The 52,715-nt window shown below is 43.0% G+C and overlaps 3 protein-coding genes across 7 annotated transcripts in view; all 3 read left to right on the forward strand.

Annotated features, from left to right (window-relative positions):
* Positions 1-3,344, forward strand: part of LOC143112602 (sodium-dependent serotonin transporter-like) — a 7,320-nt gene extending 3,976 nt beyond the window's left edge. Inside the window, exons 9-13 of the mRNA XM_076274887.1 lie at positions 1,222-1,353; positions 2,101-2,200; positions 2,374-2,474; positions 2,838-3,005; positions 3,273-3,344. Of these exons, the coding sequence (XP_076131002.1) occupies positions 1,222-1,353; positions 2,101-2,200; positions 2,374-2,474; positions 2,838-3,005; positions 3,273-3,344 (573 nt within the window). The remainder of the gene's footprint in view (positions 1-1,221; positions 1,354-2,100; positions 2,201-2,373; positions 2,475-2,837; positions 3,006-3,272) is intronic.
* Positions 3,345-5,071: 1,727 nt separating this feature from the next.
* Positions 5,072-36,383, forward strand: ssh2b (slingshot protein phosphatase 2b). 3 transcript variants are annotated; one of them, XM_076273489.1, is made up of 15 exons: positions 5,072-5,248; positions 10,518-10,561; positions 22,338-22,444; positions 22,862-22,926; positions 23,295-23,416; positions 23,578-23,643; positions 23,857-23,922; positions 24,105-24,299; positions 26,366-26,459; positions 26,610-26,738; positions 29,383-29,429; positions 29,924-30,070; positions 30,705-30,905; positions 32,882-33,767; positions 34,242-36,383. In XM_076273489.1, the coding sequence occupies exons 1-15, from the start codon at positions 5,186-5,188 to the stop codon at positions 35,631-35,633; spliced, it is 3,624 nt and encodes a 1,207-aa protein (XP_076129604.1). In that variant the 5' UTR covers positions 5,072-5,185; the 3' UTR covers positions 35,634-36,383. The 3 variants fall into 3 exon arrangements, with proteins under 3 accessions (XP_076129604.1, XP_076129605.1, XP_076129603.1); XM_076273490.1 differs by lacking the exons at positions 5,072-5,248; positions 10,518-10,561 and adding exons at positions 18,250-18,655; positions 18,840-18,889; XM_076273488.1 differs by lacking the exons at positions 5,072-5,248; positions 10,518-10,561 and adding an exon at positions 18,250-18,655.
* A 558-nt stretch (positions 36,384-36,941) lies between these two features.
* On the forward strand, positions 36,942-50,914 carry coro6 (coronin 6). 3 transcript variants are annotated; one of them, XM_076274499.1, is made up of 12 exons: positions 36,942-37,059; positions 37,914-37,975; positions 39,917-40,116; positions 44,302-44,424; positions 46,143-46,272; positions 46,405-46,583; positions 46,812-46,931; positions 47,140-47,244; positions 47,418-47,563; positions 48,019-48,076; positions 48,442-48,669; positions 48,938-50,913. In XM_076274499.1, the coding sequence occupies exons 2-12, from the start codon at positions 37,969-37,971 to the stop codon at positions 49,058-49,060; spliced, it is 1,419 nt and encodes a 472-aa protein (XP_076130614.1). In that variant the 5' UTR covers positions 36,942-37,059; positions 37,914-37,968; the 3' UTR covers positions 49,061-50,913. The 3 variants fall into 3 exon arrangements, with proteins under 3 accessions (XP_076130614.1, XP_076130613.1, XP_076130615.1); XM_076274498.1 differs by having other exon boundaries at positions 36,970-37,059; positions 37,753-37,975; XM_076274500.1 differs by lacking the exon at positions 37,914-37,975 and having other exon boundaries at positions 37,015-37,059; positions 48,938-50,914.
* The last annotated feature ends 1,801 nt before the right edge of the window (positions 50,915-52,715 follow it).

Here is a 52,715-nt window from a genome sequence, read left to right on the forward strand (position 1 = left end):
GATGATGGTGGAGGTTATTGTCCAATGTTTATAATAATACCAGTGGTATTAAATCTAAATGGATAACGTCAATTTATATTCATGCTCAAGCCAACTAAGCTGTATATAACCTACGATAGGTTACTGAAAGACATTAAAGGGAATTAGTTCTTGAAGCTGTATTGTTCTAAAATGTACCAGCATAGTAGGTAGGTAGTATAGCCTACATGAATACAATATTTCCACCAACAGGCAACAAAATTGCCCTGTTTATTTTCTGTTGTTTCAGTTGTCATATAATAACTAGTATAAATTACAAAAATGTCTACCACAATCCAGGTAATTTAGTTCTTTACACATAGGCTTCAGTAATGTTTTAGTAATGCTATCAATTGAGCATTGTATAGTTTAAATGTAGCCTACTGAATAATTTGAAATGACTGAATTCAAGCAGAAATTATTCTTTCATAATTGTATAGCCTACTTGAATATGGAGATCATGTGCTCCACCTCTGATCAGTCAGAGTGATAGTGTAGGCTACACAGAGGACAAAAGGTCAAGATTGTACTCTTTGTAGAGAAGGGCCATCTGAACAAAGCAAGTGTTTGCGGTCAGAGAAACGTTAGCCTGTCCATCAGCTATTTATTCTTCAGAACTCAGGTTTTCACTAACCTCAGTCTGTCAGTCAGCTCTTTATTTTGCTGATTGTCTGCCAGCTGAAGAATATGGCAGTTATTGGGGTGTGACCATAGTTTCATGTGTATATTTGGTTAACAAGAAAATTAAGCAAAGTAAGAGGGCAAAAGGCTATCTGAGGATAGATAAGTTTCCATGACCACACCCAAAAACGCTTTGTAAGGTGGATTGATGTCATATCCCTTATTGGTTTGCCAAGACGTCAGTCATCTACTGAGAAGGTGAACACCAAATTCTGATTGGATTGTTGTAAGAAAAAGGAGGCACTTTTGACCCCTTTGTGAGGATAAAGGATGGATGGATGAACTGCTCTTATCCATTTTCAGTGCTCCACAACACTTAGTTGTAAATTTATGCATATTTAAGGGTAATGCAAGGATTTTGTATTTAATTAGGTGTGCCCGACCGATTTGAGGGCCGCTTGGGCCAAATATGGCAGGGCTGTTTTTTTGTCCCAGTCCATCTCTGCCTCCACTACAACCCTGCATGTGTGTGCATAAGCAAGTGTGCTCTGTTCTGTTCTTACCTATAGCTGTGTGTGTTAGTTTGCAGGTCTGGAGGGGGTGGTCACAGCGGTGGTAGATGAGTTCCCTGGTGTCCTGCTGAGAAGGAGAGAATGGTTCGTTCTGGGCTTAGTGTGCTTCTGCTACTTCGGTGCACTCACCACTGTGGCATATGTGAGTTACACACACACACATACATACATACACACACAAACACACACACACACACACACACACACACACACACACATGCACACACCTGCACACACACACACACACACACACATGCACACACACACATGCACACACACACACACACGCACACACGCACACACACATTTTACTGTATTTGTGTCCACATATACATAAGAACACAAATGTGACAGGTGCAATAATTGCTCAGACATAATTCCGTCATATGACTGTTGACAATAATAAAACAGCAGCACAACAGATATTATTGTTACAAATACTTGGCTCGAAGCATTAGAACATAGGGAAGTCCACACATTAATTGTAATTATTCAAGAATATTTATTAAAGCAATGAATAAATGTCAGTATAATGAATAGAAAAGCAAAATGTTGTGCAAATGTATGTCGAGGGGTATGAATCAAAGAAACAAAACACCGACGGAGGAGCGGACAGAGAGCCTGCCTGCCCCATGGAGACAAGCTTTCTTATCTCCCGGGCAATCAGGTTAACTCCGCACACCTGCGTATCTCCAGCCACCCAGCTGCAACACAGACAGACAGCAGTAGAAAGGGGCGGGGCTGGTGCAGAGTGCAGACCCAACAGGGTCCTGACATTATGGATACACATACACAGACAAGCACACACACACACACACACACAACATGTTCACAGACGCAAACACACACACGCATCTTTCATCACCCTGCCTTTATTCTTTCTCCACAGGGAGGAGCGTATGTGGTGAAGCTGTTTGAAGAGTTTGCCACTGGCCCTGCTATCATTACGGTTGTCTTTCTGGAGGTGGTGGCTGTTTCCTGGTTCTATGGTAAACATAATCCTTTGAGGAATAATTTCCCCCTATGAAGATTGTGTTTATCATAGCAAATGTTTCTGGGATGCCTTTACATGTAAAAGATTAAAATTATGTCTCAGTGTTTTTCTAAGGTTTTTAAACGTGACTGCATCATGTACTGTATGGTTCATACTGTTTTGCTACAGGTGTCTCTCGGTTCTGTGGAAACGTGCAAATGATGTTGGGCTTCAGCCCTGGCTTGTTTTGGAGGACCTGTTGGAAGGTGTTCAGTCCCTGTTTCCTACTGGTGTGTGTGAGTGTGTGTGTGTGTGTGTGTGTTGGGGGGGGGGGGGGGGGGGCATGTTTCCAGAAAAATAAATATAAAATATGTGCCAGAGAAAGAAAAATGCATCTTATATTTACCATTTTATGGTGACTTCACATAGGCCACCCATATGTGTATAGATACTGTGTGTAAACCATGCACATATATTTTTAAGCATGGTTACCTACCGACAGTTTATTAAATGTTACATTTGTTAATTCAGGTGGACGAACTGAAAGTTGCCCAATACTGGCAAGACCCTATTCTAAGTTTAAGTCTAAGTGGCTCTGTGTGTGTGCAGCTCTAGGCGTGTGACCCATAACTCTCTTTGACATCCTCATTTAGTTCATCATCATCAGTTTCCTGGCGGTCGCTCCAGAGCTCAAGCTCTTTGACTATCTCTATCCTTCATGGACTACAGGCCTTGGGTACGCCATTGCACTCTCCTCTTTTGTCTGTGTTCCAGCATACATGATCTTCTACATACTCTCCACCTCTGGAACCTTCAAACAGGTAGGATATAAGACCGTAGGAGTGTGTGTGTGTTTTGGTTACAATTTATTTAAGGTTGATGCTTTAGTCAAAGATGACAGTACAGGAAAGGCATTCATTTGATCAGCATGTGTGCAATCTGTCTTTCCAGCTGCACCACTGAGTAACTCTCTAACTTTAGGTTACCTTGCCTTGGCCTTGATACCTACTGTAGATCAACACACAGACTTTGGCAGCCTGCTGACCTGTGGAGTGTTTTGATTCTGATGTGTTATTCTTCATCCACAGCGCTTGTTGCAAAGCATCACCCCGCCGCAAGATGCAGTACATGCAGAAGACACTATGATGACACAGCTGTGACCCCCCCCCCCCCCACACACACACACACACACAGAGAGAGAGAGAGAGAGAGAGAGAGAGAGAGATTCGCTCAACAACTTCAACAGGAAATTAAAAGGAAAAGAGCCACTGATCCTTGGGGCATGTGTGGAACAATGCTCATGAACTGCAGCTCACAGTCAGGACCTTTCCTCTGGGGAGATCGGAATAAACTGTTCGGTGACAAAATGCTTCTTTATGATCCTGGCCATTATGAAAGCATCTTTAAAATCTTCAAAAACAGAAGAAACATAATTCACTAACATGGTATCACAGTATTACCATAGTGGATACAGTGCATCATCGGTGTATTATCACGTAATCTCTTTCTGTTTGAACTACTGTTTCTGTCTAACACTAGAGGGCACTAGATTTTTAGGAAATTATAGCAGGGTGAGGGGTTCAAATGTAGCAGTGGATGCAAACGCAGAGCAGCACATTGAAATTGATACTCATGCTAGGCTAGGGTAAGAATATAATGACCTTCTTGTATGTCAAATAAGAAGTGAATTCATGCATTACATTGTAGATAGCAATTTAAATGTTTTTTCCACATTGAGGCATTGCAGTAGGTTAAATAAACACCCATGTCAACCATTCTGTCAGTTTCCCAATACAAGCAATAATTTATGGCTAACTAAAGCGCAGAATCGCTTTCTTCTTGTTGTCTCTGTACTTTAAACCTCAACGCTATTATCCCCCTGGTAATCCTAATCTCATCTCTTCTACTCTCGCCCCTAATCCCACTGCAGAAAATGATGGCATTGCACACAATTTTTGAGTGATTAGTGGGCACACTCTCAAGGACTACGTGTTTCGCTCTTAGCGTGTTTCGTTTGATTACATTTCATTGAGTTTTTCACTTAATATTTCATACCAAATGTGTATGTGTGTGTTTGTGTGTGTGTGTGTGTGTGTGTGTGAGACAGTGAGTGAGTGAGTGAGTGAGAGAGAGACGACGACATTCTGTGGTACGCACAGGATGAGACATGAGGGGCGAGGTTACAGCTCGTCTGCGACCAATTTCCTGTCAACATAACAGCTGTGCATGGGTGCACTGTATCTAGGAGACATTCATATAATTGGGTCAGTGTCTAAATCGTTCCCTATGAAAACCCCTCTTTCGATAACACACATTTAATTTAACTTTGGTGGATGGCTGTACCAAATGTATCGAAAATAACACATGTGTACACACTGGACGAATGTCAGCCCATAAAATACCAACAATAATGCCTAAAATATATTAGGCTACTGTGGCTCATGATATTTTCCTGTTCAAATGAATATTGTAATATTTAGCCTACCGACATCAATCGGCTCCCAAGCATTTTCTCCCGCAGTGGGTTGGCAAACATTCGAAAAGGACACAATACGGAACAGCAGCTGGATTTGCAGCTCGCATTTTCACATTATGGCCAGTTGTTTCAAGCCCTCATCACGTAAATTGGGGTCTATCTAACCAATTGAATCTAGGCAATTTTTTTCTAAAATGATGCCGGTGAATTCTGTTATCAAAAATCACATCATAGACCTGTTTAGCAGTTGAATCGTTAAGGTATCTATATGATACATTTCATCATTTATAGATACAATGTAATTTTGGGTAGGCAGCCATATAGACTCCAGCACACACAAGGTTAATGATAGTGTGGGGCTTGACAGCTGGTGGATCGTGCGCATGCGCATTACGCATCAACAAGGGAAACGAACGATAGAGGAGCACAGGCGAACTAACCCAGTTGATTTCACTTTGCACTATTAGCGATATGTACGTCTCGCTGCTGCCGCTATCTCGCAGGTGTCCCTTTCCCGGAGCCTGAATGGCGTTGGTTACTGTCCAACGTTCCCCCACTCCGAGCGCAACATCCAGTCCCTGCGTGTCGGTGAGTTATGCCCGTTTCAACCGGGAGCCTTTCTTCCGCAGATGGTAGTTTTTTGGGTTGATTTCCGCTGTTTTCCGACTGTCCATTTGTCCTCAGCCATTGCACTTGCGCATGCGTTAGATATAGAATTGTAATTACAATGTATCCGATGTAGTCGTCTCCCAAACAATGCCAAGAGAAACGCGCTGCTTTCGTGCTTGGTACATTTTACAGCGTTTAGCACAACTCGCCTGAGTAGGTCAGACGGATGTCCAGAGCCTACTGATTATAATGGTTTCACGTAGCCTACATAACTGTATTTATTTGAAAAGAAGACAGCGCATTTAGCCGTCTGTCTCCTTCATGGAGATGTAAATTATGTTGCTGCTTGTTTTACTACCGGAAAAGGACCCTTGTGTAGCCTTTGTGGAACTAATTAGTCATCCATGTAGGCATTTTTTGTTCGAAAACGTACCGTTCCTAGTTCAAAATGGCTATGTAGCCCATATTTGATTTTAGGTCCCCAATTACCCCCCATTACATTCATCCTTGCCAATCATAATGAGGTGTCTGTCTACAACATGACTCATATTAAGGGCTTCATGCAAACGCTGCACCCGTCAGCAAACCAGGAAGCGGCACTTTGTTATACGCGTTGCCTGCCAACGACAAGGCGATTCTGTACCTTACGGAACTTGCATGTTGAGTTGGATAGCAGAAAGTGAAAACACGACTTCATCAAAATATATAATAAGGCGAAAATATGCTCTTATGTTCATGTTCTTGACGGAAGAAGTGTCTGTGCATGTGTTTGGGGCAGAGGCTATGTGAGCGTGACCATTCACAGCTTGTTCTTTACTGTGATCAGGCATTATGGATGTGACCAAATCCCTTCACACACTGAGCAGTTGATCATGTCTCGTTGCAAACGCGTCAAGCAGCAAGCTCACAGTGGACTTGCCTGTTTACTGTTTCATGTGGGCGCATTTATGTAGGGTACATTTGTTTGTTAGGCTACCTGTTTCCTTATTAAGCGAGTAGACATTTATAACCTTGAAACAGTGTGCTCTGGAGCTAGCGCTCAGACTCAGAGCAAGGTGCTAAGTTTAACTAGAGCAGGTAGACCCACATTCCCAAGAGTAGCCTGCCACTGGCTGCTGGCTAAATCAACTAAACCACTTCTGAATATTAAGAAGTTCTGAGGTGTAATACTCAACATGGTTGTAGTGTTCCGTATGAGTCTAACTGCACCCTTATGTATCAAAAACGACTCAAAAACACCACACCTTAGATGCCTCCTTAAGTAGGCTACTGTGTCTGTCAACATTATGCAGAAACAGTGTTGTTGGAGCCAGATGTCAAACTAAGGCTGTTTAAGTAGTCTTGCTTAGTATAACCTCTCACTGAGATGCAACCCTTTGCGTGTAGCCTATCAGGTTATGTAAACACAAACACACACATACACTCAATCGCATCATCGGTGACCTTTGACCTGTGATTAAAGCCAGGCTATCATGAAGTGGTTGTCCCTCTCCCTGGACCCAGTTGTCATGTGATGGCCGTAACTTGCCCCATGTGAGCTTTCTCGAGAACGGTCTGTAGTGTCTCTGCAGACCGTTCTCTGCATTTCTTTCCTTTGGCCATACAGCTTTGGAATCGCACTATGGTGGAGCAGCATATGACACATGGCCATCATATGGCAGTGGAGTCTCCTGTTTGCAGATAAGCTTTATAAGCGTGTAATACATCACTCCTAGAAACCTGACACTGAGCAAACATAGACTGCTGAAGTTGACACAATGACAACGTTAAGAACTCTATGAGTAGGTCAGAGGAATACTTAATGACATCAAACACGTCTGCGGAAGTGCACACTTAGCTTACACAGCTATGGTCCTCTCAGAAAGCAATATACCCAGTTTAAAATATTGAGTATTTAGCCTCTGTGAGTGTATTTCTGTTGTATTCACTTGTGTAAGTGGTGCTTTATTCCTTAGCAAAGCTTCGGATACAAACCAACATTTAGAATGTTCCATTAAGTGTTGGTGCGTGATTTGCAGTGTCACTGTGCTGACAGGAAACCGTGTGTCAGAAAAGCCAGCACACTGAAATCACAGAAATGTACTGTACAGATTTATTGTCCTCTTGGAGCCAAACACTGGGAACTCCCAAGAGCAAATGTCTGTTGTGAATCCTCCCACAGAAACCTAACTCTGGGGATGAGTTTGCATGCGGACCCAAACAATTCCTGTGTGTTTGCATTATGGAAATCTCCTGCTGGAGGCAATCCGTGTCACACTCTCGGTGTTGATCTCTCGTCTGTGTCCACTTCCTGCCCATGATGAGCTGGGACGATGGTAAACAATGCGGTTTTCGTCATCGCCATTCTCACTTCCTTTTTGATCGGATTACAGAGTGTACATGTGTCACTCAGTGTTATTGTTGATGTTTTTTTCATAGTCACCTGAACTCCGAGAGAATAATAAGCCCCATCGTCCTTCCGTGTGTGTGAGCCAAATTTGCTTCAGCATATGATAGAGCGACATACCCGCCAGGAGTTCTCGATCCGTCCAGGATATATTGCTAGATGTAGATGTGTGATTACATTGCCATTTTGTGTGGAAACCCACCTTTCTGACCCATGTATGCTCTCAGGTTTAGCACCTGCTGCTATGCTTGTAGACCTGAGTGAACATATCCAAAAGTGCCTCTTAAGAATTTACAGATTGTAAATGTACAGATACTGGCAGCTATCCCAAATGTTTGGATATAAATGACTTAAGCTGTAATGAGGGAGGACAATACGTATCTGTTGGCGTCAATAAATTGACTTTTTGAAGGGGAGTCCAATGCACACTTCTCTCAGATATTGTGAATGGGTTTTAACTAATATATTATTTAGACAAATCTATAGTTGAATGAGTAATCGCTGCCCAGGATTAAGGCCTGTTTGCACATGTATATCTTTTCCATGGAAGGGTGGGGAAAGATATGACAGGTTATTGAACCTGTATGGAGAAATACTCCTGAATGGGGCATGATGACGTCAGAGATGAAGACGTGCAGCCAAAGTAGCACTGCCAGATCAACTGATTTCTGAGCGTAATTTGAGACCTGGGCTTTTTTGGATGTCAAACAGTATGGTCCAGTACTGGGCAGAGTGTAGGCCTAGGCCCACACATTCAACCTTTGGACAAAGACCAGCTCCCTTTATGGTCACGGTGAGCAAGTCATAAACTCTCAGAGGATTTGGTAATTGTTTAACACAGCTGTAATGGTTGTAGCCATAGTTAGCATCTTGAGCCTAGTGTTACTTTTGAATTTTACTCACTCTGTCAGTTTACCTATCCAGTTTATCATGTGATGTTTTATTCACAGGCAGAGCAATAGGCAGTATAGTTTTATTCCTCACACAACAGTCTCCTCACACGAAAATGTTTAATCTGTATTTCCATGCTTCCTTGTGTGATGTGAGAAGACTGTAACACTGCAGTGCCTTGTGTTTGCAATGTCGCAGAAATCAAGGTAGCAGAACAAAAATCACTGTCCTCTGTTACCATTCTTCCAACAAGACCCTGAAGCAGAAATGCCTGCAGAAAGCCCCTACTGTGAAAGCAGCGGCTCCTCTTGGACTCAGTCAAAATCAATCGTGGAGTATACCAAGAGATGCCATATTGATTCTTTCATTACTGTAAGAGCATGCCTGTCCTGGCAGCTAGTGGTTCAGTTAGCGTGCCTATTCTCCAGAGGTCCCTAATAGCCCTTTGTAGCCATCACCACCCCTTGCTGTGCGTGTAGTCAGCGCCTACGACAACCAGGGATCAGTCTTGGTTGGGTGGACCAAATCCATGATTATATCATACTGGGCAGGTTTTGTGAACTGAAGTGTAACCAATTTCCTGACCAAACCTAAGCTGAACAAAACAACACTGATTGCAATAAATTGTCGCGTACGCACACGCAGACAGAACATTTCATTGTAAAAAGCGTGCTCTTCACAAACCGAGGTCTGACATTCATATCCATGCGCGCAGCCCTTGTTGTGTTTACTGTGGGAAGATTTCGTCTCTTGACCGCACCTAGAAAATGGACTGAGGTCATTTTCCCAGAGTGTGTGTAAATTGAATCCAGGCAACAACAGCAAATCCCTGTGGTCCCTCACCCATGCTCTCTATCCTCACCCCGCGGTATCATTTTCTGTTTAACTCTATTTCTCTAAAGAGATTAGGCTGGTCCCACAGCTGAAGATGCCTATTCAGCTGACTAAATGCCACCCTGTGTTGCTTGTTCGCTTGTTTTTGTTTCTGAATGCGTGCACGCACATAGCTTGGGTTACTCTCGCATGAACTGTTTTTGAATTTTTGGAGAGTGGTGTGGATTTTTTTAATATCAATTCAAGCTTGTATGTGTGAGCATTAGGTGTTGTATAAAGTGCATGTGTGTATATGCATGTATATGTGTCAGTGTGTGTAAATGATGTATTATATAAAAGTGTGTTTGTGTGTGTTATGGTATGCAGAAGAGTGGGCGAAGAGGTGCTGTGTGCCTGTAATTTCCTAGCACACACACACACACACACACACACACACACACACACGCACACAAAAATGGGTCAGGGGTCAACAACCGGAGCGGCAGAGAGAAACACTGTCCTTTCATAAAGCATTTCCTATCTCTGATTGTTTAGCCTGTCGCCGTTAGCGACTTATGAATCTCTGTCTGAAATGTTACCATGCGGCGCCTGTTAGCATGGCTGCAGTTGACATGCGTAAGGACTAATTTTGTGCTCTCTAATTATTTCTCAGCAAGCGCTGAAGTGCGTCAGCTGTGGTGCTGGCCTGTCAGAATGGTGACAGTCTGTCACCATGTTGGAGTTTTGTCATTAGTTGGTCACTTTTTTTCCTGTCGTGTGTGTGTGTCTGTAGGTGTGTGTGTGTTAGTTGCTAGGACGGCTCATTTTGAGCAAAACAAATGTGCATGCGTGCACGCTTTGCCATTGTGTAAAGTCACCCACACGTACCGTCATGGTTTTATGTAAATTAATCTGTATGCAAACCTTGCGGCTCAGACCCACGGACGCTCTGTCAGTCATGTCTGCTGCTGATTAACGCATGGAGTTTGTGATGGATGGTCACCGTTCACCCCAGTTTCTAACTAGCTGTTAAGCTCCTCTCTCTGTGTGTGTTTTCTTTAGAGCATCTGTGCCTAGATACAAGCACTCATGCGTTTCACAGATCTGATAACATCTTCATGTGTTTTTATTTTGTTATTTGTTTCTTTGTCTCCCTAGGAGTCAGGTAGTGGGGAGGAGGACCGCCGTTCTCAGCCCAGAAGGTAAGAGCACCTCCCAGGCACGCACGCACGCACACAAGCACGCACACACACAAAATTCAATCCTGTGAAAAATGTTACCAAACTTTACTTTCTTGGTGGCCGTTTTAAAGGTCATGGCTTATCGGTGGAGCTGCTACTGTATGCGCCTTGCCGTGTGATATCACAGGCAAACCCCCCCCCCCCCCCCCTCGTGCATTGTGGTGGAATCATAGCGCACAGCTGCACTCTCCTGCAAGCTTGTGGTCACAGTTAAAAGCAGGTTAAACCTGTCTTGGCCTCTCACATGTTCCTATAAACAGCAATTTTAGTACTTCCTGCTGTTGTGTTGTGAGTGTGTGTGTGTATGTGTGTGTGTATGTGTGTGTGTATGTGTGTGTGTATGTGTGTGAGTGTGTGTGTGTGTATGTGTGTGTGTGCATGTGTGTGTGCATGTGTGTGTGTATGTGTGTGTGTATGTGTGTGTGTATGTGTGTGTGTGTATGTGTGTGTATGTGTGTGTGTGTATGTGTGTGTGTGCATGTGTGTGTGTGTATGTGTGTGTGTATGTGTGTGTGCATGTGTGTGTGTATGTGTGTGTGTGTATGTGTGTGTGTGTGTGTGTATGTGTGTGTGTGTGTATGTGTGTATATTTTCTTGGCCTGTGTTGATGTTTCATTGTGGGTTTCATTGTCTTTTGGCTCAACATTTGGTTTCTCAACCTTCTCTGCCATATTTATATGTGAATGCAGTAACACCAGATTTTATGCATGTACTTCCATATTACGAATTCTAAACATTCTTATTTTGACCACTTACATTAGTGTTAGTTGCTAAATCATTATTTATAGAGGTAGCTAAACAGCTTTCCTCCATGGTGGATTGTATGGGACGATTCCACTAGAGGGCAGCTGATGCTTGTTGGTCTTTTCTCACAGAACACTAAGAGCTGAGTTGGTCATGGTGCTCAGATACACAGCACAGTCATCTGCAGATGTTCATTCTTTGGTGAATGCATTTATTGACTTAGGGGAAGTAAATATCCCAGTCATGTTTGTTGTTATTAACATTAAGACTAAGATTGAGTCAAGGGGATTGGTAGACCCATTAACCCTACAACCAGACTTCTCTCACTCATGACTTTATTCCTGATGCCTGCATCTGCTTTGATGTTAAGTTAAGGGTGACTTCATTTAAACGTCACAAATAATGTGACATTTACGATCAGAGATTCTATCAGACACTTTTCAATTCTGTATAGGGGTTGATGTTGTCAGGCTGATTTCAGACTTTCTTTACAGAATCAGATTCTTCCAAATAGTGTAATTTCTTTAACTTGTTGTCAGCTTTATGCAAGCCCACACTTGCTGTGCTTTCATTTATTTTTGTCTGACGTCAACACATGATTTCCTGTGGTTCATAACAGTGAACCTTCTGTTTCAGTTTCTCATTTATGTCCTCAGTCAGTGTCGTGACTGACTACCAACATGCAGAGTGAGTAGGGCTGTAACGATACACCAACCTCACGATTCGGTTTGTATCACGATTTTTGACCCACGGTTCGATACGAATCTCGATTTTTCTTTTTTTTCCCTTTTTTTTTTGGGGGGGGGGGGGCTAGACATTTTATTAAATAACATTTTAATAGCCTCCCTTAGAACACCAGAGGATTACAATATAATATATCTATTATTTTATATCCTGATATAAAAATATTTTTCTGAATGACTGATATTTATGACAGCACACTTTATGCAGATTAGCCTATAGCCTAGGCCTACTATTTTTTATTACAACTCTACCTCTTTAATTCAGCTGTCTGGTTGAAGCCTGGAAATATTGTAAACAAAGTAGCATATAGCTTAGCCTATCATAGTGTACTGATTGGACTGTTCAGTTTCCCCATGTGTGTTTAAGTTTCAAGGTAATACTAGTTCTCCTTGGGACAGGCCCTTTTGGGAAACGTTGGTATTGAGATGATCGATCAGTCAACTTCAATGCAAGAGTTTTAAACAAATATGTGCAGCATGCTAATGATGCTAAGCGGATTTAATAGTAATTTAGCTAGTCGTCTTCTATGCGTCCTTGCTTTCACGATTGTGAATGTTTTATTTAAGTCGCGCGTGTTCATTGAGCAGGAGAGGGAGGGAGAGTGAGAGGGAGGGAGCGCGAGAGAGAGCGGGGCAAGGAGAGGGGGTTTACTTCTATACTGTTTGGTAAAGTTGCACACATAGTCTACAATGAAAGCAAGGAGAGGTATGAAATGATTATTTATTTGTTTTTGGACAACGTAGGCTACCGATAAGTAAAGCGGGAGTTGTAGGTTGCTTTTGCGGCCGCCTAAGCTGCAATGCACTGGGTGAAATAGAAAGGGTGTATTGCGATTCTGCCTTTTCACACCGCGACACAGTATCGTGGATATGAATGTCGCGATTTCGGTTTCGAATCGTAAATCGTTACAGCCTTAAGAGTGAGTGTTAAAGATGTGTCAAGTGATACAAGTTTTCTGTCCTCCTTCATATCTGTTTACTTCTCTGTCTTTATATCGATAGCAACGTACCTTAAAATACCATTGCTGCAGTGGCGTAACGAGCCAACACCGCGCCCATATGCAGGATTATCAAGGCGGGCCCCCCTTCTACAGCACGTGATAACGCAATGTCCACGAGTAGGCTACCAGACACATAAGAGATGAGATGACTGACAAAATCATGAGTACGTGCACTACAAAAACAAAAATACTGGTGAAGGCGCACAACACATGAAAAAACACTGCTGGTGACGGCGCAATAGCTAACACATGAAAAAGTAGCTGGTTAGGCTACTATATGAAATGTTATGCTAAATCGTTAATTTAGCCACAAACATAGCACTAGTGCATAATAGAACTGCCCGTATAACGAGTCTATTTGATGGAGAATAGGCCTACGTGAACTTTAAACCATTAAGATGGGCAAGGTGAATAGGCAGACATCATTAGTCTATATTAACCTAAAGGCTAATGAATAACTTTAGACAAGGTGCATTGCTCCTAAACTCAAACAAGTTTATTTATTACCTGGTTTGGTCCAACAAAGATAATCTTAACATGGACTATGCTGGGCTGTGTTAAGCTCTGAACAATATCCGTTTTACAGTGAAAGGCCCGGGGCCTGTACTACGAAGCGGGGTTTCTGGCTTATCTGGGTAACTTCGAGAGTAACTTGATCACGTGTGGCGTAACTTCCCGATTAACCCGTACTACGAAAGGTGGATAGGTTTTAACCGAGGTATGCTGCCATGGCAATTTACGCTGCATCTCAAACCTGCTCCGACCAGGTTATGTTCTTGGTTAACCCGAAGTTTCCGTTAACCACACCCTTTATAAGTACCACCCCTCCACTAACAATTTCTCCCGAGACATGTCGGCGTACCTGGATGATCCATAGACATTGGAGCGCAAATCGTGAGGGACTCTCTTCGCAGGGCGAGGGGTTTTAGAGACCGCCAGAAAATATATAAAGCCTACCCGGACGATATTCTCTGTGAAGATATAGATTGTCAGCCGAGGGAATTCGTTATCTTTGTCAGATGATCTAGGAAGACGTCTCGTAGCAATGCCCGTACGTGGACATTCATGTATTCCATCGGTGATGCTGAACATCTGAGCAAGAATAGCCTATGTCCGAAAATGAATCGGACATAGGCCTACAGTATGCTGAACATCTGAGCAAGAATAAATCGGACATATAGTAGGCCTAATAAATTAAAATCACAATTTTAACAAAAGTATTGAATTGAATGTCATATTACTGTAGGCTACCCTGCACATAAAGGCTACACATTTCCACAGCACCAGAATCCGACCGAATGCCTCCCTCAACCCCCTCCATAATCGGCCTTCCACTATTATTTGCGATGGCCAACTCCTCTGCTACTGTAAAACACTCTGGTGCCTTACAGTGTTCAAAGACACCTTTTTCTTGTTAGCTGTAAAACAGAGGCCAAGTGAAGGCTATAAGCATAGGCCTACATGTTTTCATAATTAAGAAATATTAATGCAAGCTATGACTATATAAACCACTATTCTGAATAATGTGTTTGTGTTTCATTTTCACCTGCTGCCATGTGCGTTTGGCAATGGTGTTGCATCTGAAATGTTCACAGGATTAGGCATACACTAAATCAGTCAATGGGGCTACTTAAACATTCAATTATCCTTATTACTGTAATCTATATGCCCACTTCTAAATTGTGTTGCATCTGTAGGCATTTCTATGAACTCAAAATAAATAAGCAATTTAATTATTTAAACTCATTAAATACATTCCGCAAGCTATTAATCCTCCGTATTTGAAGAACATGTGGACATAAAACTTTACTTTTAGGCATTTAGGCTACCCGATCTGCAATACGTTGCCAACAGCCTTGCCTTGCTTTGTTCACTGCCGACGTATTTGATTTTTGTCGTAGGCTAGAGTGGGTTTTAATTCCTCATAACTTGTCATAATAATTGTGCATTCCTCATCTGTAAAATAAGGTGAACGCGTCATCACTGAAAGTGGTGATTTGCGCTGCAACCCGCCCCTTTTATGTGAACGCGCACAAACTCCAATGAGGTTAACCCCGGCTCAACAAATCAACTTCATAATCAGCGTCGTAGTACCGATTAACACCACTAAAGATAACCAGGTTTTGTCAACCCCGGTTTAACAAAGTAACCCTGGGTTACATCTGGGTAGGTTAAGCTCCCTTCGTAGTACAGGCCCCCGGTCGCGAGTGACGATTATTGCGATAGGGGGCCCTGCCGTCAATCATGTATTTCCAGTGTGATGCGGGCCCCTGATTGGTCCGGGCCCGTAAGCAACCGCGTACCGTGCTTACAGATAGTTACGCCCCTGCATTGCTGGTAATCTAGCCAGCTATCTTCCGTTGACACATGAAATAAGTGAAATTGTCATTTTAGGTCCAATAGTTTTATTCCTAGGCGGCTAATTAAATGAAATTAAATAATGTAAACGTTCATTAGGGCTGCAACACTTAATTGAATTATAGATTAGTTGTTAAATTAATCGCCAACTACTTTTGTAATTGCTAATCGTTTTGTAAAATTTCTTAAGGAAACTATACCTCAAAATCTTCTGGTTCAACCTGGTAACAAAATCTGCATCTGATGTGTCTCATGTGCACATCCAAACATAACCTACTTGAGTACAATTCAGCCTTAACATCGCTCACAGCAGCAACCTGTGATATTAGTCATGTGTCTATGGGTGCAAATAACACTCGCTCAGAACCAGTCGGCGTGTTGAGAGATTGAGAGAGCTTGCATGCTTCTGTGGGTGTGTTCTCTCTCACTGCACAGCTCCGAACAGCTTTTACTCATCATCACACTTTTATCTGGGGTATTACACAGACCTACAGTCTGATACAGTAACATGTGCATACGAGCTCAGTCAAGTGCCTATGCGTGTTCACTACCTCAATACAGATGACAAGATTTAACGTGCCTTCAACACATCCACTTAAAGGACAAATAATAGCTGAATGGCTTGAAAGCTGTCCCCCCCCCCTGCATACATGGGAAAAGGCACATGAGGAGTGCAGTGGGGGGGCAAATCTAATCTTTTAGACATGCAGAACAGACAGGTGTGGGGATCAGTTTCAGGGTAATGGGCGGTGGTATTTTGGGGTTCCTGGAAGTTCTGGGAAGTGTGTTATTGATTTTCCTGAAAACTGACCTTAATGTGTTGCCAGTTTTCGCAGTCCTCTGGTTCCCATGGTTGCACTCTCCTGTCACCACAGTGCATGTCTTCACTGAAGGTTCTATAACCATCTGCTGGCTGAGCTTGTGTAGACCTGTGTGCTGCCAAAATGAAAATTCAAACAGGCCTAAAGTTAATTGATAATGACTGCTCGTGAGCGAGAGAAATAATTGCATATCTGTGTGCGTATCAAAATTATGCTCCACGAAAAACTGCTGTCTTCAGTCATACCATAATACATTTCTAACAGCCTAGATATTGAGATACCTTGAAATATGTATGTGAGGGATGATATTGAGTGACAAGGCATTCTGGTAAAAGAAATCTTACAGGATGATCAGGACCATAACATTCATTGGAGCAGCCTGGGTTGTTTATGGAGGGGAAGGATTAGGAAAGTACTGTACATCAAGTCATAATGCTCAATGATACCGTCACAGCTTAGGTAGCTTACCATGTCTGTGCCATTGCCATGTTTATTAATACTTGGCTATCACAGAATCTCAATTATGTTAATAACATTATGCCTTATCCATTTAACCCAGAAAATAGAGGCATCATTGATTACTGACTGTTAAAACTATGTAATATAACATCTGGAAAATAACCCCCCCCCAACTCTAGTGGTAAACAAAATAATGTATTTATTGACCCCCACTGCATACTGTTGTTTATCCATTTACACTATGACCGTTATTGATCACCCTCTAGTATGTTCAAAGGTCACTTCCCTGACCCTCAGTAAGTGTGTGTCTCTGTTTACATGTCTGTAGAAAGTGCAAATAAATAAAGCAAAGTGTGTGGGTAATGTCACAATGACCCCCAGCAAATCACTCAAAGGGGCAAGTGTCGCACTGCAGCAGAGCTTGCCACATGGAGGCGAGGAGACCTCTCTGCTCAGTGGTGCTTCTTTGCAGTCCCTTCACTGTGACCTCGGCTAACACAGAGCGAGCGACATTGTCATTCCTCTTTGTTTTTGAGGGGAGGACTCGTTAGCTGTTTACAAAGGCCTAGTGTTTCAGGCCCGGGGTTTGAATTTCAGCGTGTCCAATGCGTCCAGAGGAAGGTGAGCCCGGGGCAGGGGAAAAGGGGGTCCGCTGGGAGAAGGCCCGGTGTTGTCCACATGACGTCGGTTCCCCCCTCCCGAGCCAGGGATTTTGCAAGCAAAGTGAAATTCCAGACCCCTGGCTCTCCCTGTGCTGTCCTGGAGGAGACAATGGCGGGCAGGAAGGTTGGGATTGAGACGCTGGGTGTCCTCTGCTTCTTCCATTGTCCAGATCCCAGATAAAACTATTTTTGTATCCGGGCCAGAGAACATGTGTATGGAACCAGTCAGAACACAATATCAGAACAACACGCACACACACACATACACACACACACACACACACACACACACACACACTATCCTCTTTATAACTTTAAAGAATGGCTGTACTCCATGAATAGAATTCTCAAGGGCATGGTCGTGAATGGCAAAAATCTGACTAATGATTCAGTTTTCAGTTTACTTATTTAGACCTCTGTGAAATGGCAGAAGACTTCTCTGTGTGTTCACATGTGTTTTATGGTTTCCTGATGTCTTCTGCAGTTTTGTGTAATGAGGAATAGCCTACACAAGCATTAATTCGTATTGATAAACCCTTTCACTATTTTGGAGACAAGCCTATTTAGTTTTGCTTGAGCCAGGAGTGCACCTGCTCATGTAGAGCTGGGTCTTAGACTGAGCTGTGTAATCATATTATGAGTGATGATCAGCTTTCATCAAATAGGCTACACACCTAGCTCTTTATGAAAAATATATTCTGTAATACCCATTTTGTCTTTAATCTGTAAACAATGCTGATTTTCTCCGTACATCCTGCTTGTGCTGAGCCATATGCTTCCACTGGTCCAACCTGTTTTGTCGTGAGCACAGGCGGACCCCGACCAGAACACATGGGTTTAGACTCCTCCTATAGGAGGACAGCGACGACCCACCAACAGTAGCCTACCGCATGTTCCTCAAACTGAGAGCAAGCGTGACCAAACGTTACAGAACCCGTAAACCAGAAGTATGTGGTGTGTCACTGAACAGTGTAGTTCATTAGATGGAATTAGTATTAACACGATGACTGGCAAATATGCAGGATATGAGTACGTGTGTGGACCTGTTTTAGGTCATGTTTATCTCAGGGAGTTGTGGCGGCGCTACTTAAAATGAACTCATAGACCCAGCGATTTCTTGGCTTTCATCCGATGCATCAATGACTCAAGGCGGTGTAGCCGCAGAAGCATGCTCCTCTGTTGGATGCTTGTGTGTCTGCTACGGAGGCAAACACATGCCGTACTTTAAGAAGAACGCTGTTGTTTCTCAGACCCAGCTTTATCAATTGTAAGTTTTTCTATTTTGTAAACAAGGTAACACGTTCTTTCTTTGCCTCGCTACATGTCGCTACATTTGTTAACTTAACATATTTCCTTCATTCGCTACATTTCTTAACTTGTCGTTTTCCTTTTGCGCTCAAGAAGAAATTAACCGTCCTGTCGTCCTCTTCATTTCCTCTTTTTCATTGTAGCGGCTGTAGCTTGTAATCATAATGCAAATTGTCCTCGCAGAAATGCTCAGGTGAGATGTCTATTCACTTGAGGTTCTTTGGGTTGAGACATTAAGGGATGATGGGACTATTCTCATGGTTAGGCCCAACTCCTAAATCGATCAGATTATGCAAAACTGATTTGAATCAACTGATGGTCATTTTTAGACATGCATTTTGGACTCTCACTGCTCAAATTATTGTGTGCTTTATGTTATTATCTACAAGCCAGTATTGACTCATAATTTCTTACAGTGAGCCTTGGCTGAATAGCCTTGCAAACTGTTTCATCTTCAAACCACAGTGGTTCTTTCCTGTTTGTGTTTCAGAATAGTCTAGACATAAGTCTGGCTCTATTCTTCACTTCCCCATGTGTCTGTCACTTAGCCATCATTATGCAATAGACAGTGTACTTAATGTACTTTTTACCCGGTTGTCTTTTTGACAGGTTATAACATGCATGAATGGAACTGAAATGTTTGTAGTTTTCCAGCAATTTGCATTTCAGTCAAATATTGATTGGAATTTTGGTTATTTGGCTGGAGCTGCCGTCAGCCGCATTCAGGTGCAACACTAATTAATTAAGCAAAGGATTGGACAAAGTTCTGCTGCACAGGCAGATCGTGAACTTACAAATCCTGATCTGCACAGTATAGTGTGTGACTGGTCTGTGGCTGCTGTATCCAGAGTCCAGAGTCTAATTCCTGAGCATTCTGGGGTTTACTCCCAATCGCTATGGTGACACACACACACACACACACACACACACACAGGCAAATACAAACACGGGTATCCCAGACTGTTTGCATAGTTCCTTTGATCAAGGAAGTAATAGGCAAGTGTAAATGAGCTGGGGTAGTTTACTCACATGGTGCAAATAGAACCCATGTGAAGAGGGCAAAAGGGAGTGTGTGTGTGTGTGTGTGTGTGTGTGTGTGCGTGTGCTTGTGCGCTTTCGGAAAGTGGAGTTTTATCTATAGGAAATGAGAGCATGACAGTGGGGGTTGCACTGGGCGGAGGGATGCAGGGCTGTGGTGTTTCTGTAACATATGGTGTCAGCCAGCAGTGGTACAGATTAATCCCAAAATAATCCCAAGCGCAGGGACATCTTTTGTGTGACAGATGAGGCCTTTCCCATTGCATAGTAGGTCAGTTTTGGTGTTCATGGCGACTGTGGCAGGAATTTAGAGCAGGCTTTGTTTCGTTGTGATCATACATCTACTTTTTACCTCCAAGGTGGCTGATTCTGACACACTCCACCTCCCAGGTTGCATTTCCATGTCAGTCAGAGCTGGGATAGCCAGGCCCCACTACAGCCTGGACCTATATTTATCCCATTCCTCACTTAAGAGTGACAAATATGGACTGAGGCAAACAGGGGGTCATGTGTCTGTGGTGGATGGTCAGTAGCCAAACGGGGAAAGGTGCACCAACAGTAATTATTCACCTCATGTGATCTGTATGTTATGCAACTACATTAATTGTCATCCTGTTATAGAAACAATGATTTAAAAACCAAGTGCCTATAGTTGTGTAACAATAACTTGTGTTCAGTTTTGATCTCGTTTTATTGTGGTGTGTCTAATGTCTCTGGGTGTGTTTGTGTGTACACCAGCTGGTGGCATCTGTTGGCATTATGTGTGGTAAAAATGCTGTTTCTGTGGGGGCTATGCACATGCCCTGTAGTGCCTCCTTTGTTGTGAGATTCTTCTATTGGGTACAGAGTTGATTTTGAGCTTTTTACTTGATCTAACAATCAAGTTCTGGTTATTTAGGACTTTACGTCTGTTACCTACTGTATATAAGACTTACCACCGTTTCCACTATCGTTCATTCATGGATAAGATAGTATGGATGTTTGTGTGGTTGAGCCTACAGTGACTTGCTGTAATAAGACCACTGCTTGATTATCAGCTGTTGAAATGGCACATGATTTTTTTTTGTACATTCAGGTGGAGTGCATATGGAACAAACTAAAGATAACAGTCAAAGACAAAGTCCATGTGTGACAATCTCTTACAGAGGACTTGAGCTAAACTCTTTGGAAATTTGTCGCCAGGGTTTGCATGGGGGCATGTGGCTCTTTTGGGAATTGGCAGTGACTCGTGCCAAGTAGGTCACTTTCAGGATGCAGGCCGAAGGATACATGGAGATAAGTCTGTAGAAGAAGAAGAAAGAATGTCCCGGAATGGACATGGAATGCACCATAGAGATTCTGAGGGGAAATAAAGAGACTGAGGTTGTGGGAATCTGACACACAGGCATTAATAATATTTATGGTTTGGATTTCCCCATCATTCATTGGCAGTTATACAACACATGTCATGACCATCATCACCTTAATATATAGCAGTGGATCTGCAAACGATCACCCTCTGAAGCAAAAAACCGAGTTTACTGTCATTTAAAGTTTACAATCATTGATACTTTACAAATGGATTGCTAGTTTAGTTTTTGGATGTGACATGATATCCCCCTATAAAGCTACATATCTGACATCAATAGCGTAGTGAATTATAGAGTTAGTTTAAAGCTGATAATGGCTTCCAGGTGCCAGCTGAGTGTGGTATGCTGGAAAGGCTGCCATTCCATAGCTTTTTCATATGATTGGATGTATAAAGGGTGTATGAATGTGTTGGAAGACCTGCTTAGTCCAAGTATTGGGCATAGACTGATATACACTATAGATATACAGTGGCTCATCTAAAAGTGAACTTGTAAGACTGGGCTATTTGATGGATGTACTAAGTTGAAGAAACCCCAATATTATACAAACATGGCTCTGTCAAGTTTGGACTTTCACACAAATGTACACACACTCTCTCACACACACGCTCAAATTCCCACATTTACAGACTTAGACACGCTTGATCAGTCACTTGTGAACTTATACACACAGACATACACACATAGCCAGCTGTTAAGAGTGAGTGGGAAACAAGGAGAGACCGAAGAACAGCACGTTCTGTTTTTGTCCTGCCCAGAGTGCTCTACCTCTGAGGCAATGCTATCGAGAGAGAGAGAGAGAGTGAAAGTAAGAGAGAGAGAGAAACTCCCCCCTTTCTTCCTCCCAGATTTTATAGGCCCTCATGCTCCATTTATTGCACTTCTTCATCCATAAGCCATATTGACTTGATTTGTCACAACTTGCAGCCCTGTTCTTGGCTCACACAGGGACTCTTGCTGTCAGTGCTGCGTGCATGCACTCTGCTTGTGGGCCAGAATAGAGAACACAGTGTGATTTGTCATCAGAGTTCAAGCCCCAAGTTCTTTGGCTCGTTCACCATGTCAAGCATGCAGGCCGTCTCACTTCTGATGAAGTTCTCTGTGATTTAATAAAACACCTTATCTATCTTTTGTGAAAAATCCTCTCCATTATACTAATATGGCAATCCAATAGTTGTCAGCCACACATCACTCAGTTCTGGAGTGTGCATGTAATGTGTCCTGTCTGCTCTGTGTGCTTCTCCTTTTCCCCAGTATCAGCGAGAGCTTTCTGACAGTGAAAGGTGCTGCCCTCTTTCTCCCGAGAGGCAATGGCTCCCCTTCATCCTCCCGTGTGCCTCATCAACGGAGCAAACATGCAGGTAAGGACCCCCCCCCCCCAAAAAAAAAAAGTTGCTTCGTTTCAGTACATTTGCAGCCCAGGTACATATGGTGCTTGATATTTAAAAATGCCTCTGGGAGTGAGCTGCTAATTATGAGGCCGTTTGTTGCCCAGGTGACACCTAATTGACATTTACCTTTCTTCTTGTCCCTGTTCAGTTAGTGTGTGTGTCTGTGTCTGTGTCTGTGTGTTTCTGTGTCTGTGTCTGTGTCTGTGTGTGTGTCTGTGTCTGTGTGTGTGTCTGTGTCTGTGTGTTTCTGTGTCTGTGTGTGTCTGTGTGTGTCTGTGTGTGTGTATGCGTGTGTGTGTGGCTTTTGCCTCGTATCACAGTGAAGTCCTGGGAGTCAGTTGGGGTGTTGTGAAAACATGTTGTTTGACCTTTGCCCGCTCATTACAGGTGACCTCCAGCAACACCTGCAGAATATGTTCACGCTGCTGCGTCCAGAGGACAACATTAAACTGGTACGCTGTTCCTCTTTTCACATCCACATGACCGATAAGAGCAGTCATGAGTGTTTCATCACATCAGGAGTAGACGGTAGTTATGAAAGTCAAAGCATGTCTCGCAAAGTTCACTTACTAGTCACATACAGTACTGTACTGTAAGTACTCACATAATTACTGTTTCAAATACTTAAATCACAAAGTGTACTACAAGATGTATAGGTAGTTCTGTATTTTAAATAATGAAATGCCATCAGTGACAGGTCAGTGTAATGTGTTGCATTGCTGTCCAAATGTTACTGTCCACACACACACACAGACAGAGACACACACACACACACACATCTCACATCTCACCTCTGTCTCTGTCCCTTCCCTCCTATTAGGCGGTGCGGCTGGAGAGTTTCCACGCCCAGTGCACACGTTACATGGTAGTGGTCTCTACCAATGGCCGGCAGGACACTGAGGAGAGTGTTGTGCTGGGCATGGACTTCAGCCCCTCCGATGGGTGTGTGTTTGATCCTGTGTCTGGTTACATCTTACATCGTGGTTATGGACAATTATGGTCACTATGGTCATTATGTCCCTAACTAAAATTACTTGTCTTGGGAGGTAGTCAGTTGGAGTCAGAAAGACTGTATTTGATTTGGTGTGTGCGTGTGTTTCCAGCTCCTGTTCCATTGGCATGGTACTCCCACTTTGGAGTGACACACTGATCCATTTGGACGGGGATGGGTGAGCTAGTCATCTCATTTTGTGGTTGTTTGTCAGCTTTCATAAGTACACTTTAAAACAATCTGCACAGTTATATGTAGTGTTTATGAGGGGCGTCTGGGACACTGTATTTTGTAACTGTGTATATTCTTAATGGACTGGAAGAGACACAACCGTCGCTCTGTTTATCTAGCGGCATAACTAATCATGGCTGTGGGCTGTTTGTCTTCACAGAGGCTTCAGCGTGTCCACAGACAACAAAATCCACGTGTTCAAGCCTGTCTCAGTCCAGGCCATGTGGTGAGCATCCTCAACTTCCCTCTGCTCGTTCTTCACTTGACTTCTATCCCCGTCTGCTCATCTTGTTTTGCACTCCACCCCCCCCCCCCCCCAGCCTTTCTCTTCATATCACTTCTTGATTCATTTGTATGAAGCTCTCTAGATCTCATCGCTCTGGTTTCTTCCCATCTCTCTTCTCCCAGGTCGGCTCTGCAGTCCCTCCATAAGGCCTGTGAGGTGGCCCGAGGCCACAACTACTTCCCTGGCAGCCTCTTCCTGACATGGGTCAGCTACTACCAGAGCCGCGTTGCGTCGGACCAGGCTCGCATCAACGAGTGGAACGCCATGCAGGACGTGCAGTCCACTCGACCCGACTCTCCTTTGCTCTTCTCTGACGTGTGAGTGCTCAGTGTGTACCCAACCCCACCCCATGCCAACTGTCGTGTATGTGTGGACTCTTTCTGTGGCTCTCATTAATAGATAGGCCGTAAAATTGATTTTTTTCTAAATATTTACACATTGAGGTGGTTTTCATGTAATGACTAGAGTCAGAAAGACTGTATTTGATTTGGTGTGTGTGTGTGTCTAGTCATGTAATGACTAGAACATATATCATGTACATTCTTTACTTTTGGTTTGTGTGGTTGAATTGGTGTCAATTGAATTGTCAACATGAATCCGTGTGAGTCAACATGTTGAGTCGGTGTCGGAGCCGTTGGGGAAATAAGTTCTTTGATTGGCTGTTTAGCTTGCCTACCTGTTACCAAGAAGCAGTATATAGATATTCCCCTATGAAGATCCAATTCCGGTAGTTTGTGTCTTACCTCTGGATGACGGGATGTAGGCTAATAACAGCCTATGGATTCTTTTTTTCTTCTCCTCTTGTCTTTCTTTCTTCCACAAACAGAAGATCTAGGACTGACAACGTCAGTGCCCTTTGCATCTTCCGACACATTATTGATTAGAAGTAAATCAATTGTGAAATGGTTCTGTTATGAGCTAGAGTAGTGTGAAAATGGTGACAAATGCTGCTTTGTTTGCATTTTTACATATCACGCAGGCGTGGAATGTACAAGGTAGTTGACTGTGGATAGTAGTCTTTGCGGTGTGTTCTAGTACAACAACGTTTTTCACCACACACAGGCAACACGAGACAACTCACAAGTCAGTTGGCACCACAGCGAGTGCTTTTGCGGTTGGCTTGGTTTCTACACTTAGCATAAGACTCTGGCATCCATACATCTCCATCTAGAGGACCTTGTATGGCCTAAACTTATCAAGAAATCAAGACGCCCTTGGTATTTGAGTGAATGTTGTGAGACTTGCAGTACAAGTCAAGACTTGTGACCTGACTTCCCTTTCTGATACAAGTTTATTCTATAACTGCTGACATGATAGCACAGCTAGTAACAATGTCATAGGTCCCTGATCTGGCACACACTGTTGCATGAGAAATCTCTGTGGTATGTGTGTGTCAGTCTCTCAGACAATGCAGTGTGCATTTACATGCTGGTACATGTTAAATGATGAAATATCCATATGTGATGTAAGAAAAGTGTAATGACTCAATATGAATAGATTCAGTTCAGCTTTAGATTTGAATTGTGAGGTAAATATTTTTCCTGAGTTTAAGGCACAGTGTACAGCCGCAGCAGCAGTTGGGGCAGCCGTGGCCTACTGGTTAGCACTTCGGACCTGTAACCGGAGGGTTGCCGGTTCGAACCCCGACCAGTAGGCACGGCTGAAGTGCCCTTGAGCAAGCCCTCACTGCTCCCCGAGTGCCGCTGTTGATGCAGGCGGCTCACTGCGCCGGGATTAGTGTGTGCTTCACCTCACTGTGCTTCACCCCACTGTGTGTACACTGTGTGCTGTGTGTGTTTCACTAATTCACGGATTGGGATAAATGCAGAGACCAAATTTCCCTCACAGGATCAAAAGAGTATATATACTATACTAAGGCACAGTGTACAGCACTAATAATGAATGGCAATGCACTTTACTTTACTTGCCTTTGTTGAAATGTTACTTTGCACCAAAGAGTTTATTGACATCCACTGTCATAATGGGTTTAGTTTGTGATGGTGGTGGCTATAGACATATTTTGTGATTTTGAATTTCACTAGATTTATGTTTGCATATTTAAAATGCATGCAAATGTGGCATTGCACATAGAAAGCGATTAGGCTCATTTCAGCATGTGCAAGTAACCAGACGAATGCAGATCTGGATCTCACATACAGCCTACTGAGAAACCAAGTTTCAACATGGTTTCACCATGAGTAAATCAGATCACCTCTGTCCTCTCCCCTTTGTGCCAAAATGACAAACAATATGTGAATGTCAGTTTGGTAGTTAGTTAGCTGCAAGTGGCACAATGTTGCCCTGTATACTTAGTGGTTTATTTGAGTGTGTGGAAAGCTTTACTTCTGTACTGATGTTATGTTCCACAATTCTGTACATGTAGGCCAACGGAACGGGAGCGAACAGAACGACTTATCAAGACCCGCTTACGGGAGATCATGATGCAGAAAGACCTGGAGAACGTCACATCTAAAGAGGTGTGTGTGCTCGCTCTGTTCATGACACCACTAACTTGATTCACTGATTCCTCTACCTAACACAGGTGGAATCACCCCCCCCCCCCCCCCCCCCCACACACACACACACTTGTTCTTACCTCTGTCTACTCCTTCCTGCCCCTTGCACAGATCCGTACAGAGCTGGAGATGCAGATGACGTGTAACCTGCGGGAGTTTAAGGAATACATCGACAATGAGATGATCGTCATCCTGGGCCAGATGGACAGCCCCACCGCGATCTTTGACCACGTCTTCCTGGTCAGTACCTTGGGCCTCTCCTCACTGGCCTCTACATCTCACAGATCCATTCACCTACGGCACACACCTTTTTCATCCTCATGTTACATTGTTCTCTGCATTAAATATGTTATGTCCTCTTTCTTGCATCTGTCAGCACTGTTTCCCTTTCCTACTCATGGATAGTCATGGATTAGATTAGATTAGATTAGATTAGATTAAACTTTTTTGGCATTGTGCAGAGTTCGAGTACAAAAACAACGAAATGCAGTTTGCGTCTAACCAGAAGTGTAAAAAAGCAAAAAAGTGCAATGTGATATACAAAGTATATCACATTGTACAGGTGGTGCATAGACAGGACAAGAAATATAGTGCAGTGTAGACAGTAGTATACAGTTGGTTTACAGAAGGTGGTTTAGAGTATATTAAATATAAATATGTGCAGTGTATTAGCAGTTACCTTATAAGAGCAGAATAAATGACTGTAATATGAACAATGTATGAACAACATGTACAGATATGTGCAATGTAGTAGCAGTAACATTATAACAGTAGTAAGAATAATATAGATATATGCTGTGTATTAACAGAATATATTATGAGAAAAACAGAATAAATAAGGATATTCAGTATGAACCATATGTACAGTATGTACAGCTATGTGCAGTGTAGTAACAGTACCATTGTAGTGCAAAAACAGTAACATTATAAGAGTAGTAAGAACTAGATGTACCGCAGAGCGGTACAAAATATGACCGCCGCCCAGTCCAACACATTTTTTCCACAAAAATAAATCACGCTGAAAGGCCTATATGATTCTAACTGTCTCACTAAATTGCATTATCCACACTCAATTCTCACTGGTATCTGCTAGACAACAAGTACCAAAACATGATTAGTGCATAGATTTCACATGTAAAATTAATTTTATACAACCCCACCTCCATCTTGCCTGTTCATAATTCTGAGAAATTCTTGAATTGTGTGCATGTGTGCATGTACATGTTTATGTTATGTGTGTGTGTGTGTGTGTGTGTGTGTGTGTGTGTGTGTGTGTGTGTGTGTGTGTGTGTGTGTGTGTGTGCGTGCTTGTGTGTGTGCCTGCGTATGTGCCTGTGCATGCAAGCGTACATATGTCTACTGTGTGAGTATGTGTCATACGTATGATTACTGTGAATGTATGTGTGTGTGTGTGTGTATCTGTTTGTGCACATGTGTGCACATGAAATGGGTTAACATGACCCCTGGAGGCAAACATACGGAAAAAAATGGTCATCCTAGGCCCTACAGTTCTCAAGATATTCACAGAGAACTGTGTCTGCCCTACCCTCCTTTCGGGGGGTCCAGTCCAGCGGGGGGGCTTCAGATCAAAACGAAAAACGACAGTTCCATGCTATCCATGTGGGGTTACATGCCCACCAAGTTTTGTGTACCCCGGTCTTTCAGTGTCCCGGGAATCCCTGTTGGTGTACGTCACTAAATGTACACATAAATTATTTTATTGTAAGGCCCCCCATGAACGAAAGTACACAAAACTTGGCATGCATTCGGAGGGTGTCATAATGATCCTACACTTTTATTTTCGTGCAGTTTTGACCTTGTCAGCCAGAGATATTGTGATGAAAACACCTAATTTTTTGCTTTTTAATTTTTAACTAGGTGGCGCTATACAGGAAATAAGTGGTAATGGGATGGGTTGACATGCCCCCTTAAGACCAACATACATAAAAAAGGTGGACCTCCTAGGCCCTACGGTTCTCGAGATATTCACAGAAAACTGTCTCCGGTCACCTACAGGCCAGTTGGTGTATAGTAACATAAATGAATTTATTGTGTGGCCCCCCATGAACGGAATTCCACAAAACTTGGCGTGCATACAGAGGGTGTCATAATGATCTTACACTTCCAATTTCGTGCAGTTTTGACTATGTTAGGTCACAGATACCTGCGATTACAACACCTCATTTTTACTTTTTTGTGTTTAACTAGGTGGCGCTATACATGAAATGAGTGGTTATGTAATGGGTTGACATGGCCCCTTGAGATCAACATACAAAAAAAATGGTCCTCCTAAACCCTACGGTTCTCGAGATATTCACAGAAAACTGTGTCTGCCCTACCCTCCTTTCGGGGGGTCCAGTCCAGCAGGGGGGCTACAGATCAAAACGAAAAACAATGGTTCCATGCTATCCATGTGGGGTTACATGCCCACCAATTTTCGTGTACCCCGGTCTTTCAGTGTCCCGGGAATCATTGACGGAAATTTGGGCATGCGAAAAAGAAAAAGAAAAAAAAAAAAAGAAAAAAATTCTGACTAAACCTACAGTATATGACCGCCGCTTCACTGCGCGGCGGTCATAATAAGTGTATGTGCAGGATGTATGAAGTATGAAGAGCAGCAAAATATGGCTATGTATGTCTCCCCCTCTTCTCCAGTGAACTGTTCGTTTGACTAATCAAAACTTTTGTCTTTACTACATCAGCAAAGAGATTTTCCAGAGCAGAGGAATGATTTGAAACACACAGTGATTAGGGTGCACAGCAGCACGATGGAGATAAACTGAAGCAGAGCTGAATTTTAAACATTAACATCTGGACTAGGTAGAGAAATGAGTGTGTTGTGACTCATATGTGAAGGAGAACTGACTGATCTCTCTGTCCCCAGGGTTCTGAGTGGAACGCCTCCAATCTAGAAGAATTGCAGAATAGCGGGTAAGAACAATTCAACCCTGTGTCTGATCATTTTTTAAACAGTGGGTAGCACCTCTATACATAGGTAATTCCGATGGAGATATGAAGAGTTTTAAGCAGCATCACAGATTAGGTCCACGAGGGCAAAAACAGTATGGGCCCTAATTTAGATGGCAGGCAAAGAGCAAAGTCTCTCAACAAGCAGAGTTCTCATGCATAAACTGTAATTATGTGGCATGTGGAAGCGCTAAGCTGACTCATCAGTGTTGGTGGTTAAGGTCTTGCCCATGGTGTTAAATTAGCAAATTGAGTTTGCCAACTTTTTAAATGGGCCGTATGCGTCAATGTGGCTGTCTAGAGTGTTTTTAAGAGTGTGTGTCTCTGTGTTCAAGCAAGTTTGTATTTATTGAAACCATCCGGCCTGTTTTCTTTTTAAAAAAAAACACTAGCCTTGCGGCACTGTTGCACTGTCCAGTTCAGTATTCATGCTGTGTCTTTTCTTCCTCTCTCTCCAGTGTGCAGTACATCCTCAATGTGACCAGAGAGATCGACAACTTCTTCCCGGGCCTGTTTGAGTACCACAACATCCGTGTGTACGACGAGGAGGCCACTGACCTGTTGGCTTACTGGAATGACACCTACAAATTCATATCCAGGGCCAAGTATGTGTATCTGTTTTCCTCTCCCTCTCTCCCTCTCTGTCTATCCACTTTTTCTCCTTGTCTTGATTGCATCAGTATGTCTCAGGCAGGCTTGTGCAAAATTCCAGAATTGAATTGAAACTGGCTCTTAAATTCCAATTCAATTCTTGAATTTCACTTGCATTTCAATTGAGGTAGCAAACAGGAAGCATAATTGCAATTCGAATTGTGCACAACCCTGGTCTCAGGAATGAGACGTTAAGAGGTTTGACATCCCCTAGTGCCAGTTAAAGGGGCTAGGTGGAGTTGTTGAGTTGTGAGTTTAAAACATCCAAACAAGTCCCCGAATTAGCAACAGAATGTGAAGAAACAACCCATAATGTCAAAAACGGATATGGTCTGTGTTGTCCAGATATTCCATGAAGTTAGTATTGAAAACAGCGATGGCCACAGTTGTCTTGTAATACTGTGTTGTACCATCTGTGGCCACTGTATTACATACAATGCATGTCAGTGGAAGATTGTAGTGTGGCTGCGTTTAAGGCAACTCAAAGCCTGCGGAATCCCTCATGTTGTAGCTCCTTTAATGCACTTTCAGTTTCCCTCGTGTGGCCATTTCACCCTCATCTCCCCCCTCATCCTTGCCCCCTCTCAGGAAAAATGGCGCCAAGTGTTTGGTGCACTGTAAGATGGGCGTGAGTCGCTCGGCAGCGACGGTCATCGCCTACGCCATGAAGGAGTATGGCTGGGACCTGGAGCGGGCCTTCGACTACGTGAAAGAGCGGCGCACCGTCACCAAGCCCAACCCCTCCTTCATGAGGCAGCTGGAGGAGTACCAGGGAATCCTGCTGGCCAGGTACAGAACAGCTCCACACCAATCAAGTCAGGGAATATGGTCATCATCATCATCATCATCATCATCATCATCATTATCATCATCGTCATCCTGGTTTGGAGGTGGTCATGATGATGACCATCATCATCGTCATCCTGGTTTGGAGGTGGTCATGATGATGATAATGGACCTGATTAGATCGTGGTGGTGGTTTTTGAGAACCTTTATTGTCTGTTAACACCAACCTGTTTTTTGACTACATAATGTCCCCTTTCATCTAAAATGATGTAAAATACAAATACATGTTGATCTTCAGAATGTGCAGACTATTTACAGTATAAAGCTGTTATGTATCCATAGCCTGTAGATCATGTCAATAGTTGAAATGTCTCAGTCAGTCTGTCTTATCTCAGTGAACCCAGTCATAAATCCTTAGTGTGTACATTGAGGGAGAGTCCTAATGTCCTCTTTTGACAGCCACATTTTTTTCTGGAGATCAGCCCATCCATTGTTACAACACAAATTATTGCCCAATGCAACGAAGCATGTTGGAACAAAGCACGTTGAACAAAGAGATGGATTTCAAACTACTTTGTCCTTGTGTCATGAGTGAATGAAACATAGTTGACTGAGTATTCATCCATGTTATTTTAGGGAGATTGCGATCAGAAATGCCACAGTAATGATTTTGTGTTGTTGTTGAGTGTCTTGGTAGCTGTTCCACAACATTCCATTCTCACCTTAGCCTCCTGCCTCGTGTGTGTGTGTGTGTGTGTGTGTGTGTGTGTGTGTGTGTGTGTGTGTGTGTGTGTGTGTGTGTGTGTGTGTGTGTGTGTGTGTGTGTGTGTGTGTGTGTGTGTGTGTGTGTGTGTGTGTGTGTGTGTGTGTGTGTGTGTGTGTGTGTGTGTGTGTGTGTGTGTGTGTGTGTGTGTGTGTGTGTGTGTGTGTGTGTGTGTGTGTGTGTGTGTGTGCTTGTGGTGGCGTGGGAGTGGGTATGACACGCGGCATGGATTTTTGCATATTCAGGTCCGGTCAAGTCTTTTGAAATATTGAGCAACAATGCCCTTGATCTAAATGACTATAATGCACAAGTTTTAATTACCTGTCATTGTCTGGGGCTTGGGCTCCAGCTTCCCCTGAGTCATCCTATGTAGCATTCAGTGGCCAGCAATGCACAGGAATGTTGGCTGTGTGCAGAGCTGTCAACCAGGCAGTTGTCTGTTTCCTGTAATAGATAGTTTTACTTGTGGATATATTTCTTACTGTCCTAGTGAGAGGCCATATATTTCCCTACATGATATGATTCTTTTTACTATAATTAATTTCTTTACTACTTTGATTTTTTACTGTCTTTGTAAGTATATCCATGTCTTCTTTATATTAGTTTGGTTGAAGTTAGGTAAGCATTCATACCTTTTTATTACACGGCTCTTCAGAGTGCTGCAGAAAGTTTTATTCACATGAATGGGCCTTCCCAACGTTCGGACCTATGTTAAATCTATATAATCACCGGCAAAGTATATAATCACCGCTGTTAATGGCAATGGGTTGATTAACGTCTTTCATATCCCTCCGCAAGACGTCCATTCACTTATTGCAATAGAATTTCATTGAAAAGGAAAGTAAGCTAGTAAGACGTTGCCACGCAACACCTGAAACTGTCAAGTTCTATCTGTGTGGCATATGACTATTTATTTTGTCAGCGGAAGACACAAAACGGTAGGAAAATCATTTTTAAAGAGCCATTGTGTTAGGTTTCTTTTCTCGTTTTGGCAAGTAGCCGTGCGCGGAGGGATTTTGCTTCGACCTGAAGGGACTTATTTTCTGATAATTACCGGCGGACAATATATTATCCCTTACTTATATAACCTGACATATTTCTTCTCTTTCATCTCTCCTCTGTCTCTCTATGTCTGTCTCTCTCTCTCTCTCTCTCTCTCTCTCTCTCTCTCTCTCTCTCTCTCTCTCTCTCTCTCTCTCTCTCTCTCTCTCCCCAGTAAGCAGAGGCACAACAAGCTGTGGCGCTCCCACTCAGACGGCAACCTCTCGGAGCACCACGAGCCGCTGGTGAAGCCGGCGCCAGGGCCCTACACACTGGGCCGCTCCAACCCACGCAACCAGAGCTGTACGCAGCCCTCGCCCTCCCTCCAGGAGTTCCTCCAGAGCCTCTCCCCATCCGCCACCACCAGCGCCCCGGTCACCCAGGAAGCGCCAGAGACCCCCGTCTCCAACGGCTTCTGCGACCCCCAGGACCCCGTCTCCGAGCAGGGGGCCCATCGACTCCAGCTCCCTCAGCCGCGGGCGGCCACTGTGGTGCCTGAGGCGAGGTCCGACGTGGCAGCGGTGACCGTGGCGGAGACTGTGCCCGTGGGGCGCCCTCACCCACCGCCGGCTCTCCATCACCTGCCCCCCACACCTGTCCCTGTGACCATCCTGGCCCCTGAACTGGCCTCTGGACTTTCTGAGGCTTCCTCCACTGTGCCTGATGGAAATAGCGATCCTCCCACGCACGTATCAGTGACCAAGGCTGCAAGGACTTTTGACTCAAGTTCACAAGCCATGCAGGTGCCCGAGAGCAAAAGCAACCAGAAAGGCAACCCTGCGTTCTTCATAGGCGGGGAGGAGAACGAGGGCAGCAGCGATGACGACCACCTCAGTGCCACGTTAGAGCAGGTCACACTTGACGCCAAGCCAACTCTCAGCACAGACCACATTGACTTCTTCAGCGCGCGGGAGAAGTTCCTCGGCCTGTCCCAGGAGGGAGCAGCCGGCTGCCCGTTAGAGCTGACCCAGCAGCAGCACTCACCCCAGGAGAGGAGCCCGGAACCGGCAGATGAGCCACTTGTCCAAGATGACCCTGGGAACGGGGACCAACAGGCCAAGGTAATTATAAATGGACATTGGTCATAAAATCCCCTTTGGATTTTACAGTGCCAGTCATAGTGTGGATAGATTTTTTTCTCCTCAGGAAAACAAGCTGCTTTCAAACCACTCATTAGAAGTATATACACTGTATATTTTAATATTATTTGTACAGTAAGGGACTGTGTTGGTACTGAGAAAGACCTTTGGAACCACAAATCCTTTTCCATAGCCTGTACTGCCCCCTGGAGTTGAAACTAGATACAGCATAGGCATGTTCTACAATAATACACCAGCACATTTATTCTTCTACATTATTTTACATTTATAAATGTTATTTCCATATTCATAAGACATATATTATATTATATGTTATAATCTATGAATTTTATTTTCATATTCATAAGCTGTACTGTAATTTGCTTAACAGCTCTTTTTACTAAATTACTTTCTCTCTCTCTCTCTCTTTCTCTCTCCCTCTACTTTCTGCTACAGGAAGCTAGTGTGTCTGTTCACCACATTATCACAGAACTGGAGTCCGTTACGCACACTGTAACCCCAGCCCTTAGTACTGCTTGCCAATCAAACCCATGTAGCTCCAATGACAATGAGGAGGTGGAACTGAAGAGGGCTGAGGTGGAGACGACACCAGCAGAGGACCAGCCTACTGCCACCCCCTCCACCTCTGGCGATTGTCTTAAGGGGACCGTCCGGCGGGCCACCAGGGAGCTAGAGCAGAGACTCAGGCAGGAGCTGGAAGTTCCCGTGGCCCCAGTGCCCGCCCCGGCCCCTCACAGTCCCCCGCGACGCTCCCCCGTCCCCAAGGACAAAGCAGAGGACAACCCTCCCGGCCAGGACTCTGAGCAGAAGCCGGTCACGGCCCAACCGACCCCTCCACAGACGCCAGACGCTATGGAGAAGCTGGACGGAGGGATGGTGGAGGGGAACGTGGAGAAAGACGATGGGAAGACTGCAGGGGTTCCACAAGGAGCTCAGGAACTGGACAGAGGGGGCACAAAAGAAGCGAGCACAATATCTTCATCAGCAGCAGACCATCAAACTGAGGAAAGGCCGGACCGCACCAGCACCACTCCAAGCACTGACGGCCTCTCCACAAAGCCTGATCACACTTCCGCCTCCGCCGTCTCAGTCATTCACCTGGAGGGCGTCACCGAGCAGGACTCGGGCACCGACAAGGACGGCCTCTTCGGCCCGCGCACTGAGGCGGACCTGCTGGAGGCATGGGAGACGCTCAAGGAGCTGGGAGCCTTCCTGAGGCAGGTGCGCAGTGCGCTGGCGTCCGACCTGGGCCCATCATCATGGCTTCCCGGCCGGAGAGGCAAGCGGGACCCACGGGAGCGATCCAGACAGGCAGGGGCACGCATCCGACAGGCGGGGCTCACCACGCCCTCGCTGATGAAGCGTTCGGCCTCTCTGGCCAAGCTGGGCTCCCTGGAACTGACCGCCAACGACCTCGGCGACTGGGACCTGGACGCTGCTGGCCTGTCGCCTGCTCACTGGCGCCTCGGCACGGCACCCACAGATGATGCCTCCAAGAAGAAGCGCGTACGCCCGCAGCACGATCCTTCATCCAACTCTCCCCCCTCCTCCTCCTCCTCCTTGCCCTCCAGCCATCCCCAGACGCACACAGAAGACCCTCTGAGGAAGGAAGAGGCTCGTCACCATGATGATGCCACCGTGCCACTGTCTGATACTGCCCCTCATCCGTCAGCTCACGGGTGGAGTGACATGGCACAGAACTCAGGGCTCACGCCCCAGTCGGTTCCGGACTTGATTTCTGTGGCAACGAGGCAGCAGTATGGAAGGACACACCCTCTGCGTAGGCTGAAGAAAAGAACTGTCAGCTTTTTGTATCACACCGTGTGACCTTTTTTTTGCTGTTAGTGTGTGTGAGTGTGTTTCTGTGTTGGTGATATGTGGGTTTATTCAGGGCTGTATCTGAGGTATGTAACTACGACTGTAATGTTGTTAATTTTATATGTGTGTGTGTGAGAGAGTGTTTGGTTGTGGAGAGAGAGAGAGAGAGACAGGGAGTGTGTACAGGTATGTGAAAATTTTGTTTGCTAGGGATTGTGTATAAAAAGCTTGGGCCAACTCATAATGCAATAACTGCACATAAGAACAATTATAAATCTGTTATAGGTTATATCATACAAAACACAAATTTCAATTCAATAACTGATCCATTTACCTTAAAAAAGACAATTGCATTATAAACCTAGGATAAATATTATGAACATGGGAACAGGTCACACAATGATGCAATTGCCATTAAATGATATTTAATACACACAGTACAAAGGCCTACATCAAATGGTTAGATTAACAGTAAGAGAATAATACATGATGACAATGTTCGTAATGTCATAAAAATGTGTTCTATGCACAAAACAAAAGATTTATTTGAATACTTTATGTCCAGTTATCACATTATGGGGTGCTTTGACGATTTAAAGACAGATATAAGTTTGCATATAGAGGCATGTGTTTATGGTGTTAGGGTCTCTTGTCCTGTGTAAAATTGAATTGTATTACTGTTGGCAAAAAAAAAAACATGTTTTCTTTTTAGTGTTTTTAACTGTGACAATTTTTAAACCAAATTATATTTATTTTGACAAAGAAATCTGTGTGGGTGTGATCTGTATACTTTTATGATGGTCGAAATTATAGTCCATGTTTTGTAATGGCCTACAAGCCATTGCTAATTTTCCTGTGGACAATTCATGTTGATTTCATTCAAATTATCCCAGCGTAAAGATAAGTTATTGCGTGCTGCTCTGCGACCAGGCAACAGAACCGTAGTAGCCTACAATGTATTCTTTGCGCAGAAATGGATCCTGATAAACTAGTGTCAAAGACTTGAGCATTTAGATAGTCTTGTTAGCTATCCAAATCTTCATACATTGAGTCAGGCACTAAAAACATTATATGATCCCTTCTTACCAAATGATTCCCGGCGTCTTTTCTCACTGTGACCCTCTTACTTGGAAGAATATGCCCTGCTCCGACATGGACCTTTCGAAAATAGACAGGACCGCCTTGACCCCCAGCTTATATACCCAGCCCTCCCTCTTCCCATTCCATGTGCCCCAGTATTTCTCTTTTTTTTCCCTTGAGCGGCGCACAGGGACGTCACGTAGATAGGTCTAGCACCACTCCTGTAAGTCCACACCAAGTTAACTAAATTGGAATACGGGGGAATATTCACGACCGAGGTGGGTTTCTAGACTACCAGACAAAGCTGGGAAGGGGGAGAACGAGAAACGCCACAAACGCACTCCTTAAATCGGAGGTGAGTAACATTATGTGCGCGAATATGACTGGAGTTGTATAATCGGAGTGTCTTTACATTATTGCACTGCTGTTACCTCAGCAGGCTATTTCAATTGTTTACGTGTTGAGAATAGATCTCGCGCACTTGTATTAGCCTACTGTCGTTGCCCAGAACAGTAGCCTATATATCTAATGATGAGCACAATGAGTAAACCGTTATGCATTTGGACGTATGGATATAAATGTGTTTAGTGACCGTAGGTAATTACGGGTATCGGTCGGTCATTGAGGAGTCTGTTACATGAAAATCACGACTTATTTCTATGACTTTTTCAATTCGGGAATAATTTTGGACTCAGGGGCACGCAGGGGGAGTGTGTCTGGGGCAGTTTGACATGACTATATTAGGAAAGTGGCCGTGTCATTCTTTCTGTCTCGAGAGCCATGCGCGTTTTAGGGGCCCTCAGCTCTCGATACTTCGTTAACAAGCATTCTGATCAAACTCTGTTGCGTTTTGAGGGTCAGTGGGTATCGCATATAGACCGACCGCAAAGTGTCTCTTAACGGGGACTGTTTGTATTGGAAAGCCTATTTATCTTTAGGCTACTAGCCTATGTCATTGTCCAGATTTATAGTGTTGGTGTTGATACCCCCCTTTCCCTTGGCTCACATGAATGTCAGTTTGATTTTTTTTTTCATTGTCAATTTTCAGAAATGGAATCTCGAATTATCCATTGAGGTCTATCTGAATTAAAATAGGCGAGGCACGTGCACAATGGTCGAAGGACATCGACTGTGTTGTGTTGCAGGGTGCTCAATCAGGTCTTTCTCCGCCTGGTGGGATTACTAACTCGATGCAATTTCTGCAAATAGGCAGTCAGCTACGCGACTGAATTCTTCCCCCAGGCAACAGATTGAAAACATCAACATGTCAGGTGAACACTCAGTTTTTCATAGGCTACTTCATCAAACTGTACTCTGTGGTAATGTAGGCTATAACTGATTTGTTAACACTGATAATGTTTGATAACATTATGGACATGTGTTAACCCTCTGTTGGATGTTCGCTTGTGTGTGGGTTTTGTCGGAGACAATTGGCCTAGTATTTTTGTTCCTTCTGTTTTTAATAGTGGCTATCATCTGCCTTGTCAGTCTCTCAGAATAACAATAGCACACTTGAACAACCTGGCATGGCATGATAACAGTAAACCCTACAATATAACAGATGTCAACATTACCATGCATTGACAGTAGGCTAATATAGAAGGCCTATAACAGAAATGACCTGCTGCACTAAAAGTAATACAACTTTCAGTGGTCAAGTGAATAAACACTGGAAAGCTTCAGAAATGTTAAGAATATGTTCAGTTATGACACTCCCCTTTGACCAAGCTTCCAGGTATATTGATGTTGATTGTAATGAATGACACATGTTCAAAGTGTTTAGTGTGAACAACTCATTCAAAAATGTTACAAGCATCACAGTGTCATGGTAACATGATAAATAATCATTTTGATCTTATCAATAAATAATGGAATAATTGAGCACCAAGTTTGACATGGGCAATATTAAATACCTGTTGAGTAGAAGGAAATAGTTTCAATTCTGTCTTTGATGTCTATCTACTCAGCAGTGTTTAACACCTGCTTTAGATGTTCCAAGTATATAAAGACACTCATTTTCTAAATGAACAAGTGTCAAATGTCAACAACTATGAATATTACTTTTTAGATTATTTGTCATCAAAGAAGGCATTGAAGACATGCATACATGTATACTATTTAAGACAGATGGTGGGACAAAACAGAAGTCTGAAATCATTTTGAAAGCAAAATGAAAGACCACAAATCTTGATATGCACAAAGGCTTTGACTGTGCTTTTGACCAAATATTCTCTACAGTATTCGCCTTTCTATATGTCTTATACAATCTCTCTCTCTCTCTCTCTCTCTCTCTCTCTCTCTCTGACTGTGGGGTAATACAATATTCCTCATCAACAACAAAGCCACATCATTACAGGATGTATTCTCTAAGTCTCTAGGAATATGGGCTTCTTACCTAGTTGTGGCAGTAATTCATAAGATTGAAATTTACACTGACAAAGATTTGTTGGTTGCATTCAGACCATTCGTTGAGTCCGAGGCAGACATCATGAGATTAAAATGAACAATGCCAAACGAGAGACAGACATGAATGGTTAAAATACTGATTGGTGATTCCCTCAGCTCCATAGGTTATTACCCAGCTTATTCACCAGTCTACAGTACTGTTGAACTGAACAGTGCCAAATGAGAGAGAGGCAAGAAAAGATAAAATGTTAATTGATGTTTTCCTGAGAGCATTGTATTCATCAATATGCAGTACTGTTGAGTGGCATATGCTCTAGTCTCTTTACCATGACAGGCTGCTAACGACGTTGGATGTGTAGGCACACTAACTCTCCAAGTCAGGCAGGAGGACACTCCGAGAGGGAAGCTCTGGATGGAGGAGGGCTGGCATTCAAATAAAACTGACATGACTTGACCCCCCTGAGGAGGCTGCGAAAAAGGGCCGTGTAGTGTTTTATGATACGCAAGGTCTTAATTAGCAGCCTTGACGATGACTGCTGCCTTTGGCTTTAAATAAGCTTAACAAATTGGAGATATGTAGACTTCTTCTTACAACACATGACCCGTCCCGTAAGAGATTGAATTGCTTTGATTGCTGTCAAAACTTGAAAATGCTTTCGACATTAATAAGGAAATAACATAATTTATAGATATTTTACTTTGAAATACTGTACATGGTACTTTGCTGTGATACAGGAGTTTAAAGGGAAAATGAGTTTTGATCACTGAATTGTGTTTTTATCCTAATGTCCTCTCTCTTCCTCTAGCAATGAGTCGCAGCATCGTGCGCACAAGTAAATTCCGTCATGTTTTCGGCCAATCAGCGAAAGCAGAGCAAAGCTACGATGACATTCGTGTTTCCAAGGTGACGTGGGACAGCTCCTTCTGTGCCGTCAACCCCAAATTTCTCGCCATCATTGTGGAATCCAGCGGAGGGGGTTCCTTCCTGGTTCTACCTCTCTCTAAGGTGAGCATGGAATTGATAGATGGATATTGGATATAACTTTTGGATATTCGATGGATATGGATATTTGACTTTGCTTGGTGGGACCATACAGCCATACTCCATGCATGGAGTAAAATACAAGGCTTGTGCCTTGGTTTGAACATTCCCTGGGAAATAGTTCAACAACAGCAGCAATGTTTCAAACTTCCGTGCCGATGACTCAGAGATGCCTGGAAATAAAAGCCAAACTCAGAACATTGTTGCTCCTGTTAAACTATTACTACTGGAATGTGAAATCTACTGAGTGGATATTGTATTTCTTATTCTAATGGTCATTTGCCATTGGCCCATATCCATGACACAAGTAATCTCTCTAGAATTAAGGTTGGTGGGATGTGATGTCTCACCATGTCTTGCGAAGTTCACTACCTCCATTAACGGTCCAAGAAGTGCATTGAGCGTCCCTGAAGAAGTTATAATATTCAATATTTGTTGTGAAGTGTTGCTAAATCTAAATCTCCTGTTGGCATGGGAACATTGCACATTGATGTCAACAAGTTCACCCTAGTCCTAGTTCATCCCAGTACCCAGAACACCCCTCCTCCAACTGAGCTTCTAGTTTCCCTCTTTTTGGGGCACTGGGAGGGAGAGGACCCCCTAGAGAAAGGGTGAGCAGGGTGTCTGTCCTTACTGACTGGGTTAGGAAAATCCCCTCATCATACATGATGCAGAGCGAGAATGGCAACAAGAAACATAGGCCATTTCCCCATATTTAGAAATGGCACCTATCTTACAATAGCCACTATTTGACCATGCCCATGTAAAGTGATGAAGAAACAGATTTAAACTGAGGATATTCACAGTCCATTTTTACCTCATTTGTCGGGATGCCCCTACATGTGACTCCATGCATATGGACTCCCCTCAGACCTATATAATCAGAGGACAGTAATTACACGTAGATGATGTATTCAGTCTCACAGCCACCATTTACATCAATTTATTATGGAAATAGATCCTCCGACTTGTGCAAATGTGCTGATCCATCTCTGGTAATGGTTTGACAACTGGCTGCTTGCCAGTCCATCCTCTTCACAGTTTCCATTTTGCGGGCAAACAAGTGTGAAGGGGCTTTATCATTGCAGTGCCATCTTCGCCATGAGGGACACAGGCATACATTACAGGGCCTGGACAGACCTGCTATAAATACCCCCACTTGCCATCTCTCCTCTCCTGCATAGAGTCACTTGCCAGCCAAAAGAAAAACTCCCCTTTCATCGCCTCGTCATGGGGTTATAAATACACACTCGGGGGTTGCTGGGAGGGGAGTGGCTATGGGAGGGGGGTGGTTGGTTTGGAGAGGGGGGAAAGAGAAGAGGTGGGGGTTGGTATTGGGAGATGGTGTTGGCGAGGCAAGAGGAGGACGCGGCTGTTGTGGAGAAGGAGCTGACATGTGTTCACACTGACTAAACAGGAATTGGCTGAATAGAGTGACCATTACATCACTGGCCAGGGTAATCATGGCAGTCTGTTGAAAGGCGCTAGGCTTGGATTCCTTCAGGTGGAACATGTGGCAGTGCCATCTTAATATACCACTGTAAGATTGCAACCCCGTGACTGCTGCCAATGACTTCATGTTATTGAATCTAGAATGCTTGAGTATGTGCGTTATATCCTGCACCACTGTCCAGGTTTCACCATGGTAACCCATCTTGTCTAGTGAGCTGAGAGGACTTTTTTCCAAGATTTTGTTCAGTTCAACTCTGTCGAACCTCATCTGTTTCTAACCTCATTTAGTTTTTAACAGTGTTGCATTCTTTTTTCAAACAAGTGTATGCATCCATATGCAAAAGGTCTGTTTAAAACATTTCAGAATTGCACTTTTGTGCACAATACTTGCATAAGACATGGTTTCTGCTATGTAACTGTACATCAAAGGGGACATACATTTTTGTGCTAACACTGTTATTATACTATAAAATATAAAATATAGCCTACTATAAAAATGTACATGGGTCATTCCATGTCAAATCAGACAAAATCATGGAAAATGGGTGCTGCACTGTCTCAGATTTCTACCTAATACGGTATTTAGGTCCCAAAACTAAGGCCTGTTAAATATGTTTTCACACATTTTTTCACCCTTGATTTTGTATCATTTGACACTCTCAGAAATGCCTTACCTTGGAGGCATTGTTTGGGCATTAATATAATGAAAAGTATTATTCCTAGCCTCCCCAAACTTTGTAGGGTGGAAGACAGACATGTTCTCAGTATTATTGGACCGTTAAAAGTTTGTACTGCATGTCCATTAGTTTCATATAAGGCCGGTTACTGAAACTCATTTTTTTGTATCCTCATGACACCAATCATTATTTTGTCTGCAAATACAATACTTTATTAATGTTGAGCCAATATTTGAAGTCTCTGCAACAAATGCACATGAATATATTAAGGATAAAACAAGGTGTGAATGCATTTTTTGGGAATGTTCATAGGTCTAAAATGGTATGTGGGAAGATCAATGTGGGAATAGCTCAGTTTATTTGTGTATAATGCCAATGATGTACCATGTTTTATTTATACATAAATACACTTACTTGGTTACATTGTATACCTATGCATTTTCAGTCTTGTCCTTGAGGCAAAACAATGATTCTGACTCTATTTACTTATATATGGTACAACATTGGCACTTAGTACACTAAATGCCTATACTCTGAGCTACTTTCACATAGATTTTCAAGTGCCTACTAGTTACCCCACATACCATTTTAATCCTATAAATTACTGAAAAACACAACCTCCCCTTGTTTAATCATTAAAATCTTCAAGCCCATTATATGTGGAGAACTCAAATATTGGTAGAACATCAATAAAATATAGTATGTAAAGAGAAAAATAATGATTGATTGATTACAAAAAGTTTATACTACCCTTAGGGCCCTATCTTGGCGATCTAAAACGCATGGTCACTGGTGAATAGCTTAAATAAATGTAGGGGTTTGTCCATTCCACATTAGGGGTGGTTTTGTTATCAAACGTCGGGCGCCTGGCGCAAAAAGTTTGGTCTTATGTTTCTTAATCAGTCATGGGTGTGTTTTGGGCGTATCATCCTTTAAATGAATGAAAATGACATCTGTCATTCCCTTTAACAGCAAGCAGCGCAACCTCAAAAAACGCGTCGGTATTTTGATAGTCAGCGAGACCGTATGGAACAGGTATTCCACTAAACCATGCTTTACTAAAACCTAGCAGAGTATAGCCTACACGCATCTGCACTCGTCTATTATTTGAACTCATAGGCAACGTGAAACTAACTTCACCGTGGTGTCATAGTCAACAACAAAACAGTTATACACAGTTAATTACTTTCACTATTGACTGACAATGGGTTACCATAGAAAACATAGCCTGAAAATAGCAACACTTACCCCAATAATGTTCGAATGACTGAACGAAAAACTTACAGACATTTATCCTGCAGAGGAGTTGCTGCTTACATCTCGTGACTGCGTCTTCAGCTGTGCTTCATATGCACCAGGTTTTTCTTGGTCCACTTGGTGGTGTAATGCTTTTTGAATGGCGTAAAATAGCGATTTTTAGATCATGTGCCAGACCACACCTTATGTTGTTAATTGCCACACCCCTGGGCACATCGTGTAATAAAAGAGAAGGGCATGGCAAAAAATTGGAGTGTAAGATAGGAATAAACTTTGCGCCGTGATAAGAATACTCTATGCGCTGAGTTTTAGATCGCCAAAATAGGGCCCTTAATGTAACTCTTTTTGCACTTTTTTCCAAATCTAGGGCTTTGTAGAAAATCAGTGAGAATGCCATACAAACCTAATGCCTCAGTCATACTGAGAACATGTTTGTCTTCCACCTTGCAAAGTTTGGCCTGCCTACAGTATGATAATACTTTTCATTATATTAATGTCCAAACATTGCTTCCCAGATAATGTGATTTTCAGGCTGTAAAACAGGTAATTTCAAGAGCTGAAAATAATAAGACATAAGATTTGAACAGAAATATTTTACAGGCCTTGGTTTTGGAACCCATTCTTGCTAAAGACAAAATCTAAGACGGTCCAGCAACAACATTATCTGATTTGACACAGAATGACCCACATAGAACTTTACATACTTTACCAATATGAGCACTGGAAATCTGTTAACAGACCCATGTAATGCTGTATGTAACAGGTCGGGCGTGTGGACAAGAGCTACCCCATGGTGGTTGGCCACTCAGGCCCCGTCTTGGACATTGACTGGTGTCCCCACAATGACAACATAGTGGCCAGTGGCTCTGACGATTGTACTGCTATGGTAAGTCGACCATGCTGTTTCTAACTCAGTTAAAAGGTGGAGTATTTGAAAAGTTTTTTTTTTCCAGGTTCATTTGCAAAAAGATGGCCACTTTGCTGTTTTAAGCTTTTTATTAAAATAGCGATCACCATGCTTTTGGTTACTGCTGAATGGTTGAGAACAGCTGTTTTGCTGCTCAATGCCCACTTGTCGATAACGCTTGGAAATCGCCCAGCAGAAGCACAGGGTGTTTATTGTTTGAGGAGGAGACATGTGCTTCCTCAGTCATCACTGACCAACTGTCCCTGGTAAGTCGGGCTGCAGCGATGAGGGCGTGACTCCTGGAAACGACACGTGTTTGTTCATCTAGCTAGCTAGGCTGCGTTCCTCAACAGACCAATAGAATGGCAGACAGAATCCCCCAAAGGCAGATGAGACTTAGAGCAGAGCAAGGCAACATCCTGGACTGCAGTCCTTATACAGGCACATACACAGACCATGGCTGAGTATGGGTACATTGTACTTAGATTTTACAGTTGAGAGAATATTAATCTGGCAACACTATTCACACTACTAATTCATTTTGGAAATAGTAAACCCTGCAAGAAAATGTATGTGGGAATAATAGTATGGATGGATGATATGGAAAAGAAAATGTGTGGGAATAATAGTATGGGTGAAATCAGAGTGTGTGACACGCATGCTAAGTATGACACGCTTAAGATATGCTTAGTATGCATTTTAGCTTTTTTTATGTAGTATTATATAGTATTTGCAAACAAGGCCCCTTGTAACCTAATAGTGTGTTGTTTTGATTTGAGTACTGGGCCTACTGTACTGGGCGAAGCTGCAGCTGTTAACCTATTCCTGTACTCCATGGAAAGATTGACTGTCCGTCTGTGCTGTTGTTAGAGAAGAGAAACATCAACCCAGCAAAATGGAGTCATGATCATTACTTTATTCATAGTCGAAGTCATAGTCAAAGCTAGAAGGAGAATTTAGTCGCCTGAAATGCATGTGTTATATCCTGTTCTAAACTGTTCAATTTTGAGTTTTTGCTCAGCTGAAATCTGTGGTAGTTACTTCTGTGCAAGTGTTCAGTCTGGCCAAAAATGTATATTCTTATTTCTTTTTTTTTCTTTTCTCTACTGTTTCGTTTGAGTGAGGTCTACATCAAACATTAGATTAAAAAAACTTGTTCAGCAGCCTACATCATATTCCTGCTAAATGGATGATGATAACGTTTAAAGCCTCTCGAACGACAACCCCATTTCAGCAATGGTCTCACCTCGTAATTCATGGTCTGTTTGGGTAGTGTATGGCTTAGTCATTGACATGTGTCTCCAGCACCAACTCCAGAACTGTGGTTGTGTGTGGGAGAGAGTTGTCACTCCACCCATGGTCATGTTCAGCTTTCTCTCTATTCTCACCCTCACTCACTGCTCTCTTTCTTGTTACTTGGACTTTGTGTAATCGTGTCTTCTGTTCCCTGTATAGATATCTGATATTATTATTTACAGTATTCAATTGAATGTGTGGGCCAGTACCCAGGTTTTTTTTTCTTTTTCAGTACCCAGGTTTTTTCTTTGTTTACAAGCGTCATGGTAACATAACACAAGAGCAACATGTCTCCTTAGTCACCACTGCAGTAATGCTGTGTGTAGAAATACAAGATCTAAAGGAAGTTTTTCGGTTTGTTTTGATTTTTTTGTACATTTTTGCTCTTTGTGCTTGTGCAGGTTTGGCAGATCCCTGATCACACTCCTTCCCGCCCCATATCGGATCCCATCGTGGTTTTGGAGGGCCACTCCAAGCGCGTGGGCATCGTGACCTGGCACCCTACTGCCCGTAACATCCTCCTCACTGCTGGTAGGCACGCATCACACACACTCATCCTCCTCCCGCTCTATCACCTCAAACTGACACCACGCTGTTATTTTTAGCCTTGTCGAAATGCTGTATGCCAACCTCTCTGTGCGTGTGCCTCCCCCGCGCTGGCAGGCAGTGATAACCTGATCATCATCTGGAACGTGGGCACGGGCGAGCCCCTCGTCTCCATGGAAGACCACCCGGACCTCATCTACAACGTCAGCTGGAACCGCAACGGCAGCCTCTTCTGCACCACCTGCAAGGACCGCCGGCTCCGCGTGTGTGACCCGCGCAAGAGGGAGGTCGTGGCGGTAAGTGGACAGTGGGATGTTGGAGAGGAGAATGGGATGGTTGGACAACTTGATGACAAGGAATGAAAACAACAGCTGCCATGGTTTGATTAGTCGCAATTCTACATTATGGCCATTTGTAATGTTTGAATGTCTGTTTGTGGTACTACTAGTGTCATCTGTTTATGGAACTACTAATGGGCATTGTATGTCTGATACACTGTTTGTGATTCTTCTTTACATCCTCAGGAGAGATTGGCACCTCATGAGGGAATCCGGCCGATGCGTGCCATCTTCACCAGGGAGGGCAACATCTTCACCACGGGCTTCACCAGGATGAGTCAGAGGGAGCTGGGCTTATGGGATCCGGTACATCTACACAGCTCCATCATACAGCATATGTACCTCAATCACACAAGGAGTCATTTCATTTGTTTACAAAATGGTGTAGAATCAGAAATACTTTGATAGTTATATTGTAAGCAGCTTCTTACAATTGTACTTACAAATAGTTAATATTAAAAATTGGACTACACAGTTATCTAAACAATGTCTTCTTACCTTTTGCTTTGTTAAGACAAATTTTGAAGAGCCCATTGCACTATTGGAGTTGGACACCAGTAACGGGGTGTTGTTGCCATTCTATGATCCAGACACCAACCTGGTATATCTTTGTGGAAAGGTATGTTACTTGCATCAATATCCCCACCACCCTTTTCATCTTTAAATCATAAATAGGCCTAACCATAGATGTTACTGTGTAATTCGGATCTTTTTTTCCATGCTCTTGTTCTTTTCCAGTTCATGTTCATGCATTAATTATTTTCTTACTCTCTCCCTCTGTCTGTCTGTCAGGGTGACAGTAGCATTCGTTATTTTGAGATCACAGACGAGTCCCCGTATGTGCACTACCTCAGCACCTTCAGTAGCAAGGAGCCTCAGCGTGGCATGGGCTTCATGCCCAAGAGAGGGGTGGACGTCAGCAAGTGTGAGATTGCCAGGTGGGACCTTGTCCTTGACCCTCACAGGCCTCATATCCACAACTAGATCAGGGAGTCAAAGCCACTTTAAGTATGAGCCCATGGCAGCTAGTTTCATTGCATTATAATGTGTTTATTGGGCTTTGGAATTAAGCTTACTGCTGCAGAGGTAAACGCTAGTTACCAGTTTCAGATCTCAGGATGACGTTTCAGGCCTACTGTTTAATTTTTTTCAGTGTTCAATATGATGGTGGATAATGTGTTGTAAGGCAAACATGGGTATTTGATATAACATGCATTACACTGTGCCAAAGACTTACTCTTTAGCTGTAGAAGTTATCAGGTCTCTTCTGAAGCTACTTACAGTAGTGAAAATGTTATCAGTCTTTACGATTGAGCTGTTTAATTGATAGTGATGTGTAGGGAAAGAGAAGGCTTATTCACGCTCTGCCCCCTCCCCCCCTCTTGCTGTGCAGGTTATATAAACTCCATGAGAGGAAGTGTGAGCCCATCATGATGACTGTTCCCAGGAAGGTGAGTGCAGTTAGAGTCGCAGCGGCGTCGTCAACACCAGAAATAGACAATACTGAGATCAATACATCTGTTTACATCAGTTTGCTTGGTGACATATTTTAAAAGAGCTTATGCAAAAACACAAACTAAATGTTGTTAAGCCAAGAATTTGGGATTTGAAATATAAGACTCTTAAGTCAGATATTTGTCTTTAATAGCCCTTGCTAATATTAAGTGTACAACTCATCAAAGTCCCAACTGAAGACTCAAATAATCACAGTCACAATGACATAATTCTATATTGTATATACCTTAATTCTGCTTTGTCATGTAAACATTTATAAGCAACGTGTTTACATGCCTGCTAACTGTCTTTTGTCCTGCAGTCGGATCTCTTCCAGGATGACCTGTACCCCGACACGGCAGGCCCTGACCCGGCCGTGGAGCCGGAGGAGTGGCTAGAGGGGAGGGACGAGGACCCCATCCTGGTGTCCATGAGGGATGGCTATGTCCCCCCGAAGAGCAGGGAGCTCAAGGTCATGAAGAAGAACGTTCTAGACTCCAGGCCAACTACTCGCCGGAGCGTGTCTACCTGTGATGGGAGCAACTTGCCGGTAACTTCCCTCTCCTTTAGTCATTCCCACTGCACGCCTTACAGTTTCCTTTCTTCCGCTTGTCTTTACAACCTTTTTCTACTTCCTCTTTTCTCACCATGCGATCCCCTGACTGTCTATTTTTTCTCCTTCCACCTCTTGACCCTTGTCTCTGCCATCTTTCACTTCATCCTCTCATTATCATTCCGTCTTTTGTTTCTTCCTCTCTTCCTCTTCTTCTCTCTATCTCTCCTCTTCTTCTCTTCTTCTCTCTATCTCTCCTCTTTAGCCTGAATTGTTGGAGAAGCTACTGGAGGAGATTCAAAGCCTCAAGGCCACAGTGATTGATCAGGAGAACCGAATCTGTGACTTAGAGAATAAGCTGTCACAGTACACCAATGGCACAGTCTGACACCCCCCGCAACCCCCTGCCCCCGAACAGTCCCCAACAGCCCCTAACGGCCATCGACACTCCCCCACACACACACCAATTCCCACACCACGGTTTCCCACTAAGCCTGCCCTCAGAGAGAAAATCACTGTCACAAAGTCATTGTCATTAGCTCCCTCTTTTGCACTTAAAAATATCCCCATCTGTATAATAATAATAATAATAATAATAATAAGCTTTATTATAGCATCTCAAAGTGCTTTACATGTGGAGCATTTAACACAATAATAGAGAAAAAATCTAATAATACAAACAAACCAAACAATACATAAAACATCAGTATTAGGAATCTGTGGAACCCTACAGTCAGCAAATCATAAAAGAGGCTAGAAGGGCTAGTGCCCGTAAGCTAATTGAGCTTTACTGAGCTGTCGCGCCAACACACCTCACCACACCTAGAAACTCACATTGCCTGAGCTTGGCAGGCTCTTTTTTGCACATTAAGGAATTGTAATGTATACATATCTGCATTTTCATACACAATGAGCTTTAAAGGATCATCGACTGATTAAGAGCACAAGACTAAACCAAATATGAGTGGAGAGCGCTGGGATCCTTAGTGAATTGCTGCATGGCATACTGCTTTGGTGATCACTAAGCAGTGTTGTTATGCTATGAGAACGGTGATGGGATGTGGACTTTAAGGTGGGGGATAGAACGCTCTTCATCTGGCTCTCACAGTAGAAGTCTTGAAAGTGATAATTAGAACACATAAGCTAGCATAGATATCTGCTTTAAAGTGACAATTATGTCATTTTTAGTGTTTGTGATGGTGACAAGTGGCCATTTGAAACTTGCAAATTGTGTTGTCTTGCCTTAATGTCCAATCTGTCAGTGAGTTGCGTTACTAGCTTTTGTTACAGCTAATTGTGCTGTTTCTATTGTTTGCTGTTAGCAAGTTAGCTTGCAAACTCTGAACAGCAAAACATCCTGCAGCTTTAAAGTGTCTTTTGAACAACAATTCAACGTGGAACCTTAGTTTCAAAAATGGCAACAGTCCTACACATACTCATGGTGCTGTGATTAAAAGGTGGTTGGCTTTAAACCCTAATGGTTTTAAGACGACTACAAGAAGAATATACCAGTTCTGCATCAAATCTTTCAGAGCTCTGAGAGTAAAGGAAGAAGCTTCTTTCCCATGTACAGGAAGTGGTTGCAGAGGGAAGACAAAGTACTTCAGAGAAGATTTAGACATGTTGGACGAAATATGTATTTTTATGTGCAGTGGCATTTTGTGAAATTGTACTTAAAAGCACAATGTCTAGATGCTTCAAGCATATATTTCATTGAAAGTATCTGGAAGAAGAGTTTAGTCTTTTAAGGGTGTTTAAGTAAGTTCATCTGAAAAGTGAAGTTGAATGTCTCTATGGCTCTGTTTGGTTTATTTTGTTGTTTTTATATCTTGTGCGATTTTCTCAAAAATATATTTTTAACACTCCCTTTTGATAATCCCTTAACTATATTCATCTGTGTATCATTTGTTTACTTTTAGTAAGGAACTATTGGAAGGTAATATGGTAGAATACCACCTTTCATTATTTCGAAGATCATCCTGACATTCGAAAACATCCCGTTCAGTGCATTTGAACATGTAAAATGTGCCTACATACTGGCAGCAATCCGAACGTAACTGTACTGACTAACACATTACATGGCTGCTGCCCAGACACAAGGCTGTGTGCCTTGCCCTCCCATCATACCCTTACAGCACATGGTCTTCTAATGCCTTTCAACATGTAAATATATACAAAAATAAGAAAAATTAAATATGGAAAAATACCAAAAATTGAAAATTACGAAACCAAAGACAAATATTGAGAGAAATATTTTGTGTGTTCTGTTGATGTTACTATATGATGGCATCAATAAAACATCCTTTTGTAATAAAAATGTGTTATATCCCCTTTTTCTGATCACTGTTGTCCACTGTGCAATACTGGGCCCATATAGGTAAATAAATACATTCAGTAGATAAATCCATTCATGTTGTATATGATTTGAATAGTTTCATAGCAAAGGGTAGATGCTTATCAATACACAGCCACTGAACATTTTATTTAATATGCATCTTGGTGGCTGTGAAACTAAACTGAATTCCTTGGTGACAAAATGCCACTGAATCACTCAGCAATGTTAAGACTTATTGTATTGTATTCACTGTATGGGATAAGCTACTTCCCACAGAATGTTTCTGTGAATGATGTGCAAAAATAGTAAATGTTGTAATTATCCCAGCCAATAGTGTGTAGGCTCCAGATATCTGGTCTTGCACTTGGAAACTGGGAACAAGAACACACACAAACACGAACACAGTTTAGTTGTGAATATATGAAAAAGTTGTGCTTTTGCACACCTCCTTGGGACGGGTGCATTGGAGAAGGACCACAGGGTCACCAATATCAAAGGAAGTAGAAAGCACCCGCACATTCTTCATTTGCAATTGTAGCTTTTCATTGCAACGTCAGGTGAAATTGCCTGATGATGGACATCTAACCGAAACGTTGCAATAAAAAAGCTACAATTGCAAATGAAGACAGTGTGCGGGAGCTTTCTACTTCCTTTGATAGTTGTGAATATATAAGTTACCATAAATCAGCAGCCATTTGGATGTGACCCAGCAGCCAGGGGAATGTCTTGGCATGCACTGGCTGGACTCCTATGAATTCTCACCCAGGTAGAATCTCACTCGACCTGCACTGCTGAGTTCGCCAAGTTAGTACATTTAACATAGCCTCAGACGCACACATGAATATTTAGACCAAGATCAAGTTGGTGTTATGGTGGTATGGAAAGCACTTGGAACAGCTGAAGGACATTTGCCCATCTGAGGCATTCTGGTTTGTAAGGCCACTTTGTGTCTTCTTCTTTAAAACTGTTTACACTGCGGGGTGACCTCCCCCCCCCCCCCAACAATATTATACACCATTTAAAAGCTTGAACTCTTGGGAATCCATATATGACATCATCTTCAATTTCATGTACAATCTGTATAGTGCTTTACATTGTCAGATTAATCTTACTATGTCTCAATTCAATTTGATCAAAAATGCAGAATGTGGTCAAAAACAAAAAATTATCATTCTACCCTTTGCCACTCTCTGACTATTCATCACACAGTCAATCTATTGGTACCAAAATAATCTACTAGGCCTCTGCTTTCAAAAGAGGTAAAGCACTTGAATATAAGTCAAAGTATGTGGAAACAGGGTCATTGTTAGTAGGCGGTGTGCAATTTCGAGCAAAAACTCATAGAGGGGGGGTAAGTGTAAAGATTGTTTATGTGAAAATTGTTTAGAATTGTCATCAGAGTTTTTTTCCCCTCAGGGCTTAGATTTATTATTGATCACTGTGATTTCAAAACAGTAGCCTTCACTGCCAATGACACTAATGACCTCTTGTTCTAGTTACTGTTTAACCTGGGCATTGAGGTCTGCATACATATTAGCATCACTGTCAGGATTTTCAAATGTAGAGTGCCAATTTACTCAGAACAAAAGTTAAAAAACACCTTGTTGCTGGAGGTGAGCATAAAGCAAGAATATAATGTTACTTGTCACCATGGCAATAAGTTGAAGGACCACTGAGTCCACAGTATCAGAGGAGTGTTTGCCTGCAG

The sequence above is a fragment of the Alosa pseudoharengus genome, unplaced genomic scaffold (genome assembly GCF_046254945.1).
Source record: "Alosa pseudoharengus isolate Yale_2024_CS ecotype anadromous, Long Island Sound unplaced genomic scaffold, YU_APseudo_1.1 YU_APseudo_1.1_scf_8, whole genome shotgun sequence".
Lineage (NCBI taxonomy): Eukaryota > Metazoa > Chordata > Actinopteri > Clupeiformes > Clupeidae > Alosa > Alosa pseudoharengus.

What these genes read in the sequence shown, in the direction of transcription:
- ssh2b (XM_076273488.1), top strand. Translation starts at nt 18,528, where the DNA reads ATGACTCAAGGCGGTGTAGCCGCAGAAGCATGCTCCTCTGTTGGATGC. An exon ending in CAGACCCAGCTTTATCAATT is followed by an intron (nt 18,656 to 22,337) that starts GTAAGTTTTTCT and finishes CCTTTTCCCCAG; the next exon opens with TATCAGCGAGAGCTTTCTGA. An exon ending in AAATTCATATCCAGGGCCAA is followed by an intron (nt 30,071 to 30,704) that starts GTATGTGTATCT and finishes GCCCCCTCTCAG; the next exon opens with GAAAAATGGCGCCAAGTGTT.
- coro6 (XM_076274499.1), top strand. An exon ending in AGCAAGTGTGAGATTGCCAG is followed by an intron (nt 47,564 to 48,018) that starts GTGGGACCTTGT and finishes CTTGCTGTGCAG; the next exon opens with GTTATATAAACTCCATGAGA. An exon ending in GTGATGGGAGCAACTTGCCG is followed by an intron (nt 48,670 to 48,937) that starts GTAACTTCCCTC and finishes TCTCCTCTTTAG; the next exon opens with CCTGAATTGTTGGAGAAGCT.